The 72,089-nt window shown below is 37.8% G+C and overlaps 2 protein-coding genes and 1 long non-coding RNA gene across 3 annotated transcripts; all 3 read left to right on the forward strand.

Annotated features, from left to right (window-relative positions):
- The first annotated feature begins 25,568 nt into the window (after window positions 1-25,568).
- LOC109166903 (14 kDa proline-rich protein DC2.15-like) lies at window positions 25,569-26,258 on the forward strand. Its single transcript, XM_019315800.1, has one exon. The coding sequence runs from the start codon at window positions 25,640-25,642 to the stop codon at window positions 26,039-26,041; it is 402 nt and encodes a 133-aa protein (XP_019171345.1). The 5' UTR covers window positions 25,569-25,639; the 3' UTR covers window positions 26,042-26,258.
- Window positions 26,259-36,387: 10,129 nt separating this feature from the next.
- LOC109166904 lies at window positions 36,388-37,632 on the forward strand. Its single transcript, XR_002051757.1, has 3 exons — window positions 36,388-36,715; window positions 37,427-37,462; window positions 37,616-37,632. It is a non-coding gene; the product is annotated as an uncharacterized LOC109166904 (long non-coding RNA).
- A 14,174-nt stretch (window positions 37,633-51,806) lies between these two features.
- On the forward strand, window positions 51,807-52,799 carry LOC109166931. The gene has a single exon (XM_019315829.1). It carries the CDS (start codon window positions 51,807-51,809, stop codon window positions 52,797-52,799), a length of 993 nt encoding a protein of 330 aa, XP_019171374.1.
- Window positions 52,800-72,089: the final 19,290 nt, after the last annotated feature.

Genomic DNA, 72,089 nt, shown 5'->3' on the forward strand with positions numbered 1-72,089 from the left:
TGGGCTAGAAGTTTGGAGGTTGTGTTGGTCTAGAGTTTGATATGCTCAATATTTCAGTTGGTAATGCTTTCAATCCTTGCAATGATATGATTCCTTACTTGTTTTGGTATCCTTTGAACTCTTTAAGTTTTCACCAAAAGGATGTTCTTGACTCTCTTGTCACGTTGTTGTTTCTTTTACCGTTTTTGCTTTGATTCGACGTACCCGAGCTTCGGGGACGAAGCTTCTTTTAAGGGGGACAGGATGTGACACCCCGCAAATCTAAATTCTATTTTGGGATTAATTAAGTAATTAATCATAATCTAATTGGTGAATTATTCTTTAAATTCCTGAAAATTCAATAGTCGGGGACTAGTAATTGACTAGTCAACCCAAGTCAAGGTGTTGTACCTAAAGCTTTGAGAATAGTTCCCTTGTTCCCTTACACTTCTTCATCTTAGTAAGGGTAATGAAGACATTTCACCTCATGTTTGTATTGCAAGCTAACCTAGAAGACACCTTTCATTCTTTCCCTTACACTTTCAAAACATAAGCTCTTCCTTCTCTCTAAAAGTTAGCTAGCTTTTCTTCTAAGCTAAGTTGAGGCTTTACAAGATCTTCAATGTTTGTCTCCAAGATTCCACATTTCCTACTCTTGAGCATCTAGGAGGGTAAGTTCTATGTTCCTTTTGTGTTTTTAGTGTTTTCTAAGGTATCTTTTCTTAAAGATAAAATCTTTAGGATCTTTTGGTGTGTTCTTGAAGTGGGTGTTGAAGGTGAACCTTGTTAGGAGCTTTGAGAAACGTTTTAAGTGAAGAATTTGTCTACAAGAGGTAACCCATGCTTTACAAAATCTATTTTACTTACCTATATGATGATTTCTTGGATTCTACATGTGATTTTGCTATGAAATGTGAGATTTGATGCATTGTCTTGTGGGAATGCATATCTAGAGCTTGTTATTAGGTTTCTTGTATGCCATTGGTTGCCTATTTCTTTGATTCAAGTCATTTTGTTGTATTTGGTGAGATTTTGGGTGTTTTGGACTTGAATTTGAGGTTGGAGTTGAAAATCCCCGAAGGGATTATTTTGGTACAGGATATGTACCCGCGGGCGGAACGGCGGGTAGGGGTCCACCCGCCGCCCCACCCGCGGGGTACACATGGTGTGGGAAGTGGTTCCCGCGGGCGGAACCACGGGTGGGGGTCCACCCGTGGCCCCACCCGCGGGTACAGTGTTGTGAGTTCTTGGGGATTTGTTCCCCGTGATTCTTTTGACTCGGTAATTGATGTTTTGACTTCCCGATGTTATTTTGTTGGGCTTTTTGAGTGTCTTCTTGATGTTTCGTATGTCTAGAACTATATGGTAGGAATCCATGTAGGATTTGGTGTCTTGAATCGTGCTAAGTGTTCAACCTTGTGATTCGTTGAACCATGATGAGTCTTGTATGTTCTTCGGAACTATGTTTGGTTTACCCGTTTGATAATCATGCTAGTTTGATGTTGAAATGCTAGCGTGTATGGTTTGTTCTTTCCTAATATGGATGATAACTCGTGTTGATCATCGTTGTTGTCGGATTGTGATCCTTTCTTGTTGAGTATGGTTTCATATCTTTGTTGTGATCCCTTGATTGATTCCTATGATGAATGTGTGTGTTGGCTATACCTGGATTGCACGATTAATGGTGTGGGACATTAATCACCAAGGTATAGATGTGGTCCTCGTGGTGGCCATGCATGAGTTTGGTGGTTTGATATCGTGAGTATAGCTCACACGGTTTGGCAGTTTTGTGATGTGATCTTGCAATGTACCCTCGTGTACTATGCGTTCGGCGGTTTTGTTTGGCGGTTGTTGGAGGGGGAATGACGGTTCCCGGAGGCAAAAGGTTGGACTTGGAAGTATAGGGTGGCACTCGAAGATAAAGGTTGGAACCGTAATAAGGCCGGGGGTAGGCATAAGGTTGGAACTTGGAACTTGGTACTTAATCTTGTGACATGAAGTGTCATTGTGGCATGAAGTGCCAGTGAGGGGATGTTTATCCTTATCTGTTGAGCTATCCTGTTGTTGCTCGTGTCTTGATCTGTTTTTGGGATGTGTTTCCCCTTGTCCTTGTTGTGAGTGATATAGCGTCTTGTGGATTACTTCTATCTTTGGTTTTGAACCGATATATACAGTATTCCGTTTCGAAATGATTTTGTATATACTATCTATCTATGTATGCTTTGACATGTATTGGTGGGTTACCAGCATCATTCGCTGACCGAGCGTCGTCCCATTTATTTATGTGCTTTTCAAGTTCTGAGTAGTGGCGAGCACGATAGTGATGGCTAGTTTAGTAATCCCAAACTCTTGTAGTTGTGTTTTGGGCTTGTGTGCCCCTTTTGCTAGACTTTTTAGATTGTCTTTGATGATGTTTTTGCCTGTGCGTTCACGATGGTGTGAGCGTGGCATAACACTCTCCGTTTTTCCAGTTTTATATATATAGACTTCCGTTGTGCTTTGCTTACGTTTTGTGGTTAGATATCTTGCATATTTAAGTTTAAAATGGCATAAAAATCGGGGGCATTACATTTAGTGAACATAAATCTTACCTGGACTCTAAAAGTTGAAATCCTCTCCGCACACCCAAAACACCTAGACTCATTGACTCTTTTACACTAGTTCCTGAATCGGTGAAGAAGGAGACAATTTTTGGTTCTTTCTTCTTTTATTTTTGATCGGTGAAAAAGATCGAAGAAAAGAGATAGATAGCGATAATCACGGCTAATGAAGGAGGAGGGTTTACAGTGTTAACTACCTATGAGGATTAGGAATAAAAATAGGTTACCAGTGAAAGGAGTCTTCTATGCCTAGATTTCTATTTTTTTTATGTACAAATATATACATATATGCAGCGTGTATTTAACTACATACCAATGTGTAAATATATATATTAGTAAATATATATACGTAACTTAGGTACATATCAATATGTATATACATAATAATATATTTATAAATATGTATATTAGTTAAATAGGAAATCAATATGTATATACGTAACATAGAAATCTGTATATAATAGGAAAAGTATAAATATTAGAATTATTAGGATTAGGAAAATATTTATATAATCTTTATTATTAGAAAAAATTATATATCTTTATACATATTATATTGGAACTAGGGAACTATTAGGCTCAAAGAATAATATTCTTAAAATAATATAAAATAGGAGACTATAAATAATTTAGTCACGTACGCACGTACGGTCCTCGTACAATGCCCAGAAAATATTGGGTATCACAACAAAGGATGTCTTCTTATAGTGAGAAAAAGTGTTATCTTGCGTGAAGATATGTTCAAGATATCTTCATTTGATTCCTTCAAGATTTTCTTTTGGAATCTTTTCAGGAATCTTTCATGCATGCTTCTGAGCAATCTTTTGATCAAGTCATTTCGATCATCCTAAGCTCGTGTCGCAGGGATGAGAATCTATTCTCATTTAAGGGTTTTGTGAGAATATCTGCCAATTGATCATCAGTGTTTATGTATTCAAGCAGAATATCCTTCTTCTCAACATGATCTCGAATGAAATGATATTTGATATCAATATGCTTAGTTCGAGAGTTTAACACAGGATTATGGGTTATGGCAATAGCACTAGTATTGTCACAGTTGATTCGCACTTCTCGTGCCACTATACCATAGGATTTGTGCACAACAACTTCCAGCTGCAATGTACTCAGCTTCAGCAGTGCTAGTAGCTATAGAGTTTTGTTTCTTGCTAAACCATGACACGAGTCTTCCCCCTAGGAACTGGTAGGTTCTAGAGGTACTTTTTCGGTCAATTCTACATCCAGCGAAATCTGCATCTGAATAACCAATTAGGTCGAATGATCCTCCTTATGGGTACCAAAGACCAACACTTTGGGTTCCCTTAAGGTATCTTAAGATCTTTTTAGCTGCGCTTAGATGGCTTTCTTTCGGTTTAGCCTGAAATCGTGCACATACCCCAACAACGAAAGAAATGTCATGTCTACTTGCTGTGAGGTATAAGAGAGATCCAATAATACCTCTATACTTCGTTTGGTCCACATCTTTTCCTTCATTATCAATTTCCATGCGTAGAGATGTGTTCATTGGGATTTTGACGGATGTCTTTCCATCAATTCCAAATTTACGAATAAGATCTTTTGTGTATTTTGCCTGATTAATGAAGATTCCATCAGAACATTGTTTCACTTGTAGCCCAAGAAAGTAGTTTAACTTTCCCATCATGCTCATTTCAAATTTTCCTTGCATGAGCTTTGAGAACTTATCACATAACTCTGGGTTTGTACATCCGAAAATGATATCATCAACGTATATTTGTACAAGCAGAATGTGATCACCATCCTTGATACGAAAGAGGGTTTATCAACCACCCCTTTCATAGATCCACAATTGATAAGGAAGTATGATAGAGTATCATACCAAGCTCATAGTGCTTGTTTCAGACCATATATAGCTTTCTTTAGATGGTATACCTTGTCACTTTCTATGTCCGACACGAATCCTGGAGGTTGTTCCACATAGACTTCTTCCTCAAGAAGGCTGTTTAAGAACGCACTTTTTACGTCCATTTGAAAAACCTTGAAGTCTTTATGAGCAGCATAGGCTAAGAGCAACTGGGGCAAATGTTTCATCAAAAACCAATGCCTTCTTCTTGACAATATCCCTTGGCCACCAATCCTGCCTTGTTCCTGACAATTACTCCATCTTCACTCATTTTATTTCTGAAGACCCATTTGGTTCCAATAACATTTTGATGGGTAGGTCTTGGAACAAGTTCCCAAACGTTGTTTTGTTCAAATTGACGAAGTTCTTCTTGCATGGCTGTGACCCAGTCTGGGTCACTCATGGCATCATCAATTGTTTTTGGCTCCGTTTGTGATAGAAAACATGCCATCATATTCTCGTGTATTGAAGCACGAGTTCTTACTCCTTCTTGAATGTTGCCAATTACTTGGTTGGGTGGATGATCTTTTAGCCATCGTAGGTCCGGTTCGAAAGATGTTGATTGTCCTTGTGAATTCATTTCGGGTATGTATGGTAATTCAACATATATCATCGGTTCGGGTTGAGACTGTGACGTAGATAAAATTTCTTCATTCGTAACTTCAGTCTCAACTTGTACTTCAGGTTCGATAGGTTGACATCCTTGATATTTCGTGTAATCATCTTCAGGGTCCGAATCATCTTTTTCATGATTTGGTTCAGCTTGTATGCTCAGATTTTTTATCGATACGACTTTTTGTGCAAGCTTTTGAGTACTTTCGTCAAATTTGACATGGATAGATTCTTAAATAACCATGGTTCTTTTATTTAGAATCCTGAATGCTTTGCTGGTTGAAGAATATCCCATAAACAGTCCTTCATCGGCTCTTTCATCAAATGCTCTTAAGTGATTATTCCCGTTGTTGTGAATGAAACACCAGCATCCAAAGTTGTGAAAGTAACTAACAATAGGTTTCTTACCTTTCCATAATTCATATGGGGTCTTGTTGTGAGCTTTGTTGAAGAGAGATCGATTCTGAGTGCAGCATGCGGTGTTGATGGCTTCGGCCCAGAAGAGTTTTGGGAGTCCTGAGTGTGCCATCATTGTTCGTGCAGCCTCCTTAAGGGTTCTGTTTCTTCTTTCGTCTACCCCATTTTGCTGAGGAGTTTGTGCGGCTGAAAGTTGATGAAAAATTCCATTTTGTCCACAAAAGTCTTTGATGACTTTATTTACAAACTCTATCCCTTGATCTGAACTGATCCTTATTACACTGAGACCCTTTTCGATTTGTAGTTGCCTTAGCAAGTCTGGCAATATTTTCTCAATCTCATTCTTCTTTCTTAGGAATTGTGTCCAGGTATATCTCGAGTGGTCGTGTACAACAACAAGAGAATACTTTCATCAACTTAGACTTGCAGGATCGACTGGACCAAATAGATCCATATGCAGTAGGCTTAGGGGACGAGAATTTGTGTATGATGATTTTGACTTGAAGGATGTTTTAATTTGTTTTCCTTTTTGACATGCGCCGCAGATTCTATCCTTAATATAGTTTACTTTCGGTAAACCTTCCACAAGATCTTTCTTTGATAGTTTGTTGATGGTCTTGAGATTTAGATGGTGTAACACCCCGTGTTACGACCCCTAAAACTAATTAATCATTTAATCATTTACCCAAAAGAAAGAATTAAATTCCAGTAATTAATTAGGAAAAGGCCCACCATAGTCCATGGGCCCACATCCCTATAACCAACTCCTTAGTACTATAAGAAATAGAACTAGCCCTAGTTGGGACTCTTAGGTATATAAATAGGGGGCATAGGAGGCACCTAGAACCCACAACACAATAGTCTCTCACCACACAAGAAGTTCCAAGAATCCCCCTAGGAGAAATCAAGAAAGAAGGAATCTTAAAGAAAGACCCTTCATAGCCAAGGAAATTAATTAAGGCTAAGAGGTAACCCATGTCTCAACAAAACCTATTTTCCTTGCTACAATTATCTTCTTTGGCCTCCTCTCTATACTTGTGTCTTGATGAATCGTTTATGATATTGATGATATGATTTTGATAATTGGTGAGATGATTTTATGTGTGATCTTGATGATCTTGATGGTTATGTAATATTCTTGACGAATCTTGACGTTTCTTGATGTTAAAAGACGAACTATGATTTTGATGATTTAAATGTGATTAGAGCCCTAGGTCAAATTGGGAATTTCGTATTGTGTTATTCTTGATATAATTGGGTGGGATTTCGCATGTTCGGGTGTTGATTATATTTAGAAACCTTGATAGGGTGTGTGCTATATGATTCTTGCTTTTGATCCGTTAATTGTCTACGTGTTGTCGTCAATTACGTTTAAAAGTGTCTAAGCATGGTTTCGGGTTCCACCACGGATTCCGGGACGTTTATTTTGATAAAGAGTCAGTGGGGGGTAGGTGGGGGTAGGGGCACCTGCCACCTACCCGCTGCCCGGAGACTGGTCGCCGGCGAGTGGTCCTCCACCCACCGGCTACCCGCTGGAATTTGCCCAACTTGGGACTTCGACTTCCCCGTTTGATGTTTCCCCGACCCTCGTGGTGTCCCAACAGACTCCGTTTATTGTGCCTAAGTCTAGTTTGATGTTTCGGGTACCATTCGTAGGATAAATGAGTTTTATATATCGCATGCTAGTTGAGTTGGTATCCCGTTGGCCTAGGTAAAGGGAGAATGAACCCCTTAGGATTATTCCTAGTATGTGGATGACCACGCATAGGTTTCGTTATACGTTTTCTCCCCTTTCCCAATGTGTTAATGTGGGTTGCATGTGCTTGCTATGTGTTATGTGTGCGTGATACCCCAATTTGGTTGCGATCAAATTGATTATTCCTGAGCTACGGTTCAGAAGCGTGCTGGTTACGAGGCAGGGTGCTGCGGGACCATGTCAGAGTTATATGCGCTGACCCTCATGTATGGGCATGCGATTGGTCCTGTGGCGCCACCAAAGTATGCTTGTGTGATGAGATACGAATTGAATGATGATGTGAATGGGATGAAGCGAATCTGTGACCATAGGATATATGCTAGTATCTTTATATGCTTGGTTATAACTGTTGAATGTGCTTATCCCTATCTGTCGAGTTTATTCTTGGTTTTAAACTAGTGTCTCTTAAGTATATATCTTCCTGCTTCAAAATGATTTTCGTATATCTATATATATCTATCTATAATGTATTTCAACGCGTTGGAGTGGGTTACCGGCATCTCTCACTGAACAGATATATTTGGCTTTCAGGCACCGATGAGTAGATCCCAGAGTGCGCTAGAAGATCGCGGATTAGATAGATAGTCTTTCTCTTCGGCCTGCGTGCCATAATGATGTATTGAGGATATTAGTTAGTTTAGCCTGTGCATCTGAGTCCTCCAGCTCAGATGTGGCATAGCACCCCGTACACTTATGATTAATATTACCCTGTTTGGGATTTTATGAGAAATTGCCTTTATTATATAAGCTTTAAAAGTTTCAAAATTTTGGGGTGTTACAGTTGGTATCAGAGCCTAAGTTTGACCGTAGGATAAGACTCTTAAGACCAAGACCTTAGGACAATAGGCTTAAAACACTAGGAATTCAGTAAGATAGGATTTAGGGATGGTAGAACACGCGGTGAGACTGTGAGACCTTACACTTTCCCTCACCCTAACTCACACGTAATTTAAATAAACTCGCTCTACGCACATAGCATCAAGGTAAGGATGCAAAATAATATCAACCTATGAACCCCAGGATGGCACCAAGGAGGAAACAGGCAACGACACCGAAACTTCCCACTCAAGAATTCTTGACTCAAAATCTACAACGTCTGGCTCAAATTGCCCAGGCACTAAACAATGCAGTCCCCCAACCATTACCACCAAACAGAAACTTGGAAATCCACCGCCAAGTCTCGGAACACCAACCGCCCACCTTCTCAGGGGACGAAAATCCCACGATCCTCGAAGAATGGATCGGAACCTTTGACAAAATATTCAGGGCAACTGGATGCCCGAAAAGCCACCAAGTAGAGGCGGCATCCTTCTACTTCAGACACAGGGCCGACACCTGGTGGGTCCACGAGAAACCCAATTGTGAACAAAACCCCCGGTTCAATTGGGAAGCCCTAAAAACACGACTACGAGAACAATTCTACCCAGTCACCTGAAAGCAACCATGTACGAAGAATTCCTCCATCTGAAACAGGAAGCGACCCCAATCACAGAATACTACCGGCAGTTCCTCAAGCTAGCTCGCCTCACACCCGAACTAGTACCTACAGAGAGACAATCAAAATCAAGAAATTCATAAAAGGCCTCAAACCCGAAGACCAGGAGGCCCTAACTATACAAGAACCGAGAACTCTCGAGGAAGCCTATGCCAAGGCATTCCAACTACAACAAATACCAGACAAATCATAGGAAACACGCCTAAGACACAAAAGGAAATTTAATGAGAACCACACGAACTCCCTCCGGGAGCCTAAGGCCGCCAAAACCACCTCGCCCCACAACGACGTAACACCGACCACTCAAGGAAGGATCCTTACCATAAGCAAAGCCAAAATCGGAGATAACAACATAGTCTCCGGAACCTTCCTTGCACACACCACCCCCACCACCGTACTATTTGACTCAGGGGCTACCAACTCATTTATAGCAACCGAATTCCCCGCTCACCTCGGTCTCAGCACCGGCACCAAAGTACAACTCCAAGTCAAGGTGGCATCTGGTGAAATCATAAAATGTGACCGCATGTACAAAAACATAATAATCACCATCGAAGGAGTGGAATTTCCTAGCAACCTAATACAATTCAGACTAGATGGGGTACAAGTGATCTTGGGCATGGATTGGTTAAGGAAATTCCAAGCACAAATCCTATGCGGTGAACAAAAAGTGGTCCTACGGGGACCAAACGGCAAAAGGGTATCCTACCACGGAAGCCACAAGGATCCAGAAATCAAATTAGTAAACATGATAAAAATGAAGAAATATCTAACCCAAGGGAGCGAAGCCTTCCTATGCTCGGTCAAGGACCTCAACACCGAAATAGCCGAACCCCAAACCATTCCAGTGGTAAACGAATTCACCGACGTCTTCCCGGACAAAATCCCCGGAGCACCCCCAACCAGAGAAGTCAAGTTCACGATAGACCTAATACCAGGCGTTGCCCCAATCTCTAAACCACCCTACAGGCTGGCACCAAAGGAAATGAAGGAACTGAAAATGCAACTTCAGGAACTGCTAGATAAGGGGTACATCCGCCCCAGCACCTCACCATGGGGAGCACCGGTATTATTCGTTAAAAGAAAGATGGGAGCATGCGCCTGTGCATTGACTACAGGGAACTAAATCAAGTCACAATAAAGAATAAATACCCTCTTCCCCGAATCGACGACTTGTTCGACCAACTTAAAGGAGCCGGGGTGTTCTCGAAAATTGATTTAAGGTCTGGATACCATCAGATAAAAGTGGCCAACCCAGATATCCAGAAAACGGCCTTTCGAACACACTACGGCCATTACGAATTCACGGTGATGCCCTTCGGACTCACCAATGCACCCGCTATATTCATGGACCTCATGAATCGGGTATTCCGGCCCCACCTAGATGATTTCGTCATTGTATTCATCGACGACATCCTGGTCTACTCCCAAAACAAGGAGGAACATGAGAGGCACCTCCGCACAACCTTGAAAACCCTGCGAGAACACCAACTATACGCCAAGTTCTCCAAATGTGAATTCTGGAAAGACAACGTAGCCTTCCTGGGCCACGTAATAACCAAAGAAGGGATCAAGGTGGACCCCACCAAAATCCACGCCGTCAAGGAATGGCCCACACCAAAATCACTTTCGGAGATCAGAAGCTTTCTAGGACTAGCTGGCTATTATAGAAGGTTCGTACCCGACTTTACCAAGATAGCTCGCCTCTCACCAAGCTCATGAAAAAGGAAACCCCTTTTCAATGGGACAACAACTGCACCACAGCCTTTCAAGAATTGAAAGAGAAGCTGACCACGGCTCCCGTCCTAGCCCTTCCATCCGGGATGGAAGGATTCGAAGTCTTCAGCGACGCCTCCAAAAAGGGGCTGGGATGCGTACTAATGCAAAAAGGCAAGGTAATAGCATACGCATCTAGACAACTCAAAACCCACGAAGAAAATTACCCCACACACGACCTCGAGCTAGCCGCCATCGTGTTCGCCCTGAAAATTTGGAGACATTACCTATACGGAGTACAATGCAAGATTTACACGGACCATAAAAGCCTAAAGTACATCTTCACCCAGAAAGACCTAAACATGCGACAACGAAGGTGGTTGGAACTTATAAAAGATTACGACCTAAACATCCAATACCATGAAGGTAAGGCTAACGTTGTGGCAGATGCCCTAAGTCGAAAGACTAACCACTTCCTCAACACCACCTGGATCCTGCCTGACCAGCTATAGAAGGACTTCCAGAAGTTGAACTTGGAGGTAGTAGAGCAAGGACAAACCAATTCTGAGATCTACCTATTCAATACCAGAGTCATACACACGCAATTCGAAGAAATCAAGGCCGGACAGCATCAAGACCCAGAACTAAATAAAATTCGAATCACCCTAACTCAGGGAAAGGGCAGACCCTTCGAAATATGCAAAGATGGCAGCCTCCGCTATCAAGGGAGGTGGTGCGTGCCCATAACACACCCCCACCTAAAGCAACGAATCTTGAAAGAAGGACACAACTCCCCATACTCAGTGCACCCCGGAGGCGACAAACTATACCAAGATGTGAAAAAGATGTTTTGGTGGCCCAACATGAAAAAGGAAGTCGCAGACTTCGTGGGCAAATGTCTGAACTGCCAAAGAGTAAAGGCCGAACGATGCAAACCCAAGGGACTCGTCCAACCCCTGGAGATACCACAAGGAAAGTGGGACTCCATATCCATGAATTTCGTCGGACGATTACCCACAACACCAACCGGCAAAGACAAAATCTGGGTAATAGTGGACCGGCTAACCAAGACAGCACGGTTCATTGCTATGAAAGAAACATGGACCATGACGCAACTAGCCCGGGCCTACCTGAACCGAGTAGTAAAATACCACGGGATTCCCCGAAACATTGTGTCCGATAGGGATCCCAGGTTCCTCTCACAATTCTGGAAGTCCCTACAAACAGCCCTGGGGACACAGCTGAATCTGAGCACTGCCTTCCACCCCACTACTGACAGCCAAACCGAGAGAACCATTCAGACTCTCGAAGACATGCTAAAAGCCTGCATGTTAGACTTCCAAGGGACATGGGAAGAACATCTAGACCTCATCGAGTTCTCCTACAACAACAGCTACCACGCGAGTATTCGCATGGCTCCCTACGAAGCTCTGTAAGGTTAAAAATGTAGAACCCCCCTATGTTGGGAAGACATGGTCGGCCCAGTAACGCTAGGACCCCAATACTTACAAGACACCATAGCTAAAGTCAAGCACATACAAGAAAGAATGAAGGCCGCCCAAGACCGCCAAAAATCCTACGCCGACCTAGGAAGAAAACAAGTCGAGTTCACCACCGGAGACAAAGTCTGGTTAAGAATCTCGACCACACCAGGGGTAATGAGGTTCGGAAGGAAAGGGAAACTCAGCCCCCGGTTTATCGGCCCCTATGAAATCATAGAAAGAGTCGGGAACCTGGCCTACCGCCTCGCCCTACCCATCGAACTAGAACGGGTACACAACATATTCCACATATCCCAACTAAAGAAATATGTAGACGATCCAAGCCACGTGCTACAACCCGAGGCCGTGGGCCTCGAGACACGCTAACTTACGAAGAAAAAACCCGTAAGAATCCTGGACACCAAGACAAGAACCACCCGCCGGCGAGCCATAGAAATGGTAAAAGTCCTCTAGACCAACCATGGGACCGAAGAAGCAACATGAGAACTCAAAGACACAGTGAAAGAACGCTACCCCGAACTCTTCACACAAGGTGACCAGGACGAAAGCATAGGATAAGAGAAAAGGGCACTCAACGAGGACCGAAGTTTCGGGGACGAAGCTTCCCATTAAGGGGGGGAGAGTGTAACACCCCGTGTTACGACCCTTAAAACCAATTAATCATTTAATCATTTACCCAAAAGAAAGAATTAAATTCCAGTAATTAATTAGGAAAAGGCCCACCATAGTCTATGGGCCCACATCCCTATAACCAACTCCTTAGTCCTATAAAGAATAGAACTAGCCCTAGTTGGGACTCTTAGGTATATAAATAGGGGGCATAGGAGGCACCTAGAACCCACACCACAATAGTCTCTCACCAGACAAGAAGTTCCAAGAATCCCCCTAGGAGAAATCAAGAAAGAAGGAATCTTAAAGAAAGACCCTTCATAGCCAAGGAAATTAATTAAGGCTAAGAGGTAACCCATGTCTCAAAAAAACCTATTTTCCTTGCTATAATTATCTTCTTTGGCCTCCTCTCTATACTTGTGTCTTGATGAATCGTTTATGATATTGATGATATGATCTTGATAATTGGTGAGATGATTTTATGTGTGATCTTGATGATCTTGATGATGATAAGATGTTCTTGATGGTTATGTGATATTCTTGACGAATCTTGACGTTTCTTGATGTTAAAAGACGAACTATGATTTTGATGATTTAAATGTGATTAGAGCCCTAAGTCAAATTGGGAATTTCGTATTGTGTTATTCTTGATATAATTGGGTGGGATTTCGCATGTTCGGGTGTTGATTATATTTAGAAACCATGATAGGGTGTGTGCTATATGATTCTTGCTTTTGATCCGTTAACTGTCTACGTGTTGTCGTCAATTACGTTTAAAAGTGTCTAAGCATGGTTTCGGGTTCCACCACGGATCCCGGGACGTTTATTTTGATAAAGAGTCAGTGGGGGGTAGGTGGGGGTAGGGGGACCCGCCACCTACCCGCTGCCCGGAAAAGACGCCGCCGGGCACCCGCTGCCCGGAGACTGGTCGCCGGCGGGTGGTCCTCCACCCACCGGCTACCCGCTGGAATTTGCCCAACTTGGGACTTCGACTTCCCCGTTTGATGTTTCCCCGACCCTCGTGGTGTCCCAACGGACTCCGTTTATCGTGCCTAAGTCTAGTTTGATGTTTCGGGTACCGTTCGTAGGATAAATGAGTTTTATATATCGCATGCTAGTTGAGTTGGTATCCCGTTGGCCTAGGTAAAGAGAGAATGAAACCCTTAGGATTATTCGTAGTATGTGGATGACCACGCATAGGTTTCGTTATACGTTTTCTCTCCTTTCCCAATGTGTTAATGTGGGTTGCATGTGCTTGCTATGTGTTATGTGTGCGTGATACCCCAATTTATTTGCGATCAAATTGGTTATTCCTGAGCTGCGGTTCAGAAGCTGGCTGCGGTCAGAATTACACTCTTGGGCTGCGGTCCACCGTTTGGTTGCGATCAAACGTTTTACATGAGCTGCGGTTCATATTCCTGGCTGCAGTCAGATGATCTCTCTTGGGCTGCGGTCCACTGTTTGGTTGCGATCAAACATTATGATGAGCTACGGTTCATCGGTCGGTTGCGATCGACCCCTTCGTATTGCGATACGAGGCAGGGTGTTGCGGGGCCGTGTCAGAGCTATATGCGCTGACCCTCATGTATGGTCATGCGATTGGTCCTGTGGCGCCACCAAAGTATGCTTGTGTGATGAGATACGAATTGAATGATGATGTGAATGGGATGAAGCGAATCTGTGACCATAGGATATATGCTAGTATCTTTATATGCTTGGTTATAACTGTTGAATGTTCTTATCCCTATCTGTCGAGTCTATTCTTGGTTTTAAATTAGTGTCTCTTAAGTATATATCTTCCTGCTTCAAAATGATTTTCGTATATCTATATATATCTATCTATAATGTATTTCAACGCGTTGGAGTGGGTTACCGGCATCTCTCGCTGAACAGATATATTTGGCTTTCAGGCACCGATGAGTAGATCCCAGAGTGCGCTAGAAGATCGCGGATTAGATAGATAGTCTTTCTCTTCGGCCTGCGTGCCATAATGATGTATCGAGGATATTAGTTAGTTTAGCCTGTGCATCTGAGTCCTCCAGCTCAGATGTGGCATAGCACCCTGTACACTTATGATTAATATTACTCTGTTTGGGATTTTATGAGAAAGTACCTTTATTATATAAGCTTTAAAAGTTTCAAAATTTTGGGGTGTTACAGATGGCTCATCTTGTTGTGCCATTCCAGGCTCAAATCTGCATTGCTAGTAGCAACAAGACAAACATTAGCTTTAGAAAGTTCCCAAGCGACAACGTACATGTTTTTCTTTCTTTTTGCCGTGAGGACGATGTCACCATCTTCAGTGCTTATGAATTTGCATTTGTCTTTGGAGAATTATACTTTGTAGCCTTTGTCACAAAATTGACTAGTGCTTAGCAGGTTGAACTTGAGTCCTTCAACATGTGAGACACCTTGAATGGTCAATCCATTTCTGATGATGTCTCCGATTCCTTTCGTCTTTCCACTTGATTCTCCCCCAAATATAACTTTTGGACCTTCAAATTCTTTGTAATTGCTCAAGTTTGATTTATCTCTGGTCATATGTCTTGAGCATCCACTATCGACATACCATATGACCTGTTTTCCCTTAAATCAAAAGTTATATGACTTTAGGTACCCCTTCGGTTTCGGTTCCTTGAGGGTTAGTAGTCAATTTTGGGATCCATATGAACCTAGAGTTAACACGACTCATCCTTGGTCCTCTGCACTCGTTAAAAACTTGATAATCATAATAAATTTTGGCAAAATTTTTGGCTATGTGTCAACTTTGAAAATAGTCACCAGGTGGATTGCAATACTGCTTAGAATAATTGGTTTGTTTATGCCGATGTATCTTCTCAAATTGCGCTTTTGATAAGGGTTCGGGATAAACAAGCCAATCCTCTTCGGATGGTCCACTCCATCCATTGCCTGTCATTGGTCTTCTAAGTGACCTCTTGGCATGTCTGTTTCGTTCTTCTTTCGGATTTCCTTGTCGAGGATCCTTTCGTGGATACCTAGAACGATTTTGCCTCCGATTCACATTCGGTTTCACCCTTGTTTGGTTATTTCTTGTAGGCTGACCTTTTTGATGGTATAGACTAGGTCTATTACCTTTCGGTCCATTCCTTTTGACATTGTCATTATGCCTAGGATTGCTTTTCAAGTAATTCCCATTTTGGGGTTCCACAATTCGTTGTACAGCCTTTCCTTTCGGTTGGCTTGTTGATTGTGGTTGATCATGATTGTTAATCTTAGTCATTGGCTCAAACATTTGGGTGGGGCCTTGATCAAACGCAGACTTGAAACTTTCGTGTAAATATTTGTCTGTGGATTTGTTCAAAATAATATGTGAAGGGGAGCTGAGGTCATAACCAATTCTGGTTCTTTCCCCTAGCGGTTTTGATCCATTCACCAATCGATCCATTAAGTTGGATGAATTTTTAAACTAATCAAAAACCTCACGCAATTGTTGCTCCCGCAACTCTCTTTCTGTACACTGCTCTTTTAGAAGAAGAACTTGCTTTTCGAGCTGATCTTTTGCGATGGCTAGCTTAATGTTATCAATTCTAGCTCGCCTTATCTCATCGTAGTTGATCAATAGTCGAGAGTTCTCTTCATTTAATTTAGAGTATGTGTTTTTTATTACATTGAAATCCATCATCATCTCAAATATAGTTTCATTTGGATTTCTTTCACCATCTGAACTAGGTTCTATTTGATTTGACGAGGAGGTTTGAGAATTTACCTCGTCATCATCAGCTATAAAGCATAGATCACTTGTCCCTTCTTCCTGACTGAATAGGCATAGAAGACCTTTTTATTCCTCTGAACAATCACTTTCTGAGCTTGAGCTTGAGCTTGAGGTGCTTGTTTCGGGTTGAGCTTCCTCAGCTGGTTCATTGACCACCATTGTCTTTCTTCTTCTCTCGTATCGAGAACTTGATGATTCAGGTTTCTTCGCTTGCTGGTTTCAACTGTTTCTTTAGGTGAGCTTTTGCGAGCATTTTGATCTTGATGCTTGCTGACTATTGGGTGAGGACAATTTGCCTTGAAATGTCCTGGCTTTCGACAATTATAACATAGCATCTGCGAATCCATTGTCTCTTATTTTGACGATTGAGGAGACCTTTCGTACTGCCTTCGGTTGGATGATCTTTGATAGTATTGGAAGTTATTCTTCCTCATGAACCTTTTCATTTTTGCACAAACAAAGCATATTGTTCATCAGATAAGAATTCACAACGGTTAGAATTCGACCTGTTTGATGTTGATGCTTGTTGATTGGCCACCAAGGCTATATTTTTTGTTTCGGGTTCTTCAGATTCCTTGGGCTCGTGCTCGAACTCATATGCTTTGAGATCGTTGAAGATCTTACTCGTGCTGGTTGTCTTCATATCTCTGTGATCTCTCATGGTTGTTACTTTCATCTCCCAAAATTTTGTAAGCCCTCGAAGAATCTTTAAGTTCTTCTCCTTTTCAGTTGGCTCCTTTCCAAGATCCGAATATCACCCATGAGTTTTGTGAATCTGAGCTCCATATCCGTGATGGCTTCATTTGGCATCATTTTGAAATCTTCAAACTTATTTCATGGCTACGGTGAGCTTATTGTACTTCTCCTGTTCATCTCCTTCACCTAAACTCATGAGAGTGTCCCAGATTTTTTTTGTTGTAGTGCATTTACGTACTCTCGGGAATAACGAATCATCTAGTAACTTGTAGAGGATGTCTCGCGCAACATTGTCGAGGTTTTCCCTAGTATTCTCATCTGAAGTAAGTTGCGATTTCGGCTTAAGTATCAAGGCTTCTGGATCTGCTCCTTGAGCTGCTGCCTGAGTGTTTACCATCATCACAACAATAAGACCGGTACTTATCACATCCCACATTTCATCGTGAATAGCCAAGAGATGTGCCTACATTCTCACTTTCCAGTCATCAAACTTTGAGAGATTAAAGGCAAGAGGCCTAGAACAGTTAGAATGCTCTCTTTCCATTTGTTTCAGAAAATTTGTGCAAAGAACAAAAATTTAACTTATGCAAGTTTTGTAAAAGGGATCTACCAGGCAGTAAAGCAAAAACGTTTACCGTACAAGGCAATCGCTCTGATACCACTTGTTGGTCCCGGTATGGTCTAACGAGAGTCTAGAGGGGCGGGGGGGGGGGGAGTGGGGTGAATAGACTAATCGATTTTTCAAATAAACTCCTTTCAGAGTTATGCACAACGGAAATAATATTCTGATTTAAGTGATCTTTGCACACTTTCGTTGAAATAAAACTTAGCGTTTGGTAGATATGATATGCGATGCACGAAAGTAATAGCTGAATGTAAAGAGGTAAGGAGAGAGAGATTTTGATAGTGGTTTGGCTGTTAACGAAGCCTACTCCACTCTTCTTTCACAACTCGTGAAAGGGTTTGCACTATCACTCCTAGTACAAACTACTTCAAGCTGGCTTCCTTGATCACTAAGCCAGACAGCCACTTGACAGGTTTTTCCACTCCTAGAGTTTACTCCGCCTCTATCAACTTCTTCCTAAGTTGAGATGTTGGAAAGATAATCTGATGTTTCTCCAACAGGTTGAAGCTCGTCTTGACGTCTGGATTGATCTTCACTTAAGAAAATACAAGACTACTTCAAGTTGTGAAGTGTGAGGATGAATATGTCTTTGACAAAACTTCACAACTGACACTGGTTATGAAAAGCTTTAGAGAATGAAAACCGTTTGAAGAGTTTTTCTTAAGATCGCAAGAGTGAGTTAACCAGCACCTTCTTCAATGGTGAAGAGAGGTATTTATGGGTGGGAAAATTCATCTGTTGGAGGGAGATGAAAATTTCAAACCTAATAACCAGTATGTATTACCTAGTGGGCATTGAGAATTTAATGCACTTGTACTGTATAGCCGTTGGAGCCAAAAGCATTGTGGCTTTTGTCCTTGATCTCTGACAAGATGGTACACATCTTTTAATGCTCCTTGTCTTTAGTGAAAATCATTCCTAGGACACTCTTTGTCCGAATGATTTGCCCATCTGAGTGATAGACAACATTCTCATTTCTTCACTTAATGAGTGTTGTCTTTTTACAGACTTGTTTACTGAGGAACGAAAGATTGTCCTTATCTTTTGTCCTTCCTTCTTAGATGAAGGTTCCTCTTATAGAGACAGTCTATCTGAGACTTGCTTGATCCTTCATTCGTCTAGAGGCATCTTTCGATCATCTCGAGTCTTCATGTAGACCTATTATACTAATCTCGTGCATGGTTTAACATATCATGCTTTAGTCATTCGAGACTTATCTAACAAACGACAAATAGGGGTCTACAATCTATGACAGTTTGGTATTATCAAAATCTAAATACACTTGTTCCTAACACAGCCTCCTCTCCACTCAACTTCCATCACTTCTTTCACCACCTAAACATCCCAAACAACAACACAAACTAAGGCTAAGGAATCTCATAGATTGGAAACTAAGAGAAAAAGAAACCTTAAGATATGATGGAAATGAATGGAGGAGATGAGGTCAGATTTCTTTCCGGTTTCACTCAGATTGGCTTTTCGGGTCAAAACTTGATACATAAATGTACCTGAAATTTAGGATTTTTTCAAAATAAAATAACCCTTGGTGTTGGATTTATTTAAAACTCGGCTCAAAATATTTAATTCAAACACCGTTTTCGAAATATAATTTTGGAAAAAGTGAAAATGATTATTTTGGAATTCCGTGAAATAGAATTTAGAAAATTTATTTTTGGGTTGTCACATGTGTTAAACCTTTTTTTTTTTTTTTTTTGGAATACTTAGATAATTCTTATAAATTGACCAGTACCTTCTTCAGTCATAGAAAAGGGTATTTATATGCATGTTGAAAAAGGTTCGTTAGAGAGTGGCAATTTCAAACTGCTATTAACCTGTGGGTAGAGACTAGCGAGTAATCCGTAGGGTAGGTGACTTGTCAGACCTTCCAGCCGTTAATGACTTATTTTGTGCTGAACATATCTTTTTGTTTTGCACAAAATATCATGGCTTTTAAGGAAAAGTAATCTTCCTTGGGATGTGTTCTTATGACTCTCTTTGCGTTAGACACGTTCACCTAAGATATTAAGGTTTCAAATTGTTGACTGAAAGAATGTCTCGAGCAGTTCTTTACGAATGGTTGGTGACCAAAATTCCTATCATTTGGTATCATAAAAATCTAAATGCAAAATGTTCTCAAAAGAGATGAGACTTGGCTTTGATGATGTTGATTAACATGAATAAGTTACAATTAGGAAATGATTACCTAATCTAAACTCAAGGGGTTAATTAAATTTTTTTCACCTTTGAGAACAGAAAAGTATGGGATGTTAAGACCAAGATGTTTGATGGAATGTCTCTTAGCCACTTATAAGTCATGAGAATGTACTTTAAGTGTTTTAAGAGTGGGGAATGACCTTGAGAAAGGCTTCTTCCCAGTTAAAAGACATCTGTTATCAAGTCAATTGACTCGGTCCCTTATTCTCGATCGGTTTGGTTGCATTACCTAAATCTAATCCTAGTTTATATTCCCCTCCTCTTTTCTTATCATTGGTATTCATTTCTTGCGTTTGTTTGTTATTTGTATCAACCATCATTTATTAAGGACTAGATTTTCATAAGAGGATTTAGTACCTTGTGTTTGAGAAACATAAGCTTTACATCTATCACCAATCCTTTGAGAACAACAATACTCACCCCATAAATATAATATTCATCAATGTTCATCGTTGTAAGGCTAACATGTTCGCACAACATCATTTTGGGGTGATAAGGGTTGGATGAACTTAAGTCCATATTATCCATATATGGAACATCTGTGCATGAAATTTCCCACCCCAAATGTGATAGGCATTGCTAAGGGAGATCAAAAAGTAGTGAGGAGTTGCTACCCCAAAGTTTGTACAAAAATTGGTTAGAAAGACTTAAGAGTTAATGCTATCAAAGAAAAAGTTTTGCTAGTCACCAACTAAAATCCCAAGGGTCCAACCTAGATACCTCCATGGTTAGAAACAAGAGGCCAATTGACTACTAAGAATGAGAAAACTCTAAAATATGATCGGTGCAATTATTAATCATGGTCCAGCCCAGATTAATTTTGTGATCCAAAAGCAATTGTTTCTGTAGTTAATTCAAGCAATTATTTTTTTTCATATCCATAGTATATATATCTACTCAACAACAGCTACATTAACATCCTTGATTGGGATAGGACTTAAACCTATGACCTTCAGTTTGGAAGGGTCACAGCAATGCCATCAAACCACAAGGTTCTTGGCAATTCGAGCAATTATTAGATCTTGTATTTGTTGTAAGCCTAGTATATATGCTTAGCTATTATTGCAAGCAGAGGGTACGCTCAAAATTTGTATTGATTGAACACGATTTACTCTAAGTCACTTCTCCCAATTAACTTTTCAGTGTTGAAAACCATAAACATTATCACCCTCCTTTAATTTTGATTTAAAAAGCCCATTATAATGGCTATCCAGCAATTATATTATGGACCGCGGTCCACAAAGCTTTGTGGCCCGCCGTTCAAAAACGGTGCCATTTTTTTAAGTAAAGAAATGGCGCGTTGTTACAGTTAATGGAGCGCGCATGTTTGGTGTATTAATTACCAACTGAAACTACAGTGTATCTAAACTGACACTACCTCACGTATTATTTTTATATTATCAAATGAAACTTGCAATTGAATTGAAATAAAACTGTAGCTGTGTTGAAATGAAACTACAATGTGTATAAAATGAAACTGAATAACATTTCACATATTTGAGTGTATATTGTGCAATGAAACTGTACTTATATAGAAATGATAATGTAGTTGTGTTTTAATGAAACTATAGTGTATATAAAATAAAATTAAATAACATTTTCACATATTTGAGTGTATAAATATCGAATGAAACTATAGTTATATCGAAATTAAACTGTAGTTGTGTTGAAATGAAACTGCAGTGTATACAAAATGAAACTGAATTACAAAGTTATTTTTGCAGAACGACACGGACCGGCGCGAAACGAGTGTCGTTTCTTTTCATTAAACAAAACGACGTCATTTAGAAGTTCGGTCCATAATGGATTGCCAATGGCTATCTATGACTTAGCTTACTCCACCATAAGTTAAAAGAATATTTAACTTAGTAATCAAATGCTCTGTCGGGTCGGAGTGTGGGGGGTCCTTAGATTGGGGTTTAGCCTTTTGGAAGAATATTTAACTTAGTAATCAAATAAAAAAATCAATTAATTATACTAATAAAAATTAGGAGGTAAATTTTAAAAGGAAAACAAAGCAGTACCTTTCAAAAAAAAAAAAATCTTTAATTATTTCATTAATTACATTGATCAGTAAAATTGATGTTTCTTTAAAATAGTAACCATTATATGAAATTACAAATTTTACCGTCATTGTTTGAAGGTGTGTATTAAATAAATCATACTCTTATATAGGCTATGTTTGGCAAACCTAGCTAAAAAGGTAGCTGAAAGCTTAAAAGGAGCTGAAAACTGAAGAGCTGTTAAGCTAGCTGTTATGCTTGAAAATGTTTGGTAAATTTAACTTTTTTGATAAGTTGATAAATGTAAAAAGACAAAAAATGACATCTTCATAAAATTTAAATTAATTTTTTCACATATTAATTTTTAACATTTTGTCTTCAAATAAAATTAACATTTTGAAATAAAATTATTAGCATGATAATGATTTAGCATCCCAGAATGAAGTGGCAATATTGTTGCGAATCTCCTTCATCTAATAATAATAATAATAATAATAATAATAATAATAATAATAATAATTGCGGTGAAAGTTGCGGATAAAGAAGAAGAGAAAAGAATTTTAATCAAAAAGGATAAACGATGTCATTTCTTTAAAATAATAAGGACAAAGATTAAAAAAAAAAAAAAACAAAAATTGGGAAGCTACTAGCTTTTTTTTTTATACGATGGGAAGCTACTAGCTTATTTTGAAACGCTATCTAAAATAACGTTCTAAAATAAACTCTTATTTTAAGCTACAAGCTAATTTTGAAAACGTTACTAAATAGAGCTTACAGCTTATTAGTAACTTCAAATAAGTTATAAGCTCTGCCAAACAGAGCAATAGATAAGCCACATTATAAAATTATACTCCGTATATAATATTGAAACGCATCTCCAAAGGATTACGATTAAGACTAAACAGAATTATTGTGCAGTCCGTGACTCGCCAGTTCAACAAGCTGATTGGAAGTAGGAAAAAGCCAATCTGCAAATGGGTTAGTGGTAATATTTAAACTATTCATTCCTCATTAACTTTCAGCTATATATAATTTGCTTTCACATTGTTCTTAATGTAACGAATTCTAATTGATTATATTGAGAACATTTGAGAAGCACCTAATTGATTACACAGACTAAACGACACAAAAACACCCTAATATCGACTAATTTCGTAAACCAAACCTGATGTTATGAAAGAACATTATTTTTGTGTTGACGACGTTGGTGATTGGTCATAAGAACAACGTAACAAAAACAAGAACAATATCACTTTAACTATTGGACTAATCTTTTGAAATTAACTCAAATAAATTATTCATTATCAGGATGACGCCCATGTTAGCTTCAATGAGATTCAAACTTGTTACCTTTGTTAATAGCAATTATCAAATCAAGTGTTTTTCACTAAGTCAAAAAGTATATATAGTAGCAAATGAGCAATTTTAATTAGTTCCTTATCATAATATACTTGTGTATTCGGCAATGTCACGTTTTAATAGTATCATGTTAAGCTTGACCCTTTCAATTCTTCGTCCAACAATATTTAATTTTAGTATATTATAGGTGATGTTCATTTTTATTACGTGAACTATATGTTCAATTTTAGTAGAGGTTCATTATATTTTGTACAAGTTAGTGTATTACAAGTGAAATTAGACCTGCAATACAATAAAAGTGAACCTATAGTGTATTAAAAATAAACTTGTACAAGGAATCAATTTTGCTACGCGAACCCTAGTCCAAAATATTTGAGAATTTAGAGTGTAGACCGTCTTTTATCAAATTTTATGTCCAGAAAAAAAAAAATGAAACAAGGAGAGTATTTAATTGACTATTACAAATATACTCAAAACGTTTTTACTTTTTACTAGTCATGTATCATATAGCCGTAAGAAAAGACATTTTCATTATTCTGTATCTGACCTACCATGATATACCTATAATAAAAATACGTGATATGATAAATTTTAATAATATAAGAATTTGATATGAGATATAAATTAATGTGTAATTTTAACATATCCAAATAAAGTCTCCATAATATCTATCTACCTAGGCATGAACAATAAACAATAGATTTGACAATGACCTTCGTATGTCGACCCCAAAAAAAAAAAAAAAAAAAAGATGAAGATAATACGGTGAATTGATGCCAACTTTATCAATCAATTCAATTACTGTCATTGCTGACCCCCATTCGCAATAGTATATCTTGAAATCTAGAAGCTTCATAAACAAATATATTTAGCTTCTTTTTTCAGTCCTTTAAAAGAGTAACAAATATGTAATCACACTTGATAATTGATATATCGTAATTGTCAAATAAATTTAGTTTTTAATATATTGAGGAATATATTTTAGTATTAAAGTTTTTTTCAATAATTTTTTTGAGTACTGCTGACTCTATTACAATGTTCAATATTATATTTTAGTTATCTTTAAAAACTTAAAAAGAAATTTTGGTTAAGGATGAGGACAATTGGGTATTGATCACGGGAATGTTAAATTATTGTTTAATCAGAGTAGATTTGGACGTAATTAGCAGGGAACATGGAAACATTTATTCCCTCTTCACATGCATGGCTTCCATGATTTCCAATAATATGCTTCTTTTGCCAGCTAAAATTCTAAGCTATACACATGCTGCTCTAAATTTTTCTTTGTTTGGCAACAGTTGGGATAGGTGAGTCCAGTATACTGCTATCGAAATGTGACTTTAACTGCTATTAAAGTATAAGAAAATAAAATTATGCATTCACAATTAACTATAAAACTTTTCGCGTTGGTAAGCGCTTGATCCAAACAATTGGTACCAAAGTAAGTCACAAATTTAAATACGTTAAAAACATTCTTCCAAAAAACATGCTATGCAGTTGAGGGTGGGGTGTGAGGGAATTGTTAGGCGGTACGTGGCTAAGCAAATAATTATTGGGATCTGACCCTGCACAAAAACTAGGAATGTAAACTGTAAAGGGTTATGCTGTATTGATGGCCATAATGATCATATTTAGATACTAAAGAATGGTCATAATGACCACTTCTAGATAGTGATTAGTGAAGGATGTGCACCTTAATTATACATTAACTATCGGCAAGACTGCAAGAGCAATCCAAATATCGGAATTGAAGCAAGTTATAACTTATAAGTATATCAATAGCTTTAAAAAAATTATTTTCTTTTATGCATCATTGTAGCACTATTATATAGCTAGCATAATTCTTTAAGAAATTGAACTTTTTCCCATTATTTTCTTATGAGCTAATTATGTATTATCAGTATTAATCCGAAGAGTTAATTTTATTTTTTGTCCTAAATTTATAAGTGGCAGTTCACTCTTTGTCCTTTTTTAATTAGAACATCCGATTTTGGTCCTACTATTATTGTGGTATGACCATTTTTTGTCCTTTATTAACAAAACAGTCTAAATATCATTAAATACAGGGACATTTTAATCTTCAATTATAGGTGTTTTTTTTAAAAAATAAACATAAAAATATAGCAGTTTAAACTACTTTCTATAAAAAAAGATTTGAGATGTATTTGTATTTAACGACATTTCAACGATTTTGTTGATGGAGAACTAAAAATGGTCATGCCACAATAATACTAGGACCAAGAGAGAATGTTCTAATAAAAAATGACTAAAAGTAAACAGTTACTTATAAATCTAGGACCAAAAATGAAATTAACTCTTAATCCGAATGTTTAATTTACAACAATCCCCATTCATGGAGCCTATAAAAGGGCACCCCTCTTCCTTAAACTTCATCACTAAAATCAAAACCTTAACAATAGTGAAGTGAAGTGAGTTATTTAGATATGGATTCCAAGAGCACTAGGGCTTTTGCTCTCTTTCTTGTGATCAACATCCTCTTCTTCACTACAGTGAGTGCATGTAACACTTGCCCTAGCCCTAAGCCAAAGCCAAAGCCAAAGCCAACCCCTACCCCTTCATCGAAAGGCAAGTGCCCTACAGATGCCCTAAAATTGGGGGTTTGTGCCAATGTTCTGAATGGGTTGCTCAACATTACTATCGGAAACCCTCCCAAGAAGCCATGCTGCAGTCTCATCGAGAACCTCGTAGACCTCGAAGCCGCCGTGTGCCTTTGCACTGCCATTAAGGCAAACATCCTAGGTATCAACCTTAATATTCCTCTTTCCCTCAGCTTGCTCCTTAATGTCTGCAGCAAGAAGGTTCCAAAGGGCTTCACTTGCCCCTAGATACATCATTATATGATCAAGCATCCATCTCGATATTGATTTGTTTGTTCTGAGATTGTTCGAGCGGTTTGTTTTATTAGGTTGTTTTGGTGCTTCTAGCTTGAGAGTTATTATGGTTGAAGTGCATGGTAACATCTTGTTTCCATAGTTTGGAGAGCATGTAATAATTAATTATGCTTATTGTGTGATGTAAAAATAATATATTACCTTTTGCAAATTTGGATTTATTTTTTCTTAATCTGTGCGCAATAGAAAAATAGTTATCTGTTTTAGGGAAATTATTATGTGGATCATGGTCCACAATAAAAAGTACATTTTTAATATAATAAATGTATATCATTTGTGTACTAAATGTACATTATATAATATAATGTACTCTCAGAACACAAATAATGTACATTATATAATATAATGTACTCTCAGCACACAAATAATGTACATCTCCTGAATACAATGTACATTTTTAATATACTAAAAACACATTATTTTTGTACTGAATGTACATTATTTTACCGTATACAAAATATGGTCCACACAATGTTAACGTGTTGTGTGGACCATAACAAAAAGTACATTTTTAATATACTAAATGTATATTATTTGTGTATGAAATGTACATTATACAATATATTGTACTCTCCGTACACAAATAATGTACATCCCCTGAATACAATGTACATTTTTAATATACTAAAAATACATTATTTTACAGTATACAAAATAAGGTCGACGCTGCTTGTATGGACCATGGTCCACACAATAATGATTGCTTACAGACAATTTATATCATGGACCAGGGTCCACATAGCATCGTGGACCCTAGATGAAATGACATCATTTTGAAATTTAAGCTTTAACATATTCATTAATTTTTCGTTTGTCATGCTTTAACACAAAAATTTAATTTATTCTAGGTACAGAATCAATATTCTTAAGGTACAAATTTCATAACACAAGACACAAAAACTCATAACACAAGACACACACATGTTATATATTTACTTATTTTGAAATATCATTTATGTCCTATAGGCACATAATTTCATAATACAAGACATAAATTCGTAAAATAAAACACACAATATGTTGTGTTACACAACTACTAATTTATTTCAGGTACAGATCGAAACCATACGCTTAAGGTACAAAATTGCATAACATGATATATATATAGAAACGCATAAGCACATACATATGTTTTATATTTACTTTAGTGCATATACAGAATCAATATTGTTAAGGTACAGAATTGCATAACATAAGACACTGTTGGTACCGTTGGTAGGAAAACAAATAATAATCAAATAAAATTGACTATTATTTTCTGGAAAGAAGGGAAGAAAAGATGAAAAAAAGTGGCTAGTGTTTGGTGTTGGGTTTTTGCAAGAGTCGAGTGAGCACTCTTTCCTTAAAACCTTATTTGCCACCTCCCAAAGATGCTAGGAGCGTTGTGGCCTAGGCTTCCCAGGATAAAACTTGCTATGATTCAGTGTTTGAGCATTCAAACAAAGAATCTGGCGAGCAAGACGTGGTTATGAACACAGTAGGCAAAGAAAGGGAGTTTTGAGGCTGAAAAACAATGTTTCGTGTACAGTGCTGTAAAAATCCGCTTCTCACTTTACCGCAGGTGCCGACGCACGGGCTTGTATCAAGCCTTTTTCAATCTCAGCTAGTTGGAATTTGATTTGCACCCCCCCCACCCCCGCGCGCGAGAGAGCCTCTATGCTATACAATTCTACAAGCTTCAAAAGAGCTCTTGTATATAAGGGGGGAAAATCTTCATTCCAAAGCAATGTGGGACAAAAGCGCACTTTTTCCCTTCATTTTCCAACTCAAATGGGTCTACTTTGAGAATCAATATCTCATTCACCCATTATCCGTTTTGAGCGTACAATATATCGATCTCTTCGTCTCACTACGAAGAATCCGAATCCACTTTAATCCGACCCAAATCAGAAGTGGACCCCACTGATAATTGTACCACAAAATAGCCACTTAACATGCCATTTTATGCCATTTTAAGCTATTTTTTCCAACAGACACAAACGCATAACACAAGATACAAAAATGCATAGCACAAGACACAAAAACGTATGTTATATTTACTTTATTTCAGGTACAGAATCTATACGTTTGAAGTACAGAATTGCATAACATGAGACACAGAAACACGTAATAAAAGACACATACACATGCTTTACTTTACAGTTAAAAAAAAAAACAAACTTATAACATGAACTAAATAACAAACGATCGCCGTCAAAATTAAAATTCAAAACGACGTTGTATAGGATCAAGTCCACAGTACACTATGGATCTTCGTCCACGGTATAACGATTGGCCATTACATCCTTTTGAGTTTGATGAGTCATTGACCACATACTTAAGCTAAGTGACTCAATTTCATTTCACTTTACAAGGCACCTTATTGATTACTTTTTTTCTTTTTTGAAGGGACCTTATTGATTACTTATTCTCAACTTACAATACAAAGTCAACAAAATACTTTACAAACATTATTTAACTAACGTATAAAATATAATCACAATAAAATGGTAAATGTTTTATTCAAAATAAAAAGGCTTAGAAGACCGTTGTTACGTTTTGGATGAGTCTGACACTAATACTAAATTAAAGTATATATTTTCTCTCAACTAAAATACTAAATTAAGAGTTTAACTACATATTTATATTTTATATTCTATATGCTTAACATACAGTTGTATCCAATAATTTTTAGTAATTCTTATTCTGACCATGATCTTTAGTCTTTACTGAGCATTCAAAATTGGTCGAACCAAAATTATGGCAGAGATTGGTTATATACCCCATCCAGTTGGTACATAACACGTCCGTAACTAATACGGAGTAATATTCATTGAATTTTTGAATAAATTAAATTTGTAATCATCGCTAAAACATACATCATTCGACCTTTGAAGCTTAGCTTTAGACTAGATCGAAACCATCAATTGTGGTAGAATTCAGACATCGTAGATGGTATATAGAAACACAGGGAAAAGGCAAGAACTTCCATTGCAAACACTTATAAGCATTGAAACATGTGGTTGTGGTGTCTTGCATTGCTATATAATTTATACACATATTTGTTTTAGATAAAGTTATATAGATCAAAAAATTTCACCAAATTAAAATTGTTCTCCTCACTATGATGTGTTGATTACCGTAAATTGGTTGATCTCACCTTACAATAAAGAAAAATATATGTTTATTATGTCACATCAAATGATGAACATGGAAAAAAATTTTGGTGAAAAATTTTAGTCTTAACATGCATGATTCTTTTTTTATTTTTATTTTTAATAGAGTAAAAACAATCCTTATACAACAATAAATCATAATAGATTGTCTAAAATAGGGTTACAAGACACTCGGGCGATAATATTACTTCCTAATTAAAAACAATATGCAATTCACTCAATATTACTTCCTATTGCCATTGCAAGATAGGTTGTTGAACGATTAACTTCAATATAATATGTGCGTCATGTTAAAAAAAATTGAATTCAGATATATTTTGAATAAAAAGTCAAACTTTACTGATATAATACGAAATGAAATCTTTAATTGGATTAATGCAGCTCATGGTATGTTACTTAAAAGTAATTCTAGCTACTATTGCAAAAATCATGGTAATTTCTTACTGTTAGGAACATTGTATTAGGATTTTGATGATGCCAATGTAATGTAGAAAAGTAGACCCCTAACCTTTAGCTTTTTCAATCGCTGCTTTTGTCCTAGACGAGAGTTGCCATAACTCCTATGTAATTCGTGTTAAGCTAGACAAACACACGAAAATGAGTTATGATTAGATGTTAGGGTCCCCAAGGCGAAAGAAGACACGAGACATGAAGAACATCAACGAGAGTCAAGAAGGAGTTGTCAACAAACACGAAAAGACAGTTCTTTATGAAGACGATATGTATCAAACATTACTTCTCTTCAACAACGAGAAGAATGTTCTAACTGTCCATTTTGACAACATCCTAGGACAATAAGGACCTCACCTTAAGGGACACACTTTTCAAGAAGCATTAAATGAAGATATACCATCTTCTGAAGCTATAGGACAAAACCTAATGCTTTCCACACCTCCAACGGCTACATGGTACAACCTCATTAATGGAGCATTTAATGCATGAAGCTCCCCGGTCCTTGTCTGATGGTTAAAAGGTTCGAAAATTTCATCTCCCTCCAACGGATGAATTTTCATCACCTATATAAACCCACCTTCATCAACTAAGAAGGTGCTGGTTCATTCTCACTCGACTTACTCACTTACAAAAGCACTTGAAACGCCTACAATTTACTAAAAGCTTTTGTGAACCAGTTTTGAGGTGCTAAGTTACTTGAAGAAGACTATTGATCATTTTCTTACACCTCAAAGGAAGTCTTGCCATCTGTTTGAAGCAATCATATCTTAGAGTCAAGACCTCATAGTTGGAGAATTCAAGAAATCATTTTCTACCAACCTCAACTTAGGAGAAGAAGTTGATAGAGGCGGAGTAAACTCGAGGAGTTGAAAAACCTACGAAGGCTGCCCGGCTTAGTGATCAAGGAAGTCTTTGTGTAATTGTACTAAGAGTGATAGTGCAATCCTTCCAACAGTTGTGGAAGAAGAGTGGAGTAGGCAACATTAGCCGAACCACTATAAAATCTCGTGTCCCTTCTATCTCTTTACTTACGCTTTTCTTTTCTGCATTCATATCATTCCATTTATCATCGTTACCGAAAGTTTTTCTAATTAAGAAAACTCGTGCAAAGTATTTAAAACGAATCTTTCTTATCCGCTGCGCCAAGACACCGAAAGGTGACGATTAGGGCTTTTCACGAAAAGAGTCTATTCACCCCCCCCCCCCTCTAGACTCTCATTTCATTCTATCGGGACCAACACTTACCAAACTATATATTTATATACAAAATTAGGGCGGAGGTTTGAATGACTGAATCCAGCATCGTGCCATACAAATATGGCGCTGAAAGCTACGCAAAATAAAGCTCCACCTTCACTATTAATTATAATTTTTCTATGGTAATAAATATTTGATTCTAACAATTGGTATCAAAATAGATCATGTGTTTGAATAAACCCATTAAAAGCATGAGGTTGAGGCATAGATCCTGGCATAGAAATTGAGCTCCAAATAAAAGTAATAATTTTTCGTGTAATAAAAGTAATAATTTTTCGTGTAATAGTAAGTGTTAATTGATCACAATCATGATGGCGAATGCTCAAGCAGTCGCACAAGGAGCAGGAGCTCCACAAATGATACTAAAGCCAAACGACCAGTACTCCTCGGAAGAGAGAACAAGAGCGAATCTGGACAATGCAGCAAGAAATATTCTCTACAACTCTCTGGATGATTCCTTGTTTCCCAGAGTCCGAAAATGCAAGAATGCTATGGAAGTGTGGAATGTCCTAATGAGTTTGGGAGAAGGAGGCGAGCAAGAAAAGGACAACAAGCTGACAATGGCTATAAAAAATTTGAAGATTTCAAAATGCTGCCAAATGAATCAATCATGGATATGGAACTCAGATTCACCAGACTGATGGACGATTTATCAGATCTTGGGAAAGAACTTACTGAGAATGAAATGAATCTGAAGATCCTTCGTGGTCTACCAAAATCATGGGAAATGAAGGTTATTGCAATGAGGGATAGTCGAGATATGAAAACAACAAGCACGGCCAAAATTTTCAGTGATCTCAAAGTTTATGAGTTCGAACATGAACCCAAAAAATGCCGAAGATTCAGAAACAAGAAACATTGCTCTCATGGCAAATCAATCAGCATCAACATCCAACAGGTCGAAATCTAACTATTGTGATTTTTTATCTGACGAACAATATGCACTATTTGTCAGGAAAATGAAAAGGTTCATGAGAAAGAACAACTTTCAAGACCCACAACGATCGGGCCACCGAAAGAAGCACGAGAGCTTCCCTCAAACCTCAAAAACCGAAACCATGGACTCTCAGCTATTATGCTATAGTTGCCGAAAGCCAGGACACTTCAAGGCGAATTGTCCACATCCCATAGTAAGCAAACATCAAGATAACAATGCTACCACAAGTCCCTCAAAAGAGACTGGAGAAAGATATAAAAGAAGCGACAAACCTGAATCATCAAACTCCAGAAAGGAAGGAAGAAGGAAGGCAATGGTAGTAAACAAAACTTCTGACACAGTCGCAACCGAAAGTAGCTCCTCAAGCTCTAGCTTAGAAGACGAAAACACTGATGAGGAGAAGAGACTGCTGTGCTTATTCAGTCAAGAGTCAGACGATCTATGTCTCATGGCAGATGAAGACGAGGTAAATTCTCATTCATCCTCTTGTTATTCAGCTGAGTCGAGTTCTGTGAGAAGTCTTACCTCCAATGAATCTGTCACCGAAATGATAAGGAGGTTCAATGTGATAAATAGCACTTACTCCAAACTCAAGGAGGGGAACTCTCGGCTCATGCTTAGCTATAATGAACTAAAGCAAGTTCGTATTGAGAACAATGTGCTAGTCATTGCTAAGGAGCAGCTCGAGAAAGATGTTCTCGCTCTAAAGGAGCAATGCACAGCAAAAGAGAAGAGAGAGCAAGAACTGCTTGAAGTTTTGGATAAATTCAATAATTCATCCAACCTAATGGATAGAATGTTGAATGAATCCAGACTGCCTGGGGAAAGAACTGGAATTGGTTTTAACCCCAGCTCCTCTTCACAAGTCGAATTGAACAAATCCACGAATGCATATTCACACGAAAGCTTCGAGGTCGCGTTTGTTCAAGGACCCACCCAGGTGTCTGAGCCTATGATGGTAGTTAACAATGTCGAAACACCACAATCAACAAGCCAACCGAAAGGTACGGCTGTACAACGAATTGTGGAATCTGGAAAGAAGAAATCTGGTAATGGCAATCCTAGACAAATCTATGTCAAAAGGAATGGACCAAATGGCAATAAACAGAATCTACGCCATAAAAAGGGTCAGCCTAACTTGAACACTCAATCCAATAAAAAGACGAATGTTAACCAGAGGCAATATCGTCCGAAATTCACACGAAAGAATCCTGTTCAAGGAATCTCAAAAACCGGACAAATCAGACAACCTGAAAGATCGTTCAAAAGATCTGGGTATGGCAATGGATGGACTGGGCCATCAGAAGAAGATTGGTTTGATTACCCAGAACCTCTCCCTAGAGCAGTATTTGAAAAGGTTCATCTGCGTAAACAAACCAATCATCTCAAGCATTATGAAAATCTTCCTCAGGAAGATCAACGTAAGAAATATAATGCTAAAGTCTTTGCCAGCATCCATTATGATTATCGTACATCTAATGGATATAGAGGACCGAGGATGAGTCGTGGATACTCTAGGTTGATGTGAGTTCCAAAGTTGACTGCTAACCCCCAAGGACCCGAAACTAAATGGGTACCTAAAAACACATAATCTTTGATGCAAGAAAAATAGGTCATATGGTATATTGATAGTGGATGCTCAAGACATATGACTGGTGACAAAACAATGTTGAGCAACTTTAAGGAATTAGATGGACCCAAAGTTATCTTTGGAAGTGAAAATAGCGACAAAACTCGTGGAAAAGGGGACATCATCAACAAGGGAATAACAATTCAAGATGTCTCTTATGTTGAAGGACTGAAGTTCAATCTTCTAAGCACAAGTCAATTTTGTGACAAAGGATACAAAGTAGAATTTCTCAAAGACGAATGCAAAATCGTGAACACGAAGGATAATAAGACAGCTTTAACGGGACAACGAAAGAAGAATATGTATGTATTATCCTTAAATTCTTCTAATGCTAACGTTTGCCTTGTAGCCAAAAGTAATGCAGATCTCAATCAAGAATGGCACAACAAACTAAGTCATCTGAACTTGAAGACGATAAACAAGCTTGTCAAGAGAAATCTCGTAAGAGGGCTACCCGAAGCATCTTACACGAAAGATAAAATATGTGAGGCATGTCAAAAAGGAAAACAATTCAAGTCATCTTTCAAGTCAAAAGATGTAGATGCAAACTCTCGATCTCTAAGCCTTCTACATATGGATCTCTTTGGACCTGTTGATCCAGCAAGTTTGAGTGGAAGAAAGTATACTCTTGTTATAGTAGATGACTACACAAGATATACATGGGTGCTTTTCTTGAAAAAGAAGAATGAAACAGAAACAGCTCTTCCAAATCTTTTGAGACAACTTCAAACAGAAAAGGAGCTCAAAATAATACGAATAAGATCAGATCAGGGAACGGAATTTGTCAACAGAGTCATAAAGGAATTTTGTGCGCAAAATGGAATTTTCCAACAACTTTCGGCAGCACGAACTCCTCAGCAAAACGGAGTAGCCGAAAGAAGAAACAGAACCTTAAAAGAAGCTGCACGAATGATGATCTCTCACTCAGCACTACCTAAGAGATTTTGGGCTGAAGCCATAAACACGGCATGCTATACACAAAATAGATCCTTGATCAACAAATCTCACAACAAGACACCATATGAGCTATGGAAAGGTAAAACTCCTAGTATCGGTTATTTTCATGTCTTTGGTTGCAGGTGCTTCATACATAACAACGGAAAGAATCATCTAAGAGCGTTTGATGAAAGAGCTGATGAAGGGCTATTCATGGGATACTCCTCTGTAAGCAAAGCATTCAGAGTTCTAAACAAGCGAACAATGGTAATTGAGGAATCCATTCATGTCAAGTTTGATGAACAATCTGAGATGAACCCATCTGGATGTAAAACAGAAATCAAGTCAAATCAAAATCCTCAGCATCCTGTTGACGAAAATACCTCAGACGAAGAAGACATACTCTCGTCCTACACGAAATATCAATTAAAGGTTCCTGAACCCGAACCTGTGTTTCAAGAGAAGGTTGGAATTCAACAGAATGATCCTACATCTATCACAACATCTAAACCAATGATATACATTGATCTACCTTATATTCCTGAAATGGATGCTCAAAATCAACAAGATGCTTTTGAACCAGACCTTCGATGGTTAAAAGATCATCCATCAGATCAGGTTATTGGAAATATCCAAGAAGGTGTAAGAACAAGAGCCTCTTTGCACGAAAGTATGATGGCATGCTTCCTGTCACAAATGGAACCAAAAACCATAGAAGAAGCTCTAAAAGACCCTGACTGGGTAATAGCCATGCAAGAAGAGCTCCATCAATTTGAACGAAATGAGGTATGGGAACTTGTTCCGAGACCATCTCATCAGAATGTCATTGGAACTAAATGGGTGTTTAGAAACAAAATGAGTGAAGATGGGCTCATTGTTAGGAACAAAGCTCGTCTTGTTGCTAAGGGGTATTGCCAGGAAGAAGCTATTGATTTTGATGAAACCTTCGCCCCTGTAGCTAGATTGGAAGCTATTCGCATATTCCTAGCTTTTGCAGCCTATAAGAACTTCAAAGTCTATCAAATGGATGTCAAGAGTGCCTTCTTAAATGGACTTCTTGAAGAAGAGGTCTATGTTGAACAACCACCTGGCTTTGCAATCAATAATGAGCTTGAAAAGGTATATCATCTCAAAAAGGCTCTTTATGGCTTAAAACAAGCTCCACGAGCCTGGTATGATAACCTTTCATTCTTTCTTATCAACTGTGGCTTCACGAAATGAGTGGTTGATAAAACACTCTTTCGTATAAAAGATAATTATCATATTCTTTTAGTCCAAATCTACGTTGATGACATTATCTTCGGAAGCACGAATCCAATCTTGTGTGAAAAGTTCTCCAATCACTACAAAAAAATGCTTATATAGTGACGGATAATTTCCGTTGCTAAATTAGTTATGGAATATCGACAATTTAGCGACGGATGTTTAATTTTATTGTTAACTTGACATTTAGCGACGGATTAGCGATGGATTAACGATGAATATTGCGACGGAATATTTCCGTCGTTAAATACGTAGCTAATTTTTGCGGTAAATTTTGGCGCAAAAAATAATGACGAATTTGCGACGGATTTACGACGATTTTTTGCGAGTTGACTCTAAAAATTTTAATAATTTTAATTACTATAATCTAGCGACGGATTTATGAATCCGTAGCTAAATTTAGCGACGAATTATTGATTCCATCGCTATATAGCAACGGATTGACAAATCCCTCGCTAAATATAAATGTTAAAAGACGAGATTTTTTTTATCTTAGCGACGGATGTAATAATCCGTCGCTAAATATAAAAGCTGAGATTTTTTACATTTTAGCAACGGATTATTGAATCCGTCGCTAAATATACAAGTCAAATACAGAGTATTTGTTTTCTTTTTACATTTTAACGACAGATGTATTGATCTGTCGTTATATAATGACTTTAACCCTAAATTTTATCTGAAGATCAATCATTCTACATATCTCTATTCATCGACTCCATCTCCATCGTAGTCTCTCTTCGCCGAGTATCGTCCATCGGCTTCCCTCCCCTGCTATAGCCATCGCCTATTGCCGCCCATCGGAGTTCCCTCCTCCGCCATAACCATCGCCACCTGCAGTCGTTTTTCATCCTAGACAGAACCGTTGTAGCCTGGGTCCTGACAATGCGTGGGTCTTCCTCGACTACTCCATCTTCTGTTGCTTCATCTCCTTAGTAGTCGCTGACTGCTTACTCGGTACCGTTACTTCCTACGTTCTGGTTAGTTTCTATTCTCCTAATCTTAAACCCTAATTCCTAAATTCCTAATTTTATAAAACACAAAACTGAGGTGGTTTCCTTCACGCAATATACTATCTGCTTCCTTCACTTACATTTACCCCATTTTTGGCATCTTCTTTGCTTGGATACTTGAAATCACTGCCTGGGTATTTGGTCATTTGGATATTGTTGATTAATCTGTTTATTTCTTATGGTATTGTTTATTTATTAGTTTGTGCACAGTCTTTCAATTGGGTTTCATTTTTCTACTTGTTATGCTGGAGTTGGATTTCAAATTCTTGTTATGCTTTTTGTTTTTTGTTGTTCTATTTCATGTTATTTATGATTGATTTAGCTCAATGTTATCTTAGGAGTATTATCTGCCATTTGATTGTTTTTCATATGTAGGATTGATTATACAAATCACTATCAATAACTTAAAATTTGTAGCTTTATTTAGCTTTAAATTTTTACTTTTCAGAACTGAAAGGGTAATAGTAGCTATTTTTCATTCTTTAATTGAAGCTTTAGGACTCTCTAGATATAATTAGCTCCAATGAGCTTAATTTTTCTTTTCAGAACTAGACATGTAGTAAAGCTATTTGTTTCTTATAAAACATACAAACAACTTTATTTAGCTTAAAAATTTTTCTTTTGAGTTATGTAGGGATTTATTGTTCTTTTTCCTTCCTTTATCTATTTTAATTGTAGGAAGTAAGGTTTGACTCAGTTCTGGCACCATACAAGGTATGTAATCCTTTTAGTGAGGTTGTTTCCAACCTTTTTCTTTTCTTGTAAGAAATTTTTGTAAGAGGAAAAGTATAGTAAGAGGAAAAGTATAGTAAATAGTTCATTGAACTTGATTCTTTAATATTGTGGTCTTCTTCTCTTCTCTTTGAGACCATACATGCAATGCCATATCAATATCACAGGCACTGGAGGTTGTTGATGTTAAGCAGCAGACACAGATGGTTTCAGAACTTGATGGTTCTATTATGAAGTGTGTTCGTGATCAGAATGGGAACCACATGATCCAGAAGTGCATAGAGTGCGTCCCTCAAGCTTTATCCACGCATCCATATGGGTGCCGTGTCATTCAGGTTTGGACAGGCTTTTTCTTTCTTATTACCCTGACATCCATTGCCTCATATTCTGATCTACTTCGTTTACTTTTGCAGAGAGTCCTTGAGCACTGCGATGACCCTGAAATGCAAAAGATTATCATAGATGAGATCCTGCAATCTGTGTGCACTCTAGTGCAAGATCAATATGGGAACAATGTCATTCAGGTATTTCAATTCTTTCTTGAACTAAACAGTATCTTTTCTCATCTAAAAGCTTTGCTTATTGTTGTCTCTCATGGTTCATTCTTGCATTTTTCTTTTTTTTTTTCTTTTAATTTTATGCTAGAATAATATTTTAATCTAAAATTAGTTATGACTGGGAATGAATATAAAACAATTATTTACAAGATTTCTTCTTATTTCAAAAAATTATTTCAACTATATAAAATAGGAAACATTTTTAACTGCTTAGTGAAATAGGTATAAATGAATTTTGTGAATTTTGATTATGCTGCACCAATTTTTTTATTAATATCATTGTAACATAAATGCAGCGATGAGAACTTTATGTGTTAAGAGCACAAAGAATACTTGAAGACCATTATGGACTAAGTGATGTTAAAGAGACAATACTAGAGTTCATAGTTGTTGGACAAGTTGTGCTGCAACAGCATTCTACATTGCTACCCACTTCTATTCCCCGACCTCCAACTGCAATTCAAATGACAATTAGATTGTGTGTATTAATACATTTGATACCGTTTCTTACAATGTAACACTTTGCAATGCCTACATTTTTGTTATTGTTATTGAGCTTGTGTTTTTTAATATAATATATTTTGCCCTTATATTATTAGAGTTCTATATTGTAGATTTAACACATGTATGTGATAATAATTAGTGGGTAGATTTTTTTTAAAAAAATATTTAAAACTTTAGTGGCAGACAAAAGTCGTAGCAAATGCATAGCTAATTACCTTTCAATAATAACAAATGGGAAATAAATCGTGACGTAACTATCCGTTGCTATATTTAGCGACGGATAATTTGTTGCTAAGTTGTAGTTAAATAGCTTCTATGTCTAAACAACACAAGAAAAGTTGTGACGGAATATTCCGTTGCTAAATTTAGCGACGGAATTTCCGTCGTTATTTCCTCACAAATTGAGTTATCAAATCGTCGTGGAGAGGAAAATAGCGATGGATTTTTTCATTTAGCGACGAAAATTTCCGTCGCTATATTTTAGCGACGGAATTAACTTGCATCGCTAAGATCTAGCGAGGCGCCTTTTTGTGACGGACAAATTCCGTCGCTAATTACTTTAGCGACAGATTTTTCCTATTTAGCGACGGAATCGGTCCGTCGCTATTTTCGCATTTTTTTTATAGTGAATCTTATGAAAAGCAAATTTGAGATGAGTATGATGGGTGAACTGAACTATTTTCTGGGTTTGCAATTCAAACAATGCCCAGATGGAATATTCATAAATCAAGCCAAATATACCAAGGATTTAATCCGTAAATTTGGAATTGATGGAAAAAGTTCGGTTAAAATTCCAATGAGCACATCCCTCAGAATGGATATTGATGATGAAGGAAAGGATGTTGATCAAACAAACTTTCGAGGTATTATTGGCTCTCTTTTATACCTAACAGCAAGCAGACCTGATATTTCATTTGCTGTTGGTGTATGTGCAGGATTTCAAGCCAAACCGAAAGAAAGTCACCTAAGTGCAACTAAAAAGATACTAAGATATCTTAAGGGAATGCAAAGTGTCGGTCTCTGGTATCCGAAAGATGGATCATTTGATCTAGTTGGATACTCAGATGCTGATTTCGCAGGATGTCGAATCGATCGAAAAAGTACCTCAGGAACTTGCCAGTTCCTAGGAGGACGAATTGTGTCTTGGTTTAGCAAAAAGCAAAACACTATTGCCACAAGTACGGCTGAAGCCGAATACATAGCAGCTGGAAGCTGCTGTGCTCAAATCTTATGGATGAGACATCAGTTGAGAGATTATGGCATAAATGCACGAGAAGTGAGCATAAAATGCGATAACACGAGTGCAATCGCCATTACGCATAATCCTGTGTTACACTCTCGGACTAAGCATATTGACATCAAGTATCACTTCATTCGTGATCATGTCAAGAAAAATGACATATCTCTTGAGTATGTTAATACTGATGATCAACTTGCAGATATACTCACGAAACCCTTGAGTGAAGCAAGATTCTCTTCTCTAAGGCATGAACTCGGAATGATTGAAATGACATAAAGCCAAGAGAATCAAATCTGGAAAGATTCTTGCTCTCGAAAATCGAAAGATTTGATCTATCCTCACACGCAAGGATCTTTATAAATGAGGTCCACTACAAGGATAAAATTTCTCATCTAACGAAAACTGTAGTGTTTGTTTTTGCATGTGCAGGTATGAGTACGGGAAGAGAAAGAAACATTACGGAGGCACGAGAGGGAAAGAGTGAAATCCTCAGTGAGCCACTAGTGACTGAGCAACAGCTTAATCAGTTTCTTGAACACGCTCAACACATACGAAACCTTCTCCGTGACACGCCCGATAATGAGTCAAGAGAATCTTTCCACTCTGTTGGCAACCCCATTGGATATGTCAAAGAAAACAGTGTGCTGGAACTAAGTGATAGTTTTGACTACTCACCCTCAGGCACTCCTACCAAGATAGCATCCCCTCTCAAGTCCACCGCAAGCAGCAAGAAAAAGAAAGCCTGAATAACTTTGTTAGGCCACGGTGACAAGCTGTGATGTTATCATGTTCATGATCTTTTAGTTTATGACTTTATCTTTCGTTATCCTTTCAAAATGTTGTCAGTATCTAAAAGATTGTGTTAAGATTCGCACGTTATCTTTTGCCTATAAATTATTCTTCTATTTCATGAGCTTTACTCATTCACAAGTTCTTAGAAAAGGATAAAGATTGCAGGAAATGGACAAAGGGAAGGAAAAGAGCGATGAAGCTGAGAAAAGGGCTAAACGTCTAAAACATCATATGAAAGAAGCCAGCAAGCTACCGAATGCCACTATCATAAGGCTGGAGGAAGATGGGGAAAGATTCATCGTAACCTACTCCATGCCCAACTCAGCACCAAAGGAGAAGGAAACTCATGACAAATTGGTCAATGAGTCCAGGGCTAAGAAGGCATACTGCATGGAACAAGCCACTCGGCTTGCTAAAGAGAGAATTCTGATGATGGAAAGCTCTAATAAGCAAACATCTTATGAAGTTCCTCAACCTAGTGATCAACCTTATGAAGATTTCACTATGGTTCACTCTCGGTCCTTAACTCAGTCACCCGAACCCGCTCTCTCACTTGAGGAGTTGGATGAATATGCAAAGAAGGCAGATCTGACTGATGTGACCGAAGAGATGACTAGTCTGGAACTTCACGTGCCTTATCGTTTTCTCTAAGCTGTTGTATGTTGTACTTTCATGACTTGGAACTCTCTGCCTTTCACCCTAATGATCTAATAAATATGTTATCCTTTCGTTCTATAAATGAAATTCTTAATTGTGTTTAACTTTGTCTGTTTATTGTCAAAAACCACAGGAAATCTCATCACTTAATTTATTATGAGTTACATGACTTTTAAGCTCATTGAAGTTGGAGTCTCATAAAGAAACAAGTTAACAGTCAAAGTCCTGTTGGGAATTGATTACCTCTCTTGAACTTGTCTATGAGCATTTATTGCGACGTTGAATTTAATGTGTAACTGACACATGAGCTATGTGAATCTCTTGCTATAAAAGGAGGTGAATTCTTCACGAAATATTCATTCTTCTTTCCTTCACCATGGCTCCAAAGAAACCTTTCACTAGAGGAGACTCTCACAGGTTAAAAGAGGTTGCTATGCGTATAAGGGAAGAACAGGGTGATCTTTACCCTAGTAACAGTCCACAAGCTCCTGTGGACCTCCTCTCTGACTCAGAATCATCACTCCAATATGATGAGATGGTTGGCTTCATCGTTGAAAAATCTGAAAGTGAGGAAAAACCCTCAAAAGATCCTGCTCAGGCCATCCCAGACGATCCCAGCAAGTGGGTTGATAGAGATTACATGGCTTTTCTGGCTCAAGAAGATTTAGAGGAGAGATATGATAAGGAGGAAGAACCTGAATCTTCATCTGGCTCAAACTAACCCCGATCCGGAAAGTGGTTTAAGCAAATGCTGGGAAACTTGAAGAAGGCCAAAGGTGGACCATCTGAAGTCAAGAAAAACGAGAGAAAGAAAAATTGATCTTTTGTCTGTTGTGTCTTATCTTATGTACTCTCTTCTCTCGAATAATAAAGCTTTATTGGCTCTGGTTTCCTTTTGAATGAGACTTTATATGTCTTATCTATCATCTGTCTAATCTCGAATCAAGGACAAAATTCTTGAAAAAGAATATATTCCCTAAGCAGTATCTTGGTCAAGTCAGTTGGACACATCTTATGAGAGACTCAATCTCTCTATATAATGGACCCTCTCAATCTTCTATGAAATCACTTATCACTCTCTTCAACTCATGGATAAAGGGAAAGAAAAGGCACTCTCATCCGAGAGCTTATCTGAGTCTGGAAAAATGTCTCACCATGATCTCGGGAACTCGGTTGAGAAAGGTTCATCATCTGAGAAGGAACCTGAAATCTCAGAGTTCTATTCTCTTATTGAACTTACCCCTCTTCTAAAGCACGAAGAAAGATATCGTGCATTGTACTCTTTTGCTAAGGCCAAGGTGATGGCTGAACTAAATGACATGGAGAGACGAGGTCTCTCTAGAGAAACCTTGGGAACAGATCACGAGACCCTCAACGCTGAAGTCTTTGCTCATGAAATCCGAAAGAGGGAATACCTTGAGTACGAACGAAAGAAGAAGGGTAGCAATGTGTAGAAGGGAAAGCCTGCCTACAAATACACGAGAGATCGTAATCGTTTGTGTTGCGTATTGTTATGTGTAATAATTCTCTCGGGAGAAGCATTTCTATTGCTGTAAAAAGGACCTGTTTGACTTTATTTGTCTCACAAGTCTTATGTTATGAAAACCCTATCTACTTTCGGGTTTGGAATCATGCCTAAATATGCTTAATGCTTTCAGCTTTTATTCCCAACCGTTTAGATGAATCCTAATGGGATCATGTGGCCGAGAAAAGTGGTCCACTCCCCCACTCTGTCTGATACATGATGTGACGTGCATTTAATGCACCCATAAGCACTCGAGTGATTTTCTCTCACCTCATTAAATGAGGGAATGATCGTTTTTTATCTGCACACGATCTTATCACTCCCCCACGTCGATCAGTTACCTTTTTGGAGAAGAAGAACCGGGAGTGTTTTGAATTTTAAATAATTCATCTCTAAATAGATCATCCATACCCGGATACCCGGAGTTCTATAAAACCCTTCTTAAACCTTCTTGATCATTTTACCCTACCTTTCTCACACTTTTCTCACTCTCATTCCTCATAACCCTCTGTCTCTCTCAAATCCTCAACTATGGCAGAACATCCACAAGCATCACCATCTAATACAGAACCAGAAATTCCTTCCAACCTGGAAGTCCCAAGTTTTCCAACTGAGGACCTGAGATTCATTGAATCCAGAGTACCCTTCATCGTAGGGGGAAGTATGTGGGACGCACATGGATTCCTTGAGTATATCTTGGATATAAAATTTGGTGAAAACATCATACATCTTCTCTCAGAAACAGAATTATATGGCTTCATCACACATCTTTATACTGTTTGGCACCCGGTTGATGAAACTCAGTTCTATATGAATGCTTCAATATCTTCTGATTATCTGACTATCACTTCCAGAGTCAATAATCATCATGTAGTCCTTACCTCGGAGGACGTTTGATCAACATACGGGTTTCCACAGAGAGATGAGTCCTACAAGTCGGATATTATCTATTATCATCTAGACCTAGAGGAGTTCTACGAATCCATCAAGAACAATCACGCACCATCCAAGGCAGAAATCACATGGCCGTTGAAGAAGAAGTGGTTCCGGCTATATTATGAGTTTACTATTGATATTTTCAATAAACTTGTTGATCACAAGACCTCGGGCACAGATGATGTGACGAAGGAGAAGTTGAAAATGCTGCATGCCTTCTTAAATGAATTTAAAGTCGACTGGTCAAAGATCATCTTCAACAACATTGTTCACACCATCATCTTTCATCGAAAGAGTCCAGGAGACATTGCAAAGAAGTTAGGATATGGTTTTGTGATAAGCCATCTTCTGGCAACGAAAGGAGTCATTCTGCGCCCAGGAATTCGGCCTGGACAAAAAGCATGTCACATGAAACAAAAACCATCAGGGTATGACAAGCAGAAGGCATTGGAGTTGGGAGTCCCTATTGAGCAGGTCAAAGCCAAGAGGAAGTCAAGAACACCTAGGGTTTCAGAAGATGAACAACCCAAGCCGAAACGACAAAAACGAGAAAAACACTCCTCTCGGAGTAAGGCGAAAAAGGCAGAAGAAACTCCAGCTGTTCCAATCCCTTCAATATCTCTACAAGAGAAGAAAGATCCAATTCCACCGCTACCAGAAATAATTTTTGTCAAAGATTCATCCGAAGACGAAGACAATCTGATTCTCTCTAGAATAATCAAAAAGAGTCACTTTCGGTCTCCTGTCAAGGCTAAATCTTTCCCAACGAAACCTTCTACACCGAAAGAAGAAGACACGAAAGATGCATCCCCACAGGGGGAAATAATCACGAAAGAAGCACTTTCTGAGGGGGAAGCTCAACCGAAAGATGTTCATCCAGAGAAAATTTCTGATGCTCAAGAACCCAAGTCTGATCCTCGATCTCTTCAAGACCACCATCCACAAGAACCTACTTTGGCAGATCAACTCCTTCGAGAGCTGACACAAGAACCTGCTAATGTAGATATGGAGGCCAGTCGCTTAAGTCTTCCACAAGAACCTGGGTCACCAGAAAAGACGAAAGAGGCGACTGATGCTTTGATCGCTTTGCCTTGTTTGCCACAAGAACCTACCAATACATAGTAGGTGATTCTGACACAAGAACCTGTGTTGGTAGGCGAGACAGCCGTTGTGCAAGTAACATCTCCGGATATACCGAAACCTTCAGCTCTAGCTCCTGAAGTAAAAGCTTCTCGTCTTACACGAGATCAATTGCTTAGAGAATCCATTGAAAGGGATTACAAACGAGTCCTGCAGTGGCAAAAGTGGCGCACTGCCCCCCTAAGGACGTTCATTGAAACATTTGAAGCAATGCAGGACGAAGAAATCTTTGCACTTGAGTGGATTGGCACTGATGACGTTTCGAAAGCTCTTCGAATTGAAGAAATCAATAAAGTTTTCTCTTAGAAGATATCAAATCGCACTCTCGGGAGGGATAAAGCTCCAATTTGCATCGAACTTAACAAGCCACCCTTGGATCCAGTTTTTGAAGAAGAAATGAAGCAACTTCGATATGCCTTGTTGCTATCAAAGATCAAGACCACATTAGAGAAGGAACACCAAAATGATCCAAATTGTAATGTCAGTGGCACGAAAGATGAGCTTGGACGAGAGATTGACGAAGACGAAAGTGCTGAAAATGAAGACGAAGATAATGATAATAATGATGATGAGAATGATGATGATGATGACGATGGTGATAATGATGATCAGTTGGGTAATGTAGGTGCTCAAGAAGCCGACCCTGAAGACAGTCATACATTCTTAATCGGTCCTGACTATGACACCTATCCTCAAAGATCTTCCCTAAAGAAAATCCCCTCTGACAGTGATGACTCGGAAGAAGTCTCAACTTCTCATTTCGAAGATCTATCTCGTGCCATTGTTCTGCATATCCAACCCATGGACGAGACTCCAATCAAGCAAGGAAACGAAAGTGTGCGTGAGGGCAAACTGGAAGCCTCACCAATTCTTCTTAGCTCAGCCAGTGGTGGAAAACGGGAAGCACCACCTCAAGATGATCACATGGACACTTCGCCAACAAACATTGAAGAAGAATCCCCTGCAGAGTCCCCACGGACTATCATGAACCTCATGAGAGAAACTGTTCATTCAGCCGAAACCATCCATAAGCAATATCTTGCTCTACGAGATAAGGACACGAAAATTATGGATGATCTATGCAAGAAGGTCGATTTTCTGATAGCAGCACAATCTCATCCTCGACCTCCACCTCCGGCACAGCCTCAACCGCAGCAACAAAGCCAATCAGATCACAAGATCCTTGACAGAATGACAAAGAATCTTTATGATCTCGAAGCTGCCTTGAACAAAGTTGCGCGGCAACAGCACGAAATCAAACACTCTCATTTTGGTCTCAAAGAGCGTGTTGATCTGGCCTGTACAAAGATTGACACATATCAGGACAATTCGTACCAACTGGGAGAATATGCTCTTCAAATTCTCGGGTATGCTCAGGATATCTTGCTTGCAATCAACAAGGTCTCCTCCATTCCTCCTACCACCTGTGCTGATGATGCCAAAAAGGGGGAAAAGAGAAATGACGACAAAGAAAAGGATGATGATCAGTCGAGAGATAACACGAAAGATCAAATTCCAGAAGCAAGACATTCTCCTTCTCGGACACCAAGAGACTCTGGCCGAAGGAACACGAATCCATCTCATCCACCTTCCAGGTCTCGTGGATATCATTCCTCAAATCAAAGATATCATGGTCGTTACCAATCCAAACCAATTAAGCCTCGCCAATCCTTCGGATCTGAAGCCAAGTATATCTTCACGGGTTTACCCAAGAGAGAGCAAACGAAACTAAGGCAAAGACTTATGAGAGACAACAATGTAACTATGGATGGCATAGGAAACTTTGTGGACTTTGTTCCATATGAAGAAGGAAGTGGCAAACCTTTTGAGGGTTGCAATGTCCCTATCTGGCTCAAAACTAGGGATAATCATATAAGACAAGATCACATCAGCACCCAAAACGAGAGGATCAAAAGAGAAAATAGAGATCTGTGGAAGAAGCATGATGAAGAAAGAAAAAGAAGAGAAGATGAAGCAATGGAAAGAGAAAGGATCAGGAATCTCATTGAAAACCTTTCTAGTGTAACCAAAGACTCCCCACAGAATGTCATTCACAATGCAGCCTTCAAAGTACACAAGGAATCAGGAAAGAGCTACCAAGAAGGCATGATTTCGTTTGAACTGATCTCGTGGTGGAAGTATGGTATTGTTGAAGGAAGCAACATTCGGGAAGCCTACAACAATTACACTGGCCTAAATATCAAAGGAGAACATGAAGAGCTTGTCAGGTCTAATCCCATTAAAGTCTTCAGAGCAAAAATCAATGACAAAATTGACTTTAACAGGATGCTAAAGCAACAAAAGGAATGAGATGACCAAAAACTCAAGGAAGCTGAACAACAGAAATCAAAGCTCTTAGAAATGTAAGTTAACTTTCGTTCTGTTTCTCTTCATAAATTAGTTTTTGTAATGATCACATCTTTTTATATGAAACTCTCATTGTTACACATCTCGTGTCACTTGTCTGAGTTACTTGTCCTTGTCTCGCCTTTTAACGCTTTAATCTAGAAAAAGACTTATAAACTCTCAAGTATGGCTGTCTTCATCATCAAAAAGGGGGAAATTGTTAGGAACATTGTATTAGGATTTTGATGATACCAATGTAATGTAGAAAAGTAGACCCCTAACCTTTAGCTTTTTCAATCGCTGCTTTTGTCCTAGACGAGAGTTGCGATAACTCTTATGTAATTCGTGTTAAGCTAGACAAACACACGAAAATGAGTTATGATTAGATGTTAGGGTCCCTAAGGCGAAAGAAGACACGAGACATGAAGAACATCAACTAGAGTCAAGAAGGAGTTGTCAACAAACACGAAAAGACAGTTCTTTATGAAGACGATCTGTATCAAAAATTGCTTCTCTTCAACAACGAGAAGAATGTTCTAACTGTCCATTTTGACAACATCCTAGGACAATAAGGACCTCACCTTAAGGGACACACTTTTCAAGAAACATTAAATGAAGATGTACCATCTTCTGAAGCTATAGGACAAAACCTAATGCTTTCCATACCTCCAACGGCTACATGGTACAACCTCATTAATGGAGCATTTAATGCATGAAGCTCCCCGGTCCTTGTCCGATGGTTAAAAGGTTCGAAAATTTCATCTCCCTCCAACGGATGAATTTTCATCACCTATATAAACCCACCTTCATCAACTAAGAAGGTGCTGGTTCATTCTCACTCGACTTACTCATTTACAAAAGCACTTGAAACGCTTACAATTTACTAAAAGCTTTTGTGAACAAGTTTTGAGGTGCTAAGTTACTTGAAGAAGACTATTGATCATTTTCTTACACCTCAAAGGAAGTCTTGCCATCTGTTTGAAGCAATCATATCTTAGAGTCAAGACCTCATAGTTGGAGAATTCAAGAAATCATTTTCTACCAACCTCAACTTAGGAGAAGAAGTTGATAGAGGCGGAGTAAACTCGAGGAGTTGAAAAACCTACGAAGGCTGTCCGGCTTAGTGATCAAGGAAGTCTTTGTGTAATTGTACTAAGAGTGATAGTGAAATCCTTCCAACAGTTGTGGAACAAGAGTGGAGTAGGCAACATTAGCCGAACCACTATAAAATCTCGTGTCCCTTCTATCTCTTTACTTACGCTTTTCTTTTTTGCATTCATATCATTCCATTTATCATCGTTACCGAAAGTTTGTCTAATTAAGAAAACTCGTGCAAAGTATTTAAAATGAATCTTTCTTATCCGCTGCGCCAAGACACCGAAAGGTGACGATTAGGGCTTTTCACAAAAAGAGTCTATTCACCCCCCCCCCCCCCCCCCTCTAGACTCTCATTTCATTCTATCGGGACCAACACTAACCAAACTATATATTTATATACAAAATTAGGGCGGAGGTTTGAATGACTAAATCCAGCATCGTGCCATACAAATATGGCGCTGAAAGCTACGCAAAATAAAGCTCCACCTTCACTATTAATTATAATTTTGCTATGGTAATAAATATTTGATTCTAACAATTGGTATCAAAACAGATCATGAGTATGAATAAACCCATTAAAAGCATGAGGTTGAGGCATAGATCCTGGCATAGAAATTGAGCTCCAAATTAAAGTAATAATTTTTCGTGTAATAGTAAGTGTTAATGGATCTGACAATTCACAAATTTATCAATGGATTTTGCCTTAGTGATGAAGATTGAATTGAAATCTCTCAATTTCAAACCAATTCAAGCCTTATAAAAGATATTTTTATGAAATTTGAACCGCCAACCTCAACCAAGAACACAAATTAAATAGGCCACACACATCCTTTTGTAATAAGATTCATTTTCATTGTGCTTCGGAATTAATCCTTGATGAAGATTGAACCTATGAAGTTGCACTTTGTCCAACTTTGCACACTCTATATTCCACTTCTTCCAATCTTTTTTCCAGTCCACAATTCCGGAATAAAATCTACAACCTCAAATTAAACATGAATTTATTTTATATTAAAAAAAATCCGAGTAATTAGGTGGAAACAAATACTAAAATAATTTCAGTTAATGTGAATGTAAGAAAATTAAGAGAAATAAAGACAAATTTTGGGACAGGAATACTGGCCGATTTTCGGCACACTTGCTTGCATTAATTTTATTCTTTGAGTGGAGCCCATGGTACATTCTAATTCTGCCCGTGAATCTTCCATTCAACTATATAATAATAATAATAATAATAATAATAATAATAATAATAATAATAATAATAATGTTGAAGTTGAAGAAAATTATTTTTGGGATCTTATCTCCAATCTGGCACGACAGAGCATTTGAGAGGATGTAAATCACGCTTCACGGTGACTCAATAGTTCAACAGACAGGGCCAAATGTCGGTGCGCACAAGGGATCTATCCACTTTGAACATAATCCCTACATTACCGTTGCCGAGGTTCAAACCTTGATCTCTTCTCCTAAATACTGCTCACTGAACCATTGAGCTAAACCCGTGCAGACAAATATATTTAACAAATTATTGGGTTGCTAAGAGTTGTAATCTTCTTCCAAAAGGTTGAACCCCAACCCTAAAGGCTAAGAGTTGTAATCTTGAACATAGGACGTGATGTTTTGAGAAGAATATTATTTAAAAAAAAAAATCAAAGAAACGAACATATCTAGATCTTAGACATAATAGATTAATATGAATGTGCGCCAATTCAGCATCTCTCATGCTAGCTAGATAAGTGAGACTTTACACTTAACCATGTTAGTTACAGCTGCATTATTATTATATTACTAATATTTTAATTTTAATTGAAATGATTAGATTTGAAAAAAGAAATCATGAAAATTTTGAGATACTATAGCTACTCAAGTTTAAGAAAAACATTCATTCATAAAGAATATATAATATTTTTTTTGGTAGAGATATAAAGAATATATAATTAAATAGACTAAAAAATCTCTTAAGTTTAAGTACTACAATACCTATTCTTTTCACTCTTTTTTACTCCTTCTGCGCTTGAACAAGCACCATATGTAACTATTTCTCATAATGTGCATGCTATGAGAGTTATAAACCAGCCTCAACAATATCACAATGTCGTCTCTTTACTCACCCATTAAAAGATCGTTGATGACTAATGGCTAAGGTAGTAAACAATGTGTGATGTTTACGTACTATATTCACTCTTTGAGCTAAGTCAGATTGAATAGCTTTGATTCTATAAGAGAAGGTAAGTTAAGTAAAACTTGAAATAAATTAAACTTAATTGATAAAATTGCCACACACACACACACACACACACACACACACACACACACACACACACACATATATATATATATATATATATATATATATATATATATATATATATATATAATTGAACTTTAATTATGTATGTCTAAAAAAATTGACAATGTAACAAAACCCACATTATATAAATACAATGATGCCTCCAAAGAACCCACACGGGCTTAGCTAGTTAACTCAATGATTTAGTGGGTAGTATTTGGGGTAAGAGATCAAGGCTCGAACCTTGGCATTTGGCCTTGCTTATTAACCCATTGAGTCACCATGATTTACATTCCTTTTGGGGTAAGGATGTCTCCAAAGATTTCTACAAACAAGATCCACTACATGAGAACAAATTAAGTCTAGGTAAAGGGAATCATCGTAAAAGACTGGTCTAATATGTAAAAAATGGCAATTTATATCCTACACCACGGCGCGCGTTGCACTATGCGCCTAGATGCAAAACGACGTCGTTTTAATTTTTTTTTTTTAATTTCCCGCCCCAGTGAATGGCAGTAGTTTTTTCTTTAAAAAAAACCCGTTGTTCAAGAATGTACATAATGTTATACTAGAATACACATAACTGTATACATGAATGTACATAATTATATAACAAAATATACATACTCTTTTTAAAATATAATACACATAATCTAACATAATACATAATAAACATAAACTTTTAACATAATACACATCAACTATTAACATAATACACACAAATTTTCTGATTCGGATGTACATAATTGTATAAAAAGAATGTACATAATTGTATAAAAAATGTACATAACTGTATGAACCAATACACATAACTGTATGAACAAATACACATAACTGTGTGAACAAATACACATAATCCCAGCAACTTCCTACCGCGCTTCCCAAAACGACCCCAAAACGACGTCGTTTTGGGAGGCGCACGGCGCACAATGCTATGTGCGCCGTGGTGTAGGGTATAACGATTGGTAAAAAATCCTTAAGTTTAAGTTTTGTCTATTTTAACAGATGGAAGTGGCAAGTCAAAAGGGAATGAAGATCAAGAAGTCAACAACTAACTCCAACCAACTTTCCCTCCTTTTTTACCTCTTCTTCTTTCTGTTTATCCTTGAAGTATATAGAAGGCAGTAGCAGTGCAAATGTAACGAGATTTTTCATTCGATTGAATACAAGAACAGCTTCTTTCTTCTTCTTCATTAAAGCTCTCCATACTTCCTAATATGGTATCAGAGCTTTGAAACATGGCTTGGAGACCACCTGCTGCAAACATGACTGGTTCGTCCTCAACCGCTGCTGCAAATCCTATTCCGGCAACTGCTGCAGCTTCAACTCCGGCGATCTTTGATCCGAATGATCGAGTGAATCCTTTCAGCCTTCATCCCAATGAGAGTCCGTCCCAACAGCTGGTGACTGTACATCTGGAAGGAAGGTCAAACTACCATGCCTGGGTTAGGGCAATGGAGATGGCATTGAAATCGAAAAACAAGCTTGCTTTTGTGAACGGATCAATGGTGATCCCTAATCAGAATGATCCCAAACACTTTTATTGGGATCAATGCAATACCATGGTTCTCTCATGGATTCTGTGGGCCGTTTCTCCCACCATTGCTCGAAGTGTTTTATGGATTAACACTGCAGAAGGAGTGTGGAAGGACCTCAAGAAACGGTTCAGTCAACAGGATATCTTCAGAATAGCAGAGATCCAGGCTGAGATTCACCAAACGAAGCAAGGTAACACCTTTGTGAATGAATATTTTACACAGTTAAAGCTGTTATGGGATGAGTTGGCTGTGTTAAGGCCAATTCCTTCTTGTGATTGCATTCCCAGTTGTAAATGTGGAGCTGATTTGTCTGAAAAAATTAGAACTCATATTGAGAGTGTTATGTTAACTGCCTTTTTGATTGGATTGAATGAGAACTTTGCTTACACCAAGAGGCAAATTATGTTGATGAAGCCTCTCCCTGATGTTGGAGAAGCCTTTGCAATGGTCTCTCAGCAAGAAAGACAAATAGATGCCATTCCAAACACCTTGACAGAAAACATAACTGGAACAAATGCCTTCTTGGTAAACTCTGGCAACAACAGAAAATTCTATCCAAATCAGAAGCTAAAACCTATGTGTAGCTATTGTGGATACACAGGGCACACAATTGACAAATGCTACAAGAAACATGGCTACCCACCTGGATGGAAGCCAAGAAGCAAAGGAATGGGTTCTGCCAACCAAGTCTAGTCCTCTTCACAAGAGCCATTGGAAACTGGCCCTGGGATTTCTGCTGTGACTGAGGATGATTATAGGAGGTTTCTGGACTTCATGCAGCAACAACAAAGATTTAGGAGTAACCAGGCTACTCCTCTTACCATCAACCCTCAGATCAATACCATATCAGCTAATTTCATACCTGATGCAAATCTAGAAGGTAAGAAAGTCAATTCTGATTTGGTTAATTCTCCTGAGCCATTATGGATTCTTGATAGTAGTGCCACACACCATATTGTGTGCAATGAATACATGCTCCAAACATCCAAGAAAGTGCATGGTATATTTGTAGATTTGTCTAATGGACACCAGGCTCAGGTGTCTCATATTGGGAACATCCAATTATCTGCTGAATTAATCCTCCAGAATGTCCTATGTGTACCAATCTTTCAGTACAACCTGATCTCCTTGGGAGAACTCACAAGAAAATCAAATTGCAGCATATTGTTCCACTCTAATCACTGTGTTATACAGGATCAGCACCTTGGGAAGATGATTGGCATGGCTGAGCTAAGGAAAGGACTCTACCAATTGATTTTTCCTGTTTTTAATAACTGTAAACATGCTGCTAATGCTTGTAGTTTTTGGCATGCTAGACTAGGCCATGCTTCAGAAGACAAAATAAAGGTTCTTCATACCTTAGACAGCAAAATCTGTAATGATAAGCCTAGTGCATGTGATTGTTGTCACCTAGCTAAACAAAGAAGGCTTCCTTTCAATTCTAGTTCCACTCTTTCAATTGATTGCTTAGATCTCATACATGTTGATGTCTGGGGACCATACCATGTGCCAACAGTCTATGGTCATCAATATTTCTTAACATTGGTAGATGACCACAGTAGAGCCACCTGGATATATCTCATGAGGAACAAGAGTGAGGTTAAGCAGCATATGTTGACATTGTATGAGCTAATCAAAACACAATTTGGGAAAACCATTAAATGTATAAGGTCTGACAATGGAAAGGAGTTCTTGATGACAGATTTTTATCAGCAGAGAGGTATCATACATCAAACATCTTGTGTGTATACTCCCCAACAAAACAACATTGTGGAAAGAGAGCATGGTCATATCTTGTCCATAGCTAGAGCCTTAAAGTTTCAAGCCAATCTGCCTAAAGAATTCTGGGGGGACTGCATTCTTCATGCGGTCTATCTAATGAATAGACTGCCAACCTCAGCATTGAATGATCAAATTCCTTATCAAATCCTCTTCAATAAGGCACCACAATATCAACACCTTAGAGTGTTTGGATGTCTAACCTTTGCCATTATTCCTAGCTGCCAAAGAAACAAGTTTTCTCCAAGGGCAAGGGAATGTATTTTCATAGGGTTTGCAAATGGAATCAAAGGATATAAGTTGTTTGATATCAAGACAAAAGAAGTCTTTATTTCCAGGGATGTTCACTTCTATGAAGACATGTTTCCCTTCAAGCAGCCACATGAGCCAAGTTCTGACAGCTTAGTACTACCAAACTCTGAAAATATGCCATATATGGATAATGAATGGCACATTCCTCAAGTTATCCATGAACAAGTCCCACATATGGTTCAATCCATGGAACCAGTACAGATGGATGAAGCTATAGACACTGAAACAGTTCCAGAGGATGCACCTTTAAGAAGGTCAACCAGAAGGAAGGTAACACCAGGTTATCTGGATGCCTACAACTGCCATAATGTTACTGCAAAAAGGACATCTCCACATGATATTTCAAAATTCTTATCTTATGAGAATCTATCTGATGCTTACAGAGCTTTTGCAGTAAATATTTTAGATGCAAAGGAGCCAAAAACCTATAATGAAGCTATCAAGAAGGAGTGTTGGAGACAAGCTATGGAGGCTGAGTTCAAAGCCTTGCAAGCCAATAATACATGGATCATCACAGACCTTCCCCCCAACAAACAGGCAATAAGATGCAAATGGGTCTATAAAACCAAACTTAAAGCTGATGGGACAATTGAGAGACACAAGGCTAGACTTGTAGCAAAAGGTTACACTCAGACACCTGGACTTGATTATTTGGACACCTTTAGTCCAGTTGCTAAGATCACAACAGTCAGGATGTTGCTTGCTGTTTCAGCCATCAAAGGATGGGGTTTACACCAATTGGATGTAAACAATGCCTTCCTACATGGAGAACTAAATGAAGAAGTTTACATGAGATTACCCCCTGGCATTACTTCAAACAAGCCAGGCCAAGTTTGAAAGTTAGTGAAGTCCCTATATGGCCTCAAACAAGCAAGTAGACAGTGGAATATCAAGCTTTCTCATGAATTGTTGAACATGGGTTTTCAACAAGCAGTTTCTGATTCTTCCTTATTCACCAGAGGTAGAGGTGATGATTTTGTGGCTCTACTTGTCTATGTTGATGATGTGGTCATTGCCAGTCCTAACCAAGGTCAAGTGAATCAGATCAAGAAGCATCTAAATGACATTTTTCATATTAAGGATCTAGGCCCCTTAAGATTTTTTCTGGGCTTAGAAGTTGCTAGAAGCTGCAAAGGAATTTCAATGAATCAGAGGAAATACACTATGGAATTACTTGAAGAGACAGATTTTTTACACTGTAAGCCTGCTGCTACACCCATGGTTACATCTATCAAGTTTAGTAAAACCAGTGGGAACATTATGCAGGATGCTCTCAATACAGAAGACTAATAGGAAAACTTCTATATCTCACAATCACTAGGCCTGACATAAGCTATGCTACTCAACAATTGTCTCAGTTCCTAGACTGCCCTACTGACATACATATGCAGGCTGCACACAGGGTGTTAAGATACTTGAAGGCAGCTCCCAGCCAAGGTCTTTTCTTCTCAGCAAAATCTTCATTGTAGCTCAAAGCCTTTAGTGATTCTGATTGGGCAGCATGTCCAGACACAAGGAGATCCATCACAGGGTTCTGCACATTTCTTGGTAACTCCTTGGTATCCTGGAAATCAAAGAAACAAGTCACCATTTCAAGAAGCTCCTCTGAAGCTGAGTATAGGGCACTTGGCACAGTTGCTTGTGAAATTCAATGGCTCATCTATCTGCTAAAAGATCTGGGAATAACTGAGAATCCTATAGCTATGATGTATTGTGATAGCAAATCAGCAATTGCCATTGCTGAAAACCCTGTGTTTCATGAAAGAACCAAACATATTGAGATTGACTGCCATCTAATAAGGGAAAAGCTGCAAAAGGGAGTGTTGAGATTACTTCATGTTACTACCACCAATCAGCTTGCTGATGTGTTTACAAAACCTCATACAGCAGCAACCTTTTACAACTTCATATCCAAGCTTTGTCTACATAATATGTATACTGCAGCTTGTGGGGGGATATTAACAGATGCAAGTGGCAAGTCAAAAGGGAATGAAGATCAAGAAGTCAACAACTAACTCCAACCAACTTTCCCTCCTTTTTTATCTCTTCTTCTTTCTGTTTATCCTTGAAGTATATAGAAGGCAGTAGCAGTGCAAATGTAACGAGATTTTTCATTCGATTGAATACAAGAACAGCTTCTTTCTTCTTCTTCATTAAAGCTCTCCATACATCCTAATAGTCTATCCCTTCCGAACTCATCTCAATTTTCTTTACACCTTATCAAGCACTATTTTTTTTTTGTGTTTAATATGGACCGGTCTAATGACAGTACCAATGATATCTACGAACTCAAATTAAACCCAAGAGAACGATAGTCAATCCCAAAAGCTAGTTAGTTCAATAGATGAGAGAATCACTGCTATAAATTATAGAATTTCCGATCACCTAAAAGTGATCATAAATCAAGTCGAAAGCCTTGTTCCGATCACTTTTGGTATCTGGAAAAACCTTTATTGCTATTTCCGACCATTTTTAACTTTCGACTTGATTTAAGATCACTTTAAGGTGGTTGAAAATTCCATAATTTCCAACAGTGAATATCTCAAGTTTAAGCATCAAAATAAAATTTCTCGTAGAGTCAATGTGGATTGCAAGATATTCAATCCCAAGGGTAGAGGCCATCCGAAAAGACTAGCCATATAGATGGGAAATGTTTTCACATTAAGGGTATGGTCCGTTTGGAAATCCAAAAAATAAATTTCGGAAGTCATTTTCTGGATGTTCTCGTGTTTGGGTATTCAAAGAAAACAAAGTCAAAAAAAAATATTCATTTTGGTCAAAGAAAAAATTCTCAATTTGACAGAAAATGTCTTCCTAAATTTTTAGTAGGAAGACATTTTTCAAATTCTTTAATTTCTTATATATTTCCCTTTCATATGTTTTCAAGCTAGTTTCCGAATTATTATTACCACCACAATCACCACCACACAACCACCGCCACCACAACCACCACTATCACCACACAACCACCGCCAACACAGCCACTTGTTGTTGTTGTTATTGTTGTTGTTGTTGTTGTTGTTGTTGTTGTTGTTGTTGTTGTTGTTGTTATTATTATTATTATCGCCGCCGCCACCATTATTATTATTATATTTATTTATTTATTATTATTATTATTATTATTATTACCACCACCACCGCCACCATTTTTATTTATATATTTATTTATTTATTATTATTATTATTATTATTATTATTATTATTATTATTATTATTATATATTCATTAGATAGAAAATGGTGACAGTGGTGGCGGTAATAATAATAATAATAATAATAATAATAATAATAGAAAAATTATAATTTCTTAACTTTTAACCAAAGAAAAAAAAAGATAGTTTTTTGGCCTTCAACTAAACATTAGTAAATTTTAGATTATTTTCTAGAAATGAGTAATTTTGTGGAAATTATTTTTCAAAAAATATTATTCTCGATAATTCATAATTTATTTTTACAAATATAACTATTATATATTTATTCGTTAATTTTTCAAATTGAACAATATTTCCATTAACTCGATCTGTATAGTTTTTGTAATATTGAAAAAGTCCTTTTATACACACATATATAGAAATATTTGAAATTGCCAAAAATACCAACACTATGCATTAGTGAGGGTAGCATTTCTTTTTTTTTATATATATAATAAAGCACAATTTAGCCACAAAATTTTCTCTCCAAGGTGTGAATGCATTTTGATAGAAACAAAATTAGCAAGTATGAATGCATTAATTGTGTGGGTAGATGTATTTATACATATTTTTTTGAAGTTATTATGTGTATTTATATTATATATATATATATATATATATATATATATATATATATATATATATATATATATATATATATATATATATATATATATATATTAAAGCATAATGAAATATGGAAAAAAGTTTATTGTGTTCAAATTTATTGGTAAAGTTTTATATTTAATATAATTTCTGTATATATTCATTTTAACCTCAATTATAATTAATTTGACTCCATATATATAAAGATGAGAAATTAGATATAAAATAAATATAGTTCTTACATAATTAGTCTTTTTCAAATGAATAAATTTTTTGGTGGAGATTTTTGACAAATATCGCATGTTATTTTGTTTACAAGTTTAATTTAAATACATTAGTTATATAATTAAAGTATTTACTTCAAATTTAAATTCCTTTAAAAAAATTCAAATTCAAATAATAATACACGTAACAATAAACTTTAAAATCAACATAATAATATCATAATTAAACTTTTTAAATATTAAATATTACATTGTATATTTATACTTATATTTTTAATCAAACTAATTTTGAGTTCAAAAACTCAAGTACGTTTTTCTGTTTTAACAACCATGACTTTCTTTGCTAATTCAGAGAATGTCAAAAATTTAATTGGTAAATTTATTAAATTAATAATAGTTCGTGTATCGCACGAGACAATTACTAGTTTATAAATAAATTGATAATTACTATTTAATGATATCTATATATAAATATCTTGATGTCTTTTTGACGTTATAACATTTTAGAATATCATATGTCTACGTCTTTTCAATTTGTACTTTTAATGAAAAAAAATGATATATTCCCTTTTCAGGAAACGAATTGAAAGAGTCCTGGATAGAAATTGGCATGCCACTTTAATTGGGTAAAGCTTCAATAGTATATTTGCAGTTGTATGTAATTATGACACCCATTTTGTTATTGCGTGTAGTGCACATCAAACCAATGTTTGTTCTGGTGTCTGTATGTGTGATACTTCAACTAATCTTGATCTGAAATGGTTGTCTGATCTGTACTGTCCTTTCTATGGGGTAAGGCTGTTAGCAGCCATGCAATTGTCCCAATTGAAATCATGTGTTATTAGTATTTTTTTTTTTATTTTTTTTTAATCCATGTTTCACCAGCTTTGCAATTCTGCGCTTTACATTTTTTTTTTTGTTTTATTATTATTACTACAATTATTATTATTATTATTATTATTATTATTATTATTATTATTATTATTATTATTATTACAATTATTATTATTATTATTATTATTATTATTATTTTAGTAATTTAAAATAAAACAAATTATTATATAATTTAATAATATTTATTTTACTTCAAATTTATATTTTGTATTTTATACTTAATTTAAATAAATTAAATTATATTTTAAAAATTATTTTTGATAAATTTGAAAGTAATATTTATTTTACTTAAACATATCCATGCCTGAAAATATACAAGGCCATTTGATTCAAAACGAGGAATCTATTCAAAATCATCAAGGATTTACAATAGGCCAACAAATCGTCGACTACAAGAAGGGCTAGACTTGATTGAAGAGACATGAAATATGTTTATATATATAATCCGGTTCATATGATAACTAGTCCCCATGACAGACCTATGGTCTAATTTGGGCAAGATCTGAGGAATATGCATGATTAAATTTAAGTTTGATTACTATTTTTTTAAATTTAATACGCAAGGGGTAATGGCGTAATTTCGCACATTATGTCGTCCTTGCATGCGGTTTTCTTAGACGGTTTGCACCGTGATTTTGGGGAGTTTTATCCGACAATTTTCATTTTTTCTGCCAGGCTTTGTCCACATTTTCCTTTGTTCTCCATTTGGATTTTTCATTACTAGTGGTGACTGCCTGACAAGACTTCAGGTTTGTTCTCTTTGTGGATTTTTTTTTTTTTTTTCTTTTTGTGGTTCATTGGAGTATGCTTTTGATTAGGTTTGTTGACTAATCTATGATTTTAGGGGGGGCGGGTGCATCATAGAATAATGTTGAGTTGTACATTGATGGCGCTATGTGTGGTGTAACGTAGAGCTTTGGGCTGTGCATTTTACAAGTGTGTAGTATACGTGGGGTGGAAAGAAGGTTGAAGAAGGTGAAGCATCCCCGGGATGTGGTTCTCAAAGGATGGCACGTGGGAGTGAGTTGAGTGTGGCTAAACACAAGTGCGAAGAGGCATCACAAAGCTAGGTCTAATCATCACAAAAAACATTATCAAGTAACAAGTGCAAGAGCTAGAACACAATATAGTAAGCAAGCAACAATAACAACTAAGAAAGCAAGTAGTAAATATATGCAAACGGAGACTTTTGGACATTGATCTCCACCAGAGATTCATCTTGGACATTGTCTGATTCCCTTACGGTTAGATGAACTAGAATCGTGACTAGGCTTGTTTGACCTTCAAGATTTTCTTCAGATGTAACCGTAACCATGGCTGCTATTCTCTCGTTATTTTGTCCAATAAGAACCGTGACTGTAGTTGGTTCCTCAACCTCAACAAGATCCGTGATTGTGGCTCCAATTCGTTTTGAATTGCTAAAAATCGTGACTGGTTCCTCTTCAGTTTCCATGGCTGCGTTCGTGACTCCTACCTCAACTGGATCTTCAAGTACAACAGTGAATTGACCTTCTTCTGGAACCGTGACTGGTTCCTCATTCAAAATAGAATTTTCCCTCTCATTTTCAGTCACATGGCCTTCCCCCTAACTTGTAGGATTTCCAACACTTCGAATGTTAGAATATTCTCCTAGATAATGGTGAACGCCCATAAGAGATCTTTGTAATCATTCTTGCAAGTTTGCTTGATCTATCTCTTCCAAATCTTCAGCAAATAATGCATGACAACTGTAACACCCCACTTTTCTTAAACTTAATTACAGTTCTAAAAACCAAATTAAGATAAACTAAGCAGCGGGCAAACAAACTTAAATAACAAACTAGTGGGAATGTCACCTCCACAACCACCCTTCCACGGTGATTGCACAGGCTAAGGATAGAACTAAATCATCAAGTCGAACTAACATTGAAATTACTTAATTAAAGTCACTTGGGGAAAAACACCCCAGTGTCTATCACCAAACATAAATAACATAAGTCTACAATCCATCATCCAAAACATCATAAAGATAAACAGAGTTTAGACTATTAGATCTACTAAACTAGTCTAACTCGAACAACTCTCAAACGTTGGGCCCACCTGAAAGGGGTTTTGCAAAACAACAAGTAAGACAAGTAGAAAACACCCGTTAGCACGAAGCTAAGAATAACCACACTCCACCCTGTAAAGTACTACAGTATATACTTTGGAAAAACATTTGCCCACATTCTCAAATTAAGAAATCTCAACAATTAGATAAACTTTAAGATCAACTACAAGCTTTCTATATGCTCGCAACTTATAATATCAACAGACATGCTTCAACGATACATAACTTATCAACATAATCACTCTAACACATATTCAACATAGCAAACTCATCATAATGAACTCATGCTATCAAGCAATTTCGTACTATCAATCAATAAGAAATTATTCGCATGCTTTCGAGTTCACATCATGCAAACTAGATATATAAGACATCAAAATGCAACTAAGCCAATCATACTCAATACAAAATCTCAGTTAATCATTCTCATTATGCAATCTAGTGCAAACATTCTCGTTATGCAATCTCATGCAACATTCTCATTATGCAATCTCGTGCAACATTCTCATTATGCAATCGCGTGTAACATTCTCATTAGGCAATCTCGTGCAACATTCTCACTATGCAATCTCGTGCAACAATCTCATTATGCAATCTCGTGCAATACTATACTCGAATGCAATAGGATGTTATATGATAAGTATACTTATACACTCTTTTATAAATAAAATACTTTTCTGTGGAAGTTTCTTAGAGCCACAAGGACTCACTTACTTTCATTTCGTAGAGTCATAATGACTCGCTTTCTTAGAGTCGCAATGACTCGCTTTCTTTACAAATGGATGAGGTAGGAACTTCACCGAGAAAGAACCTATCCCGGTACGGCCTCTAGCCGACCTATGCTCAATCTCATCCACCGAACCACTCTCTTGGTTCTAAACTCATCTCTGTGGAATCAGGTATCGAACTTTTAGTGTGCACACCCCCTGACCAGGATTCCAAGCCTGGCGGGAAGTTTCCAACCTTGTAACGTGGGAATATGCCGCGTTACATACACTTGGACCGCAATGTCCATTTCTTTCTTCCCGAGAGGACGTAGTCCAAACAGGTCCTCCAAAATAAGGTTTTCCTCACCATATATATATATATATATATATATATATATATATATATATATATATATATATATATATATATCACTCATTCATCTCATATATGCAACATTTAACTTATGCAAAAAGAAATGCACATACTTCTCAACTCATTCTCAAAAGACAAGACAAAGATGCTCTACATGGAAATGAGATTTTTGGAAAATAATACTTAGGCTCACGTTGGCCACTTATGCACTTTTAAAACGTCATATGTTCAAAATGGCATTTACTATAACCATATGCTTCTACTTTCTATTCGCTGTGAAAGTCAACAATTCATAAATCATGCTTGAAACTCATAAATTAACAAATCTTTTCAAATACACTTAGCAAGTAGTTAGCAAGCTATTTGAACTAAAAAATATACTCACAGTAAACATACTCAACATTATGAACTTGGCAGTGAACTTCAACAATTCATTGTAAATACTTTAGGCATGCTTTGCTAGCGAAAACCAACCATTTAGGCTCATGCTTTTCTATTTACAAACATAAAATATCATACTCAACTCATGAATTGAAACAAGTATGGTAATTCATAAGTCCAAAAATAGTGAATGAAACCAAATACTTCTGCAACAATTTCTTTTACAAAAACAATCATAAATAGCTCAAAACTTAACCAAAACCAACGAAATCAAAGCCAAAACGTGCGTCAAGACAACCCCGAGGTACCGAGCCGCAAGGGCCGGTGACACCTAGTCCAAAACGACACGTAGCTGAGCTGCAAGGGCCCGACCACTGCACAAGGAAGAACTTCACGAACCTTGGGGCGGGGCTCAACTAGGCCCGCCCCTCAAACCGCCATTTCGCCGGCTCTAGGTAACAGCCCTCTCCTAGGGCTGTTCCCTAGGCCCCAGCTGGCCACGGCTCTAGCCAACGGCCCACCTTGTTAGGCCGTTGGCTGGGGCTGGTGAATCTACTGGTGCGCACTACCTGTGCACCAGATGATTTCTTCTCATCTGCAAAACATTTCCAGACAATTCTAGCATATCCAAAACATCAACAACACATCATAGAAAAGTAATCGATCACTTAATAGCTCAAACACTTCAAGGATCTAGCATTTCTACTCATTTTTACCTATAAAACAATGGCTTCACAGAGCCAAACTTAAGATGGGAGTCCATGAGGTTATACCTTTGTTGTTTCCTCTTCATTCTCTTTGTGTGGTTCCCTTTCCTTTCTATCTCAGGTGTTAACCTTCTTCACCACCTATTTCCTCAAGCAAACATAGATACATACTAAGTTTAAGACAACTGAGAGATGGAAGGTGGAGAATGCAAGGTCTGAGAGTGAAATGGATGAATAGAGATGGTGGAACTTACTGCCTTTGCTTCCTTTCTTCTATAGAGCTTAGAAAATGGAGAGGCAAATTAAGAGGATCAGGAGAAACAAGATGAGAGGGTTTTATTTATATGGGTGCAAAACCCTAGGTAGATCACCAATGATTAGTTGCTGGCAAAATAGTAATTTGGTTGAGTTCTACAAACTATCAGGCAAGCCTGTGGGCTATCTTGCAACATGGACCATAGTCTAGGAATGAGATTTTAAATAGTTTGGGTTCAAAAATACATTTTTTTCCAAAAAAATACTTTCTAGACAACCACTTAGTTTGGATTTCTCAGATTTCTCCCGGTTTCACTCAGATTGACTTTCGGGTCAAAAACTTGGTAAGCAATATACCCGAGAATTTAGGATTTTTGAATTAAAATAAGTTCCAGTGTTGAATTCACTTAAAATGTAACCCAAAATAATTTATTCAAATACCAAGTTTATCTCAAAAATTTTTATAGAGTGAAAAATGGCTATTTTGGAATTTCTTAAAACCGAATTTATAAAATAAAATTTTGGGTTGTCACAACAACTTTCCTCCATAACTGGTAGTTTTTCTTTAGATCCTGCCAGCTTAGCATGTACTTTGCTAGAATAGAGACCTTTTCAATGATAGACATTTGGATGGCAGTAGCTGTATCACTTGTTCCCCGCCAAGCAAGAGCAAATATTTCTTCCCTCTCAATCTTAGGTCCAGCTCTGGAAATGTGAGATTGATACTCTTTTAATCTCCACTTCCTCCATTCTTTCACCCTTACCAATTCAGTGGTAAGAATTGGATCTTCATCAACAAATGATTCCCTTCCTACTTCTAGAATATTTGCTTCAAATTGTGAGTCCAGTCCTTCAATTTGCAGTGGAGATACAAGGTTTTCAACATTCGTAAAGACAGTTTCGATTGGCAGTGATGGTGGGTATAGTTGATAGTCTCTTTCAATTGGCATTACAGGCATAATGGCAATGACACTTAAATTTGAAGTTACTGCCCCATCATGTGCAGACTCAACAATCACCAAGGGTGCCTCATTTGAACCAAGTCCTCCAGAAATTCTAGAAGTTCTCCCTGCTGGCCTGCCTCTTTTCTTTTTAGGACCATTAGAACCCATAGTTTCTCTACTAGTGGAAGTCTTAGTAGGTTTCCTTCACCTCAAGGTTTTTGGGTTCCTAAAAAAAATATTTGAAGCTGACAACATTTTTTGGTTTCGTTAGTGATACTCCTTTCTTCCTTAATATCTCAAAAATAAAAAATTCATAAATCACATGTTGTTGAAATTTATTATTTTTCAGACGCACAACAAGTTGGCAATAAAATGCTATATTTTTATGTACATACCAATTCAATTAAACTCACATACCATTCATCAAAGCAATCTTCTGTGGCTTAATCTCATCTAGGCTAGAGATATGGCGGTCTAAGCACTGTAGAGAATATCAATAAAATTTTCAAATTCCCACTTCAAAGACTTCTTTAAACCAGAAAATTTAGGTGTAACAAATGAATGTTCCCCACGGATTAATGACCAAAATTCTTGATGATAGAAAACATGGTCATCAATCTCCAGATTAGTCTCAGGTGTAACACCCCAGATTTTCAAGACATTTAAAACTTATAATAAAGGTAGAATCTTATTAAATCCCAAGATATAAATACAAGCGTTCGGGGTGCTATGCCACACCTGGGCTAGAGAACCCAAGTGCACAGGCTAACTAACTAATATCCTCAAAGCGTAAATACGTAAACGTGGTACGCAGGCCAAAAGGGAAACTATCTACTTCTAAGTTCTAGCGCACTCCAGTGACTTAATCTTCTGTGCCTGAAAGCCAAATATATCTGTTCAGCGAGAGATGCTGGTAACCCACTCCAACGCGTTGAAATACAATACATATAGAGATATATATAGATATACGAAAACCATTTTGAGCATGAAGATATATCCTACGAACTCTAGCTTTAAAAACCGGGAATGACTCGACAGATAAGGCCAGACGCAAGCAACAGTTATAACGAGCATATGCAGTTCACAACAGATAAGGCAGATAAGGCAAAGCATAATCAATGATCATAACCCAACATGAACAATCCCCAATATAAATCCCATAGTCACATCCCCCAAGACACTCGTAATCACAACTCGTCCATGTCACAACACATAACACACTTTGTTTGCGCCACAGGACCAATCGCATGCCCATACATGAGGGTCAGCGCATATAGCTCTGACACGGCCCCGCAGCACCCTGCCCCGTATCGCAACACGGAGGGGTCGATCGCAACCGACCGATGAACCGCAGCTCATCATAGTGTTTGATCGCAACCAAACAGTGGACCGCAGCCCAAGAGAATGTCATCTGACCGCAGCCAGGAAAAAAGGACGAACCGCAGCTCGTATAGAAACGTTTGATCGCAACCAAACGGTGGACCGCAGCCCAAGAGTATCAATCTGACCGCAGCCAGCTTCTGAACCGCAGCTCAGGATAACCAATCCGATCGCAACCGAATTGGGGTAACACACACACATAACACATAGCAAGCACATGCAACCCACATCACACATTGGGAAGGGGAGAAAGCGTATAACAAAACCTATGCGTGATCCATCACATACTAGGAATAGTCCTAAGGGGTTCATACTTCTTCCACCTAGGTTAACGGGATACCAATTCAACTAGCATGCAATATAATAGACTCATAAACCTACGAACGGTACCCGAAACATCAAACTAGACATAGGCACGATAAATGGAGTCCGTTGGGACACCACGGGGAACGGGGGAACATCAAACGGGGAAGCCGGGATCCCGGGTGGGATGAATTTCCAGCGGGTAGCTGGTGGGTGGGGGCCACCCGCCGGCTGCCCGCCGGATAATACTGTTCCGGGCAGCGGGTCGCCGGCGGGCAGCTGCCCGCCCGCCGACTACCCACTGCCGGGCGGTGTTTCTCGTCCGTGGGTAGGTGGCGGGTCCCCTACCCCCCACCTACCCCCCACTGACTCTTTTCATCACTTTACGCCCCGAGAACCGTTGTGGAACCCGAAACCATGCTTAGACACTTTACAACGCAATTAACGGCAACACGTAGACAATTAACGAATCAAATACAAGAAACGGACGACACATAACCTATCATGCTTTTCTAAATATAATCAACACCGAAACATGCGATTTCCCCACCCGACAATCCAAGAAAAAGACCATACGATACAACCTAGGGTTCTAATCACTTTTATATCAACAAGTATACGGTTCGTCTTCTAATTGCAAGATTCGGTAAGAATAACACATAAACATCAAGAGCGTCACACAATTATCAAGAACAACAAATAATCATCAAGAACTCTATATAATCATCAAGAATTCCATAATCATCAAGAATCTCCCAATATCAAGATCATCAAGATCCCTCATGGGATCATCACATCAAACATCAATAATAATCATCATATCTCGCCAATACACAATAATATGGGGGAAACCCTAAGGGGGAATCATAGCTATGAAAATAGGTTTTGTTGAGACATGGGTTACCTCTTAGCCTTAATTAATTCCTTGGCTATGAAGGGTCTTTCTTTAAGCTTTCTTACTTTCTTGATTTCTTCTAAGGGGATTCTTGGAGCACTTTGGGGTGGTGGAACGTTTATTGTGGTGGGGGGTTCTAGGTGCCTCTTAAGTCCCCTATTTATATATTTAGGAGTCCTGGTTAGGAACTAATATTATAGGCTTGCTAATTCTATTCCTTTTGGAACTAAGGATTGGGTTTAGGGATAAGGGTCCATGGTCCATAGTGGACCATATTAATTAATTAAAGGGAATCCTAATCGTAGTCTGAATAGTAAAAGGCCTACTTCCTTTATTCCTAATAGATAACTAGGTCTAGGATTCCTAATTAGAATCTGAATAGTAAAGGGTTTACTTTCTTTATTCCTAATAGGCTTAGGACTCTAATTTAGGCAAGGGTCCACGGTTCATAGTGGACCTTTATTAATTAATTAAAGGAAACCTAACCGAATTAAATTATATTTAATTATTATTAACAGGATTAATTTAATAATTAATCCGGGATTGAAGGCCGTAACACGGGGTGTTACATCAGGCAACTCAAAATTATCCCTTAGGTCACTAGGCATGATTTCAACATGAATACCATTCACAGTAGACTTAATTGATTGCACTTCCACATATGAATGCAAATAGAATTATGCTATATCTTCCTCACAAAATCCAGAAAAGGGATATGTACATAACCTGAGGATGCCACTGTCACCTAGGGCTCAAATAATTTGATTTCCCAAATTTTTATCGTCAACTACATTGTGGAAATTGGGGATGTGTAAAATCTGCCCAGTGTGTGTCTCTTTCAAGTAACTCTTTCAAAAATTTTCCATAAGAGGGAACTTGTGAGAGCAAATCAAGTAAGGGAACTGAAACTTTCAAACTCTCAACAATCTCCAAAAACTTTTTCCACCTACTTTCTTTTGTTGTTTCAAGATTTTGAGGAAAAGGCAATGGGGGTACATACCTTCTCACAGGTTTCTCTACTTCCTTTTGAACTTGTGGATTATTTTGCACAGCAATTGGCTCATCTTTTATACCATCAAGTATCTCTTCAATCTTCTCCTCAACTGTCTTTTTAGGAATTGATGCTTTGATTGGAAGAGGTGGCTCTTCAAGTACTTTGCCACTCCTTGTAACAATTGCATTTACATGCTCCCTTGGATTTTCAGGCATAGCTGGCAACTTCCCTGTAACTTTAGTACTTGATATAGAAGGTTGATTTGCTAATTGCTTTTCAACCATATTTTGGCGAGCATCCATTTTATCCATCCTTTCTGTAATCTCTAACTGACCTTTAATCAATTTTTCCAACAATACTTCCGTATTCGATTGTGGTGGGGCCTCTGAAACGAGAAATTTAGATTGAACTTGAGTACCTTGAAAATCCAGAGGACCTCTATTAACAAAGTGTTGAGGGTTGGCAGCTCCCATTGGGTTGCTCCATGAAAAGCCGGGATGGTTCCTTGAATTATTAGGATGGTAGGTCCCTTGAGGTTGGAAAGACTGTTGATGAGGCCTATTATATCCCAACATATTAACTTGCTCCATAGAGGTTTGGGAATTTAACTCGTCGATACAATCACCTGACTTGTGTCCACCACCACAAAGTTCACACATCAAAACTCGACCAAGAGTAGGAGGGTTAGAAACATGACTCACATTGTGATTTTGGATGGTGATTTGGGCAAGTTTTTGAACCATGGAGACCACATTATCCAACTTTGTTGACAAATCGGCTAATTGCCCCGCATCATGAATTCCTCCTACAAGCTTTTGTGGAGACCTCTCCGTGTACCAAGTAGATCCATTCATAGCAATTTTCTCCAATAGTTCCTCGGCTTGTGTTGGCTCTAGAATCGTGAACGAACCACCCGAAGAAGCATCCACCAAAATCCTAGAATTATCAAGCAATCCTTCATAGAAAGACATCATCAAATCCCAACTTTGAAATCCATGGTGTGGACATTGCCTCTTCAATTCCTTAAATCTCTCCCAAGACTCAGTGAGGGACTCAGTTGCTAGTTGCTTAAAGTTTTGAATTGCCCTTCTCATCCTTTGAGTTTTGGAGATAGGATAGAACTTCTTCAAAAATTCTCCATGTAATTTGTCCCAAGTGTCAAAATGGTTATCTGGATGAGAGGTTAACCAATCTTCAGCCCTGTCCTTCAGTGTAAAGGGAAAAAGCCTAAGTCTGACAGCATCTTGAGTGACTCCATTTATCTTGAAAGTGCCACAAAGTCATAGGAACTTGGTGGCGTGAGCATTGGGATCTTCCGTGGGCACCCTCCAAATCGATCTGCCGCAGCCATGCTGAGTATGGCCGGATTGATCGCAAAGTTATTGGCCTCCACATTTGGAATATTGATGCTACCATGCTCCTCAACATCCGGAGCAAGGTAGTCAGACATTGATCTCCCTTCAACTTGGTTTTCTTGTACCTGTGCCATCCTAGTTTGTTTCCTAAGAAACTTGGCTCTTTTCTCAATCTCAAGATTCAAAGGTAATAATCCTTCTTTCCCAAGAGATCGTGTATGCATAAAAAGCCAAGTTCTTAGATTCAAAGCAAAATCACACTCAAGAACAAGGAACTTGTTATGGATTAGCAAATAAAATAAATAAATAAATAAATAAATGGACTAGACTCCTAAAGTAAGACTTTCACTAATGTCAGTACGTAACGCCACCTCCCCGGCAACGGCGCCAATTTGATTGCTGTAATTTGGGGCAAACAAATAATACCCGGAGTATTCGGGTTGTCGAACCACAGAGAGGTGGGGTACTAATCATTAGCTACTAGGTTACTCATATGAAACTGGTCCGAACAAAACTTGAAGGTTGATTGATTGCATAAAATAACAAGCAGAATAAAATAAGTAGGAAGGTTTTGTAGACAATAGAGCAAAATAGGATTCTTGGGGTCACAATGTTTAATCACCTAGTGCCAATTAACGTTTGTAATATTTGGTTTGGAATTAAGATTTGTATGGGAATGCAAAGTGGAATCGAATTACTCCCGTAATCTCTATTCCTAGTGAATTTCCACTCCCATGGCTTAAACACCCAATAAGATCAAAGATCAGCATTCAATTATTCCTAATTACTACCATCTCCCGATGAGCAATAATCTAGAATAAACTTCCCCTAATAAGTTCCCCTTTCCCAAGGACCAACCATTAGGTGCAATCGTGTGTGCCCTAATTTATGCCCCAACTCCCATTGGTGACACAAACATGACTGTGAAGCTAGTAATTTAGGCCTTTAACTACCAACAACAACATATTAAAACAAGATTGCAACACAAATCATAGAACCAAACATAAATATATTAAGAAATTAACGAACTAGGCACATAGGTTTATAAACAAATTCACCCAACAATCCTTAAAGAATTTAGCCGAGCATGGCTAAATTATACATAGCAAATATGAATAAAGGATTACAAATCATCAAAAGAGTACAAGAATTAACCAAGCGATTCTCCCAAATCTCTTTGGCTTCCTCCTTGCTTCCAAAGACAACTTGAGCCTCTTGATTTCTCTCTTTCTTGTCTACAAAGAACTCTAAAAATCTCTCGGTCTGTCTAATTAGGGTTGAGGAAGGAGGGATTTTATAGTGGGTACAAAGTTGAGATGAAATAGGAATCTTCTAAATTAATTAGCAAATTGCCGAATTCTTCAATATTTGTTAACATTTGATTTTGGAAGATGAAGCTTTGGAAATTGAAATTGAATTTTGGATTTGGAAACTTGAAGTTTGCGCCTCAATTTATTGCTTCTTGATTTAGAAAGGAAAATGTCAACTTTCAGCGCCATTATGTTTCGCGTGGAATTTGCTCGCGTCTTTCTCGACGCGTCGAATTGAGGCTCGACGCGTCGAGCCTCTTTGGCTCAGTTTTGTGATGCTACTGGAAATTTTCGACGCGTCGAGCCCTCTGGGTCCCGGACTTGTCCAAAATTGCTCCAAACTCATCCTTGAACTTCCCTTGCTCATAGAATTGACCTACAATGGTTCAAAAACACTAACAAACACCGTAAAACATTCAAAGCAAGTGTGAACCATAGTTAAATGATAATAGCAAGGAAAATATGTATTAAATAAGTAAAATTAAAGAACTTAAATACTAAGATGATTCAAAATAACTATAAAAACAAGCTAAGATGTGATAACATCAGTAGTGTTGATTGCTTCAGCCCAATATCGTTTAGGAAGTCCTGCTATTGAGATCATTACGCATACGGCCTCTTCAAGTGTTTGTTTCCTTCTTTCGGCAACGCCATTTTGTTGTGGTGTTCTTGCGGATGACAGTTTATGTGAGATTCCCTGAGAATTGTAGAAAGATTGAATTAAGTTGTTTACGAACTCAGTTCCTTGATCGGTTCAAATCTTTGTGATTTGCATTTCTTTCTCGCTTTTGGAGTTGCTTCAACAGTTTCAGTAATGCTTGCCCAACTTCATTCTTTTCCTGACGAATATGGTCCAAGTGTACCTAAAAAAGTCATCAACAACAACAAGAGTGTCTTTCTTACCACTTACACTTACTGGATCAACTAGTCTAAATAGATCCATGTGGGGTAAGCTTAGCGGCCTTGAGGTTGGCTCGTGTGTCTTTGATTTGAATGATGATTTGATTTTCTTTCATTTTTAACATGTGTCGCACACTTGGTCCTTTTTGTAGTCTATATCTGGTAGTCCTTCAACTAGTTGCTTTCTACCAAGTTTGTTGATAGTCTTGAAGTTCAAATGATTGAGCTTCTTGTGCCATTCCTAGCTAGTCATGCTTGAGTTGTTGGCAAATAGGCATACTGAACTCTTGGGTGTGCTTTAGTCTACAACTGACATATTTTTCTTTCTTATTCCAGCAAGAACTATTTCTTTTGTAGATTCGTCCTTGACATGAAATTTGTCCTT

This window comes from Ipomoea nil, unplaced genomic scaffold (assembly GCF_001879475.1).
Source record: "Ipomoea nil cultivar Tokyo-kokei standard unplaced genomic scaffold, Asagao_1.1 scaffold3130, whole genome shotgun sequence".
Lineage (NCBI taxonomy): Eukaryota > Viridiplantae > Streptophyta > Magnoliopsida > Solanales > Convolvulaceae > Ipomoea > Ipomoea nil.

What these genes read in the sequence shown, in the direction of transcription:
- LOC109166903 (XM_019315800.1), top strand. Translation starts at nt 25,640, where the DNA reads ATGGATTCCAAGAGCACTAGGGCTTTTGCTCTCTTTCTTGTGATCAAC.
- LOC109166931 (XM_019315829.1), top strand. Translation starts at nt 51,807, where the DNA reads ATGGCTTGGAGACCACCTGCTGCAAACATGACTGGTTCGTCCTCAACC.